The sequence below is a fragment of the Anticarsia gemmatalis genome, chromosome 6 (assembly GCF_050436995.1).
Source record: "Anticarsia gemmatalis isolate Benzon Research Colony breed Stoneville strain chromosome 6, ilAntGemm2 primary, whole genome shotgun sequence".
In the NCBI taxonomy this organism is placed as follows: Eukaryota; Metazoa; Arthropoda; class Insecta; order Lepidoptera; family Erebidae; genus Anticarsia; species Anticarsia gemmatalis.
Window position 1 is genome coordinate 449,573 of NC_134750.1, and position 72,089 is coordinate 521,661.

Genomic DNA, 72,089 nt, shown 5'->3' on the forward strand with positions numbered 1-72,089 from the left:
TTAAACCACCTAACAAAATGATATGTATATATTAAAATAGTGATGCCGCCAGGCCACGCAGCCGCCAGGCCTCCTGGCCAGTGTGGTAGACTTCAAATTTTAATACTTCCTCGTTTGAGATTAGACTCTTGCCGAGCAGTAGGACAGTAATGGGTAAAAATACAAAATAGTGATGACAAAGTGCTACACAGATGGCCAATAGACCAAGTGATATCGTACTGAAATTGCTCAAAGTTAAAACTGATTCCTAGAAAGAACTGAGTTGAACAAATAAATGTAACAGGAGACAGTAATGTTTCGTCTGCTGAAATTGCTGTTTTGTTTTGGCGGTAAAAGAAAATTTGTAAAAGAAAAGTTAAAATGCAGGTAGCGTGCTAAAGATACCTGCGTCTGTTTTATGGCATTAGGTTAATGCTTATCCTATCTCTTGGCGGGTCTCCCTTGTTGGGTCAATTTCTGTCTCACTTTCTGAGCAAGAATTAGTAGCAGGAGTAATAAAGTGATGTGTATTTGTATAAAGTTGAACACTAGTTTATATTTGACCAGCTATTAATACTACTCCAACTGTTCTTCGACAACAAAACAATACTTAAACAGCTTTAAAGTTATGATGAACGTAGCAACTTGTACCTAGTGACTGTTGATGTCACCTAAACTGGCCCGTCTTAGGCGATTTCCTGCGAATAACGCGAGGGTCACATCGCTTCAGGCAAAACTCTAACCATACACACATGCAAGAGAAATTCAACCTTATGCGGATAATATAAGGTTGGTATTCGTGTGGGGTGTTTTTAGTTTGTAGTAATGTTGTAATTAGAACGAGCGGGGTACAAAAGACAGGTCAAAGGGGCGGAAGCTGACCGCGCGGCGTGCGTACTTCCGCTCAGTGTCACGAACGATGTCTTTGGACGGAAAGGCCTGCGAACGTTTGAGGGTTGCTGCTTAAGGCGCTGTACTGGTTTGTTTACTGTACACACGCGATTGTCTTATGTTGAGGGATTTGTTGTTTATTAGGTGGAAATTACTTGTGCGGATTTTTTGCTTAACATTTTGGGTTATTTGACCTGTTCAGAACATGATATGATAAACAACGCTGAAAAAAAATTACCACCGAAATTTCTGCAAACATAAATGGAACTATGGTAACAAAGATTATATCACTACTTTTTATCCTCTAATTTGAGAATTGATTTCACGACCGTAGTAGCAGCAGTAGCAACATGGTGACCACGTTAACAGCTCTACAATCAAATGTACTTTGGTATATAAATGCCTACAGCAGTTATCAAGGAGTCAAAGCTTTGTCTGTTCTACATAGTCTTTATAATATCTCTGATACACCACTTAACAGTATAATTATAAAAAAATGAAAGTAAAGAGATCTCATTTTAAATGTAAAGCCCCATAAAGCATTTAAGTTCCTCTTTTATCTCCCAACTACCCTCATCCACATTTGATTGGCAACCCTCGAATTTAATTAGTAATGACGTCACCAGGTAAGGAGTTGTTCTTCACGCGTCGGTAGGCAAAGGCAACGGATCAAACAGCCTCTTCAGTTACCTAGCTAATTGGCTTGACCGACCACCGGGGGTGTAAGATGGCTCTGTCAAAATGATGATTTAATTTGAATAATTTTGTGGGACAGTAATTTGTTATGAGATGTTGATTAATGGTTAGATGTATGATATTGTCGTATATTGTTACGTGAGGGTTAATGGTAGAGAGTTTTTAAATCATTTGAAGTAAAGCTTATTACAACAAGAAATAAAGTTAGAGAGCCATTGACAAAGCTCTCTCTCCATGGCTTTGTATGGCAAGAAGTCAAAAATAGTTCAAATAACTCACTTGGTTTACCAAAACTTCAGTTTTGTTCTTGAGTATCCTTCTCTATATACTAATCTTCTTTAAAGAAAAAATATGAATCCTTAAGACTACCAAGAAAGTGCAGCAATAAATTCATATGTCGCTAATAAAAGTAACAAAAAAAAAATTATGAATCGTAATTCAGCGTCATTTTATCGCCCCAAAAAATCACGACAACTTGTACAAAAAGTTGTTAAATTTTTGTGTCTCCTCTGTAACGGTGGAGAGCCGTGCTCAGACAGGATGAAGTAATTTTAATTGAGAGTTAGTCGTGCCGCGAGCAAGTCGGCCCTGCGGCTGGCGGCGCAAACTTTACGTCCAACTTGTCCAACATTTTTACATAAACTTTGTGCAGATATCACTTGTATAAGGTTTAATGTGATTCGTGAACTCGAAATGTTTTAAAGTCCAAGTGGTTTGAAATTTCACGGCTTTTGAACAAAATGGTAGCCAAAATTTTAAATACACGATTTTATTGATGTTTCTAACATTAATTTTAAAATATGAAATATAAGGTGAGTGTCCTCACTCGCGTGCGTAAGTTTCGATATATTTTACATTTCGGCCAGAAGTAGGTAGTAGGTATGATATATCGCGGATCTTCAACCATCTTCACGCTTAATTTCATCAAAATCAATGCAGTTTTCCTGTGAAAGCGAATCAGACAGACAGACGGACAGACTTTATCATTTCTAATAATGACAAGAATAACTAAATAGCAGATGCAAAATCGTAAATCAAAAACAATATTAAACCTCTTACTACCCTTTCCTACAACGAATCCAAGCCAAGTTAGAACATAGTACAAACCACCTTGATAAGAAAGTTTGATTGATCCGAGGCGCGGAGTGAACGCTATCAATAATAATGTACGTGTATCCGATACTGTTATTTATTCATACTCGTGGCAAGTAGTGGAGCGTGGTAGCTTTGGTAATTGATGAGGAATATCTGGGGGAAGTTTAGTACGTATTGTTGGAGGTTCCTTAGTCTTGCCTTGTTGAAAATCTTATAAATAAAAGTAAATTTTAAATGAATTCTAAGATTGTATTATAATCATGTACATCTCGCGACATTGTAGCGTTGTTGAGCTATGACATTGATAATTAAATGAGATTTCTGGTTAGATTTACATAAGTGTCTTGTATCATAATTGATGGAATTCCTAATTTGTTAACATACACAGGTTTACCAATAAGAAAGCTACGAATTAACACGCAAATGAGAAGCATTAGATAAAAACAATAACAGGAATTGTTTGAATTGAAAACCTACTTAAAGGCAACAATACCGGTTCTACAGAACAGCATCTATTACACATAACAACATTCTTATCCAAACTACCACGATCCACGTCTCCCACTCCATCGATAGCTGATTTATCCACGCACCAACAACCGCGTCCATCTTGTTTCACCACGATATATGTTATGTAAATAACATCAGCATGATATATAGCCCTGTAGAAAGCACATAACACAAGATTCTTTCAAACCAGTGTTGATTGGTTGATGCTTTCGGCCCACTTCATAAAAATGTATACAAATGTATTGAAAACTGATGATCTCTTTCTAAAGACTTATTGCTAGAACTTTCGTATTTTTTTCGTATTTTTATATGGCGCAAGTATTGCTCCCTGAATGACACCTAAATACGATTGAACAAGATTCAATGACTATTTTTTTATTTGCTAAACGTTTGTACCTTCTATTTCTGTTATCAATAAATTAGGTTGTACCGAGAGGGATTTTGTACAAATAAAAATGCATGCAATAATGTACTAAGATTTTACACACGTTCTAACAGAGCGGTGAATAATGTTTGATAATACTATCATTTTCTTACTGCATCACACATGTTATCGACTTATTATAAATCACCATCGTATAAAAGGATAAATTCTTATACTTAATACTAAACGATATTTTGTTTTCCCAAGATAAGGATTCTAAAGTGCACCTATCACCTCATCTCATGAATAAAGGTCCAAGTGTACCTCCTTGCGGTACCCCATACATTTAGCATACGCATTTCTTATACCAACCGTATCCCATGGAACATAAACACCATTACAATATTTCTATTAACCTGGGGTTCTTTCACTCAGAGGTACGAGGTATAACCCCATGAATAATGCACTAGTTCTGTCTCGCGACTCTGCCCGAACATTTGAATAATGTCCACTTTTTGTGTTTTTATCGTTCGTGTTGTTTCAATTGTCTTCTTTATTTCAAAGCTTTTGTGAGGTGAAGTTTTGTTTCTGTATTAAATAAGATTAGCATTATTTATGTTTAATATTGTAAGTTTTGGCAAGAACATTGGATTCCTTATAATCCACAAAAGTTACCAATAAGCCTTCGTGGATTTCATTGTAATAGTTCTGTCTTAATAGGCTTCAACACAATGTCGGTGGTTTGTTTTAATATCATTTTAAAGTTAGAAAGAAGTTTCTTTTAAAATCTCGTTAAAATACTTAACCAGTCGTCTTCTCTTAAAGTATCAGATCATTACTTATTGTTTCCAACCCGGTGAAAAGTTAAAACATTGCCATATTTCAAACAAATAAACACTAAAAATATGACCCAAAATTGTGACAATATTTACGTTAGACCAAGTGCAAGTTTTCCAAAAGTAAGGAGTTGCACACACTTGGTTATATTGAGAGCCGTCACCTTGCGATTATTTGTTTATAGGGGACCCTGTCGCCGGTGAAAACGGACCTTCTTCTTGTTTATATTAAACCATATGGTGGTAAAAAATTTGGTAGAATTTGTCCAACATAGATGTTTAGGTTAAGTTGCGTTTGCATCAGAAGCATGTGTCCTATTTATTATAATGTTCATATTAGAAGTTTAGTTCGGGCAAAGTGGAGGAAGACTGTAAGGAAGGCTGACCCCTCCACGAAATGGACGAATAACCAGGAAAAGAAAGAGAGAGATAATGCTTAAAATGTCTCATTGTTTTTAGCAACGGACTAAAAATAACTAAATATTATTTGAACCTAGTTGTATCGGTAATTTTATGTACAAAATCGATATTCCTTTGAACATCTTCATGAAGAAACCAATAAGTCATCCTTTTATCATAAACTGAACTTTAACTTGCAAAAACAAACCAAACCATTTCGCATTTGAGTCACTAAACATCAGTCACTTCGCTACTACATTCCCAACTTAACTTTGTTTACATCTCAAAGGATCTGACTCCTCACCTCGTCCAAACAGTCCTTTGTACGGAACAGGTGGCCGCGGCGGGCGGAACCGGGTGTTTACACCAGTTTACGAGCTCACTGACACAACACACCTTCAGGATGCAAGGGTACGTGATGTTTAAGGGTTGGAGGAAAAAACTGTGGTGTGATGACAAGTGTACCGTGGATACAAATGGAAGAATTGTTTGTTTGGCTTTGAGTAGGTAGATGTGTGTCAGTAAACCTGGACGAGTTTGTTCTGTAGTTCAATGTTAAAGGGGTGGGCTTGTTCCTATTAATAGAGTATTATTGTTAAACTGTGGTTTGGTAAAAAGGAACCCCTGAAAAGCGAATGACTGTACAGTCTTGTGGAGCAGTGTATCTTAAATACATCTTTTTTTGATTGTAGTATCTTTGGTCTATTTTAAGTGGGACCGACACAGCAAAATTTTCTTTCTCAAAAACATAATTATCTTCACCATAAATTGTATACATGTTTTAAGTTTAAGATGTACCTGTATCAATACTAATTCTATTTTTTCTGTACCAGCTTTAAAAATCTCTACTGTTCGCAGAATATAATCGCACAATTATCTCACAAATACCATTAAAAAGTCTCTTTCGGCGGTAATCCCTTAAAAACTCATAACAGGCTTATCGAAACACCCAGGATAAGCGAGGTGTCTTCCAAATCCGTCTCGTCACCGCACATAAATCGTCTCGTGAACTACAAAGTTAGCAAATTGAGCATTTACAATTCGCCTCATACTTGCCTTGTGAAAGCCTAAGCCGCCAAGGCCGCTAAACTGATATTTATGGGCGAAACGCACCTCTTTGTGCGACCAAATTATAAATACATGTTGTGGAAAGTGGCAGTACCTTAAAGTGGGGTTAGTGTACTTTGTCGGGTTGTAGCCGCTGTAGTGGTGAGCGGCTTACTGCTGTGTTGCGGAGATTGTAGTATCTAACTACTTCTTGTTATAATTTTCAGATATTTTCATAAAAATGTTTACTAATCCTTGGCGTAAATATTTTACATAATGTAGTGAATTTGTAGTGTATTGATTTTTTTGTTGAAGACAATTTCTGTGAAAACTATTATTACAAATCAAGTCACATTTAAAGCTCGGTTCTATTTCAGAATATTAATATTTTAAAATTCCTTCTTCTTACATCTATTTATGAATAACAATAGCAGTTTAATGTACAGTAATCAGTTAAGGGATCATAGTGCAACAATCTGTAACCAAAATAACAACCCCTGCACTTTAAGCAAAAAACCCTCTTAACCTCCCGAAAGAAAAATGACTGACTTTATGACGAACATTTGCAAGGGATTCTAAACGTAAAAATTAAATGTACAGCGATTCTCGCCCTCTAATATTCGAACACACGGCTGTTAGTAGAAAGACGATCACTTCACTTAGGACCTGCAATAAATCTTGTACCGTAGGAAATTTGGCATACCATGGGTGGGGTGATACTATTGTCGTTATGAGTTCAACTATAAGAAATGTAGAAACAGTTTTAAGGATAGAAATATTAGAATAGAATCTCTATTTCATAACTTGAATTTATAATTAGATATTTTTTAACTCAATAATAAATTAATAGGTTTTTTTTGACACTAGGATTTGATGAGAGAGTTGCCTTATTATGCAAACCAATTCACATTGATTCAAAATTCGTCTAACTTAATTAAATGCCATTGAATAATGATTCATTATTTTATCTGCTTGGTTTTATATATCAGATAAGATAAATAAATAAATTGATAATAATTAAAAATATCAATTTATATTTGTAAGGATTGTTGCAGGTAGCGTTATTTAGTCTCTCCCTATGGGAAAAATATGTGATTTTATGTATGTACAAATTAATATCAAAATCGTGTAGTATATTGACTACAGTGACTATCGATAGCTAACTACATCGCCATAGTAGTGGTTCTATCTTGTGCTGAGCAAATGAGAGAGGTGCCCGATGCATTACGGGACATCAGCGCACTTCACGAATCATTAGGGGCTCGCGTTTTGAAAAATGCTCCCGGTACTAAAATAGACATTATGTTAAGTGGCACAATTACCGCCGTGACTTGTGAAAAAGTTGTGTTCGCAAACGCCGTGCCACCGTCTCAGGGATGCCAAGATTCCCTCGTTTATTTCCCTGCTTCTGCATGTGACCCAGTTTGCTTAAAAGAATAATAAAGTTTCTGGTATTTCTAATTTCTTGGCCGCTTTATGTTAAGAAGATGACAGGTCTGGCAACTTGTGTTTTTTTTGGGAAGATTGCACTGCAAAAATGATTGTGAAAAAGAAATAGACTTGTAAAATGTAGATAAAAGTATGTATAACCATGATAAATCTTATATATTTTTTATTGGTCGTTACCATTGATAAATGCAATTGCTAAGCCGGTACAATAGACTACTGGGTAAATAGCCATACTGTACTTTGTTTACACACTCCTCCTGACGTAAGTATTTTGAAAAATATACACCCTCTTTTCAATAAAATACCAAAATATTCTTCTTCATCATCACCTGATGCCCCACCGCAAACAACAAACTTACACTTGGCGCCAAAAAAACTCACCCAGCCTCAATAAATTATATTTTATTGGTATGCACTCGGCAGTCGGCAGCCCTGTGCTCGGGGTGAGAAGGTGGTTTCAACACGTAAGACGTCATTTAGCGTTCAGAATTAACATAAATAATAACGTCGACTAACGTCGTCGGTGGCGCCCCCTCTCGCCTCGATATTGCGTCATTTGCCGTGCCCTTTATAGCCGCACAACACTTAACTCCAAATAAAAAAGTGTTTTATAAAAGTTGGATTACGTGCCGCGGCGTGCTTGCCGTTTATTGTTTTGGGGTGGTTAATTTTAATATTTGTAAAAAATGCACTTTTTTATACAGGTTATTTAAATTTGAAACCATCAAGTGCAGCAACGCAAAGCGATTTTTTTATGTTCATCATTATTCTAAATAGCTTTAATAATGAGATACAAAAGAGTTTTATAAAAACGATATGCAAAAACAAAGTCAGCAATTAATAGGCCACGTCAATAAAGATGAAACAATGCAATAAAAATCGAGCCAAAGTAACTAAATAAAGCAACCCATTAAAAGAAACAACAGCAGATATTGTCATTCTCACACCATCACCGCATTAAAAAGGAAGGCAGAATTTTAATAACAACAAAAAGTACAAAGCACCCATTACATTTTTATTACTAGTGAAGACGTAAGAAAGCGTACATTTTTCGCGCGCCCATTTTTTTGGCTCGCACTGTAACCACCACCTATTTTGCATCACAATTGTCTGTGAACAAAAAAACCTTTTTATTCATGTTTTAATGTTTTAATTTCAGCTACAAATAATGTTTAATAGTGGTATAAGAATCCACGGCAGCACATTTGCATGGGACTCTCTTCATAAAAGCGCTGTTAAAAAAATATTACGTGGGGTGGCTTAATGCTTTTATTATAGTTATTAAAGAATACATTATTTTGAGTGCGATTTAAAAGGGATATGTTTTAAACTATTACGACATATTGCTGTTTCGATCAGAATGAGTTTAGAGGTCAATTAATTTCCTAGCTGCTTTTGGTATTTTTTTTTTGCAGTATTAGTTACTCTATTATATACCGTAAGCAAAAAGCGATGATAATAATATGGTATTTTGATTAGGTCCTGTTCTAATATGCCTTTTCCACATATATGCAACTATGTATATTTTTATAAGCTGACCATCTAAATAAATTCCAACTCTCTGGATACATTTAAAATGCCTTTAATTTTCTAGTTAGTTAACTAAAATTGTTATTTGTGTCATTGTTGAGCATTCAAGACAAGTTCAAATTACAGACATACTAATTTCATCAAGAATTGTTTAAAAAATATGCAAGGTTTCCTTGCCAATTCATTTATTATCTTTACAACAAGTGATTAATTTAATCCCAGTTTCCTATACCAAATGTAACAGGGATACTAGTCCAAAAAGACATGATCGGGTGTGAGGTTTTCGAAGACAATGTCCAGGACAGAGCGAAGTGGAGGAGAGTGATCAGGAAGGCTGATCTCACTACCATATGAGATTCATAGCATGGAAGAGAGAGAGAAGCTTTCTATACGAAATGCTTCCACTAACTTGCTTAACCTAAAAAAGTGTAAAACTCATAATTTTCTTTTTCAGCTGTTTCGGTAACATTATTTTTTCATGTTAATGTTTTTCACCCCTTACTGTAGGGTATGTAACCGGCGCACGTCGCCACCAGTCTGCCATAAATTTATGGCAAGGTGTACCCCGTGACTTATGGTGTGGTGTACCGGTTTTAACAGATTAACCTTACTATGAGGTGCTTGTTGCGTGGCAAGATGTATGGCTATTTTATGGGGGAAAAGTTGTAAAGTTGTTTCTTGGAAATTTAGTAAGTAGTAAAGTGCGACATGATTTTGGTTTGGTATTTATATTTTCTTTTAATTTTTATTAATAAGTTTTGTGCTATTTATGTTTCAATTTAGATTGGTTATCGACCCTTCACGTAACGTTGTTTCTTGGTTTTTCCTTTAATTTTAATTACTGGTTACATTCGTAATTTTTTTATGTCACTGCCTATGTTCTTACGTTCTTTAATAGATTTTGTAACCAAATAGCAATAAGATATAGATTCATGGAATAAATGCGCCTTATGTATTCTTTATTAAAAAAATATGTTCCGCGTATTTTTCTCTAATTCTTATGTGTTTTCTACTACATAGATCACGTTAAAGCCATACATCTTACGCTGAGCCCCGTGCAAAATAAAAGCTGTGTGGTATCGCGAGATCCCGCGACTTTCAGTCTCCTAATGAGTTTGAAGCCGCGCGAGAGAATAAATCTTGCAGTTTTGTGACCCCCAACATAATTCGACGCTTGTAAGGCAATCCTTACTAAGCGACACTGAGTAAACTTTACAGGAGAGTGATATAAAGTTAATTATTTTTTTAAAAAATTCATTAAAATTCTCTTACTCATTCGATTAAAATGATGTTAACACTCGAAGAATTCATTTTTTCATAGCTATTTCATATGTCAAAATCAGACACCAGACTCTTTTATAAACACCGGTTTATGTCGGTTAGATACAATTTACCTGATTTAAAAAACAAGTAAAATTATCTAAATAATAACTGAAGAACATCTATAACTTGTAAAAATAGATAAAGTTAATTGATTTAGATATTTGAAACAAGAAAATTGATCTAAACAGATCTGGTAGTTGAAAATAAACCAAGTAAATTTACCTAAGCATTATTTAATTACATTTGTGATTATGGAAATTGTATCTTAGTTATTAAGATTACCCCAAACCTCTTTTCGTAACTGACATAAAATAATAAAAACAGGTATAGTTATGCATTGTATTATGCACGAAAATAAATGAAATTAATTATTATTGAATCAAAGTCTTTATTGAAAATTAAAAAAAATAATAGGCTCCGTAGTGCCGACCATACAAAACTAAAGAGAATCTTGAATATGACAACATTCAGTCTGAGATCAATATTGAGATCAATTTTTTTTAAATTATAAATTGCACCACCATCTGATTCTTCATCAGTCACTTTATAAAAACACAAAAATCACAATTGTTAGTATAGCAATTATGTACCTATAAACTATTCATAGACAACAAATCAATTAACATCCTTAAAAAAGAAACAATAATATTAACCAATAAAGATGACCAAGTCGATTTATTTGTTTTAATCGTCAAATATTTTTAATATTGGCATGATAATCACTTAATAACTTAAGACAGAAAGTCCTTTAAGTAGATGCTAAATAGATTAATCGACTTGGTATTACATAGATCTCACAACTTTTTACGGCAGCGAGACTTGAGGATTTTTACAGGATGTTTTTGATGGCATCTCACTTCTTTTTGTAAAGCGAACATAAGTATGGAAAGACGTTTTTTTTTCATAATTCAACATATTTTCCAATGGGAATGTTGTTCAGTTTCATGGGCTAAACACCCTTATTAAGTTATGCCTCCTATAGTAGGGACCTATATACATACACCTATTATTTTCTATTATACTACAATACAATACATAATTATTAATTCATTAACTGCAAATGTAACCTTGTAATCCTATACATTTATATGGGATTACAAAGTTATTCCTGCAGTTAATGTATTTGGAAAACTGGACTGAAATTAGAAAATATTGAAGTTTTCCCATGATTAAAACACAAAACCCTTTTTGTATTCTAAATTAGAGGCTTCTATGTCTGATAGAAGTACCTTAGACTTTTGATGATCGGTGAGTCAGTAAGTGACAAAATTCAAAACTTTAACAAGTTGTCATTCTTAAACTACTGGTTCAAATTGACTGAAATTTTAAATATACTGTGTCTATATAATGACTGATAAGTTGCTAAAAATTCTGGCTTCTTGTTTTATCCACAACGAAATTACAGGGGGGTCGAAAATGGCCTGAATTGCTTCGAGAAAAGATGGTTCGGCCGTGCCGTTTTTTTTTGCTCGACTTGCGGGGGCACTGCCTTGCCCCCAGATAAAAAATGGGTAATAAGTGTGTTTAGATCATAACTCAATCGTCTTCGACACTGTGGAACTTTTCTTGTTATGCCTGCATTCACCAACGCCATCTCGACTATGGATGAACTACGTCGTTTCCGCTCGCAACTCATTGTAACTAAAATGAACATAAAACCGATTTAAAATTAGCACTTTGAACAAGTCAATAGGTAACGGTCATTATCGTATCTCTTCCCGCGAACCAAAACAATAACTAGGTAATGTACCTATCATGTTTCATTGGTAAAAATAATTTAGAATCACAAAGATCGAAATAATTTGTTTTAAAATAGTTACTACCTTTGCGTATACTGGTTGAATAGGTACTTACCACGACTTCGCTAAATGCGCGCCAAAATGTGTAAGTTCTCTCTTAGCGACGGCCGGCGCCTGGCTGAGAGCCCGTATAGGCGACTCATTTCAAGTATCGCGCATGCCTACGCGACGGTTTTTAAACTCATGTAGTTCCTTAGCGGCGAGAAATATAATTTTGCGTACAGGTAAATCTATCTAACCACCATTTTTATCTATTATGCAAAACAAGTAATACTCAATAACCGACATATTTTTCCATTACAAAAATCAAGTAATACTATCTAATCGACAACATAAATAATAAACGTTTTTAAATAAAAATGTATAAGCTCTAATATATTTCCACTCTATTACAGGTGAATTGATACAACTGACACTGGCATAAAATATATTAACAAGAGAAAATACATTACCGCTTAGATTACAATTGACTATTATAAGTAAAATCTACTAAGTAGTTTTAAAGGAAAAAATCATAACAAGTAAAAATACGTAAATACAAATAAATGTAATAATCAATACATGGAAAATCAACTAAATTCATATCCCTAATAGTTCGAATGTCGTAACTGACGGATATTCTTAAAATGACTTTTTTTTGGTCGCTTAGTAAACGCAAAATGTAGATTTCAACAAAATCATGGCATATCGAAGCGACAGTAAAAAGCGTCGTAGAGCTATAACGCCTAGACTAAACGACGCAGAAAAATCTTGCGGTTCGAATGGTATATTTAAGTCATTTTACGGATTTATGTCGCTTAGTAAAGATTGCCTTTCAAGCGTCTATCAACTGTGGTACAAGTGTAAGCGATAGCGGAATAACTTTATGCTTGCACTGGCACCTATTTCTAATATCTTTACTTATTACGTGTTGAGAAAGTAAATGTACTGTGTGACTGCTGATATAAAAATAAGACTTACATAAAAGTTAGAAGCCCGAAGTTTGCCAGCTCTTATCATTGGCTCTTTCTTCAAAACTGGCAGTAAATTTCTGAATTCTTAATTTTCATAAGTATTCGTTGTAAAAGAATAAATTATATTATTCAGGTCTAAAATTGTAAGTCTCCATGCATGTAATTATATAACTAATTATCAATACTTGGTAAAACTTTAGGTTCCAAATGCATAAAGCGACAAGAAAAAATACATAGTCAGATGAGTCCTTCGTCTTCGTCGTTGTCGCTTATATCTCGTGCCTCCTCCACCGCGTGTTATATCCACGGATCGTGATAAATCAAAGCACGCTGCTCCTTATAAACATATTTCGTGTGTCCTCTCTTTTTTAAAATTGCTTACGTTATATCGCACCGTTGTTTTTTGGCAATTCCTCACGATGTCGTCAGTCTGTATGATTATTTATACTAAAATATTTACTAAGACTACAGAATGTTTATTCTGGAATAACAAACGAAGTATATTTTTCTTTTTTTATACTTCTTTCATCGCAATTTTATAAAACAGTCGTCTTGGTGACGGTAAAAATCTTTTATCTATACTAATATTATAAAGCTGAAGAGTTTGTTTGTTTGTTTGTTTGTTTGAACGCGCTAATCTCGGGAACTACTGGTCCGATTTGAAAAAATATTTCAGTGTTAGATAGCCCATTTATCGAGGAAGGCTATAGGCTATGTATCATCACGCTACGACCAATAGGAGCAGAGTACCAGTGAAACATGTTACAAAAACGGGGAAAATTACGATTCTCTTATGTGACGCAAGCGAAGTTGCGCGGGTCAGCTAGTTTCATATAAAATCTTATTCAAGTCACGATTAAAAACTGCACTAGGTTTAAGAACTGCAATGGCATAATTCAAGTCTGAAAATATCTCTTTCAGTTAATGCATTAACGAAACGAGTCCTCCAAACGTCACATTAACTGCATAGTTAATTTATAAAAAAATTGATAAAATCTATTGAGTAATTTTTCATCTACATAGTCTTCATTTTACAAATAACATCAATTGAACGTAACATTTCACGAAGAAACACACAATTCAAGCACTTATTACGGAGCAGAACTTAACAGAAAGTTATTCAAGTCTAGGACCAAAATAACAGTCCAGCACTCACATATTAAAACGACTCGGTAATTTCTTAGCTCGTACGGTTTCAGCCTCTAGTCTTAGGGTGAATACACACTTGCTTTACGAACTGTAACAGAACGTCTATAGTTGTACGTCTAAGACATTATAGATCATTTTCAGAATACTGAAAGACACTTTTGATGCAATTGTAAGTAAAATAACAACAAAATATATTATCACATATAAGCGACCGTAGAAGACAGTTAGTGAATAAAAAAAACCTAGACTTATTGTTCGTTATCAATACCTTATACCAATGCCTCCCGATTATCGCAGACTATACCTGGCCAAAACTACTTTATATAAGTCATAGTATTTAGACACCACAAGTACATTCTTATAACATATCATAAAAAGCAGCATTTTCTTGAGAATGTTACATGTAGTGTAACCCTCTAATGTGGCTCGACTATAACAGTTTCAGCCTGAAGACGCGAGGTGGTGAGAGGTGGTGAGAGGTGGTGAGAGGCGGCGCGAGGTGGCGACAGGTTAAGACTCCCCCTCCGAAGAGGTCAGAGGTCCGGTTAAGTGGGCCCCGTGAATTATTCGCAGTAATTATACAGCACCGACTTAACACGTGGCCGGACTATACTGTTCGTATTGGGACACTGAATTTTAAAATAACATTAAACTTATTTGTTTTATCTTTAAGTATGAGGCATTTCAGAAAATATACATCGCTAAAGTACCATAAAAATGATAGATTTAATATACTTACAAATATGAGTTGTCTATTCACAATTTGCACTCAATTGCATAATAAACATGTAACACATTATAATGACACGTACATATACATATTTCAGATGCTTGACTGAGCTGTGTTGTAATATGCTTCTCTAAAACCTAGAAAAGAAACTTAAATTACTAAGTAAGAACTTTGTAAATATGACATTGTGTTTTTTAATTAACATACTTATTATGGAACATTGGGGTCAGATCCATTAAAAAAAAAGGCTGGCCAGTCAATTATAAAACTAAGAACACTATAATTCAAAATCAACCCTTTCAGTATCTCAGTATGAACACAATAAACAACAACACAAGTCGGCAAGTCACAACTTTTCGCCAAGTGTGCCGGACTGTACCGTCTTAGATTAAATTAACATTACGAACAACTATTCCTCCGACCCTATTGTAGGCCCGCCCTTGCCCTGTGGACCACGGAATCCTAATTAAAATTACAACATGTAAATCGTCTAAAACGTCTCAGGCCCTAACTTTGATGTTTGTTTAAAAGTCCGACTTGAATTGTTTCGTATTTATTGTTCTGTACCGATACAACGCTCTGTTGGTACCTATTGAAGGCTTTTGTTTGCACCTACACAAGGCATTGTGTGACGTGTGAATATTTATAGTAGGTGGGGATTTCTGAGAATTGTTGTTCTGTTGTTGCTATTTGAGTTTGTGATCTTAAGTCAATTGAGAAATAAACTTGCAAATATGAACTACTCAGGGCTCAGTTCTCGAAAGGCCATCTATTTTTCCATGATTTTATAGTAATTCATAGTTTCTTTACCTAACTTAGATTAAAGTTATGTCAAGAAAAGTATTTCGTAAACTTATCAAAGTACTAAAACGGACATTTAATTTTATATCCATTACGGTCTCGAGAGAAAAATCGCAAGACACTATTTTAAATTTGCTAAACATTTTTTGTCAAAATATATTTTATTGCTAACCCGAGATTTAGATAGCGCATGAGCCAAATTAATTCTGATATCATATTTCATTGAATACATTACTCTACATATTATTATAAACATCTAAGTGCAACGGATACAACAAAATCCCTAACCCACACCTTAACTAATACGTCCCTTTAGTTGAAACAACGCATATATCTCCTTAATTTAATAATTTCCAAGCATTTAGTTAAAGGCGGCCATATTTGTCTTGCCCCAAAATCCGGCCTAAGATTAATCCGGAATTTTGTTAGTGTTGGGGACTAGTCCCTTGCGCCGCGTGTTGGACACATGCAGTAGGGTGACCAGTGTGACGACACTTACACACGGACGGACATACGATTATACCTATTTATTAATGTGATCGTATTTTGTATTAATTATTTGAATTATTAATAGTGTTGAGATGTACTTTCTGTTAAACGATTAGGAGTGTTTTTAGGGTTTGTTAAGAAGATTGAATAAAATTGCAGTAAACTTAAAAGAGGGTAATAGTTCATAATAGTAAAGATAATAATTAACAGTAAGGGTATGTTTCTCCCTTATACCCAAATATTTACAGATCCAAATCACATTTATGACGTATTTCTTATTCCATAGCCATTCAGCCATTCAAGTAACAATCTACTAAAGACTACTGCAAATAGTTATTTTCAAATATTTTCTACGTCATGTCTGTCCATTGCTACATTACTGCTAAGCTGTTTTATTCGCGTAATAAACGCCCAAACTTCGTGTAAGAAAAGGAAGGTATAGGTAACGGCAAGGTATGGATGGAGTAATGGGAGGAGAAATCTAGAAAAAAAAACACATAAATAGATATAAGCTCCACAGATACACCTTATTGTACATACATAAGTATATTCTGGCTCTGATCGGAAATTGACCCTAGTACCTCCCGATAAGCAGCCTCAATACAGTCAATACCTACGACTTGGTCTTCAAGGTAACCCATAAATTACCAAACCATTGACATCCAAACTTTCTCCTCACATCACAACAAAACAAAAGCCTGTATAGCGAAGTGTATGAAAAACAAAAGTGCTCAAGTAAGTAGTGTACTTACCTATATCATGTTGCATAGTGTCGCGATGTTTTCTTTCTACCCACTTAGCATAAGTGGGGACTTACCTGAATACAGTGCTATAACAGTCGCTGGAAGTGGTTTAAGACGTAAGAGAGTTAAGACTGGTCAGCCAGTGGTCAGTAAAATTATGTATTGACTGCCACAGATCGCACCTATTATTAATTGAAGTCGGACCAAAATTCGTCTACCCAACATAAATTTTGTTTTTCTATTAATATTACTACAAACTTTGGTCTTTTTTGCTGTTAATAGTAGGTGCTGTAATTAGCGTGATAACAGATATACCTACATATAATGTCGTTTTTATAGTCATGTTTGTTATCTTTGCAGTTTGATATCTACGGTATTTTTGTCTTTATATAAATTAAAAATTTTATTAAAATATTCCATATTCCATTACATTAATAAGTAATTCATTACTATCCTACTGCTGGACAATGGTCTAACTCCCGGAATTAGTAAATCTTTCAGTCCACCATAGTGGTCAGGTGCATGTATGAGTCACCTCAAATTTCATTCATGGTTTAAGATTCTTGAAAAATTTTCTGAATTAGCATTCAAATCAGTGCCTCTTCAGCGAAAGTGTGCTCACCAATTTAAAAAACCACTTCTGTAATTTCTACCTCCATGTCACAACAGAACAACAGTCGTTACATAAATAATAATCGCTGGGGGGACAACAAAACACGGTGTTTACCTCACTACTGTCGCGAACAAAAATGTTCCCGCGTTATTCATACCGCTTACATACTTGTTACTTTATATCTTGTCCACTGATATCAATATTGTAAAGTTATGGTAAAAGGCGTCCAGAAGAAATCACTTTACGTGAGATAGACGACATCGCTTGAAGTAAGAATTTGAATAGTTTTGACAATTGCGTGCTAGTCTTAGACAATAGTTAAGTAGTGAATAATTACACAAGTCTCTTTTCGTGCAAGACGCTAATCTTATAGGTGCTGTTGTAACTTGCAATTTCTTGCTACAGATGAGAAACAATTCAATCGAAGTTTGCCTTTAATAGAGCTAAAGAAGGGTAAACACATTTCGGAAAATGGTGTGTGTGAGTTGATCTGCTGATATCTATAGATAGAAACTAGAGGTGATACAATGTAATGTCTACAAAGACCAATTGACATCACAGCAATTTTTAAATCTAATATAGGTATACGCATACTCTTGTTTAATGTAATCTTATCTATTTAGTGATATTCTAGCTTCAGTCTTTTACAAAACACAAAGAAACACTAAACAGAAATGCAAACAACAATTCATAACATAAACGATATAGTTTAACTAAATATTTTTCTAAGAAAATGAGCAGCGCATTGTAGAGGCAATAATCCGTATGATCCGACTTAGGCGGGCGGCCGCGCATTCCTCCGCTACAACTATGCTGAATATTTTTAATCAATACAAATTAGGTTGAGGCAAGAGCCCCGGGCGCCCGGCCGGATATACGCGAGCCGCATACTGGGACTACTGTGTGTTGGCTTGGACATAGTGTTTTTGGATGTAGTTTAATTGTTGTAAAGATTTTGACGACGTATTTTGAGGAAATTTATATTTTGTTGCGTGTAAAAAGTCGAAACGTAGAAAGTTTGTTTTTATAACATTTTCATTATTTTTGATGTTTGTAGTGAAACTAAAGTACGTGACTTTAAACGAACTTTTCGTGTATTTAAGCCTAGAGTTTTTCTAAATGTACAATGAAACATAAGCTGAATTTTTAATACTCGTCTTTGACTCTGTACGTCTTCATTTCAACACTCAACAATTTATTTACTGAAATGAGAGTTGTATTTTAAGCATCAGTAACCTTTAATAACAGATTTATTCTGATATTGCATTACAAACAAATAACTGATTTTAATCTACCGTAATCTAACACTAATTAACTAAGATATTTATGGAAAATTTTAATACGTTACAAATTTAATCAAATCTAAATTCACAATTTAGTCCACCATCTTTACACCACGAGCCCAGTGTGCACAAGTCGATGTGCATACGATACCGTAGCATCTTGGGATAAAGTTGCTTAACAAGCCGAAGATATTGATTTATTGGACGCCGAGCCCCTCAGGTATAACTTGGTTTATTTTGATACCGCCGCGGATCTCGCTTCACTTGTTTATTGAGTACTATATTTAGATGTGAAGAGAATAGGTGGGTAGTATTGGTATGCGTATTTGATAGACTGTAAACTTGGTGGAATTTTTGCCAGTTGGTTACTTGTGAATCATTTTTGTCTTTCTAAGACCGCTTCTGTATCTACAAAAATGTAGTAAGACCGCAATAATTTGCATAATAAAAACGGACGATATCTTATTACTGAACAAAAAAAAAGTTAGTTAGTCACACACAGTATAAATTCTTAGCGGTAAATAGCTTTATGCATTACATCATATTTTTGGTCACCTAAAAGTGGTGTAAGTCGTCGATTTTTAGTTATTCTTATTGCTTATGTCAGTTAATTAAAAATATTTTACCTCAATATTATTTTTACAACAGACTCTTAGCAACAACGTATATTGTGGTTTTTCAAATAATATTCATGTTAGTTGTTATTTTGTGGTAGTCATTGACAGAAATTGAATTAGGTCAGACATTTGAAATGATCAGCCTTAATAATAAATACTACTTTGGGTGTCGTAAATGAAATAATTTCTACTTCAAATACCTACATGAAACAAAGTGGTTTCACCGCGGCTTGCGGGCGGCTAGTTAAATGGCAATCTTGTGTAGTTAGAGTTCAGTAAAAAAGTGCCAACTTGTCAAGTGCTCACCACTGGACAGTGGACAGGGTTTCTATCGCGCAAGTTTGTGCGGTAAGACCGTAACTCGGACCACTGTGTACCTATAGAGCACTTAACAAAAGTTGAATAAGTGCCGATAAAAAAAATAAGATTTTGAATATAGACTATGACCTTACGAGTGGTAAAGCTAGGTAAAAAAAGGTTCGCGTATGAAACGTTGTTAAACGTAAAGCATCGTATTGGCTATACGAAACAAAGAACAAATGTGGAATTATGTCGTAAAAAGTAACTATTACCATTATATTCTGTTAAACGCTCGATCGGATACATGACAATAATAAGTTTATTTTACAGGTACACCAAAATCGAATACAATATTATCTTCCATTCTGGATTTAGTTTCTAGAAGTGCGGATAACCTGTTGTGTTATATGATCCATATCTAAAGCAAGAGTTTGACCAAATTGTATTAATTGTTATGATGAATGGTGCGATGACTTGGACACCTATCTGGAGGATTGGTGTGAGATAGTCAATGACAGAAACCGGTGGAAGATTTGAGGGGAGACCTTTGCCCAACAATAGGACAGTATAGGTTAATAAACAAAAATACGAATTAGAAGACCGACATTAGAATTGTCTGAAAATATGCACTAAACTAAAATAGCTACCAATTAGTATACACACGAGACCACACAGTGTCCAGGAACTCATGATAATGACTTCACAATACAACTGATTAAGGTACGAGGCACAACGAGCGGACTGTGCCGTGCCGCGCCGCGCTATCAGCCGGACGTCCGCACACCGCAGATAACTCGTAAACAGGTTATTATTGCACTCAGTGTGTCACTGTTTGCACTGTTTATGTGGTCGGTATTCCCAACACTTATTTACTGTATTGATTTATTTATAATTACGTATTTTAATATATATTTCAGTCAATAATTACTGCCAGTGTAGAAGTGACTTACAAATTTAATTAGTTTTGAGAAGTTACATCATTTGTTTCAAGTACATACTTACATTAATAGAAACACTATCGTATTCTGTGAAAGACAAATAGTCATTTTATATTTCGGTCACCCATTAATAGTGGCATTTCATATTATTAACTGAATTATATATCACCGTATTTATAGTAACGCAATTTTTATCACCACCAATGACTGCAAAATATAAAAAAAATATGACAGGAAAATATCGTTATAGATTAAAAGTAATGGCTTACAAACAAATACACCTACAACTGGGGCCACGAACGTTATGTCATACAAGTAAATAGTATGTAACATACATGGCTCTTTAAATAACGCACTTAGTCGCCAGTTAGCGCTAAGTTTACGTCGAGTGTGCTCGGCCAACTCCGGCCAACTTCGGCTAAGTTCGGCCAAGTTCGGCTAAGTACAGGACAGCGGCCACCGCCGCGGGCGACTCTATGTACAGGGAGTCCTACATTACTTTGGTTTTAAAGGACTTTAAAGTGTGAGTTTGAGTTGGTTGATGCCTTGAAGGCAAGGAGTAGTTTTGAGGATCCTTCAGAAAAAACACGGTTTGAATTTCGTGGAAAAAATTATCTATAAGGAAAAGGCGATCAGGTGCATCACAAAGCTCTTAGTTACCAATTGTACTTATATAGTAAATAACATCCCGTCCCTTCATCTTTATTATATACAATTCTTCTGTAAGTGTGTATGTCACTGAACTTCTTTTAAGCGACTGGACCGATTTTCATGATTTTTTTTGTGTGTGTTCAAGGGGATCTGAGAATGGTTTAGATTCAAAATTTTGTCCGCTGGACAATGTTTTTTTAAATTATTTTTTAATTTATTAGACAGGATAACGTCTGTCGGGTCCGCTAATGGTATACATTTTCATTTCAATTTCAATATTCATTATTAATTTTCTTTGTTGATTTCAGAAAAAGTAACGAATGTTTAAATTTGTCAAACTGTAAATAAATAACGATAGTTTTAATTTTTTACCGTACAAGCGAAAACACTATTATATTGAAATAATGTAAGGTATCGTTTTAAAATATACTGTCAAGAAACCAAACAATCATTTTTTGGCCAGAGACACAATTTTCCCTGTACCACTACATCATCAGCAGGAGCGCAGGGGTGCAGGGGGTAATAAATTCGTTAGCAAGTGAACATTACGAACAAGGGGTGAGAACCGCCAGTCATTGAGATCACCACGCTTTTTATTGTTTATGTATTTATTAGCCACTGACGCTATTGTTTGAGGTGAAGCTAAGATGCAAGACGTATTTGAGTTGTCATACTTAATACGAACTACGAAATACGAACGAATACTTAAGACTTTACAAAAAAAATACACGGAAATACACGAATTTATCTACTTAGTATGTTCTATTCCCTAAGAACATGAGTTATGTTGGTCAAGTGCGAGTTGAGGACCTTGTTTTCCCTCAAAAAAACTGCTCTTTTACAGATGGTTTGTAAAAATTTCCTCGGGAATGATTGAAACACTTAGTTTTATAATGTTTAAGTTATATCTACAACCGAATAGAAGCTCAATAGAAACTCAGTGTTTGGCAGACAAAATTGTAAAACGAAAAATAGTAAGTAGTAAATTAAAATATAATAGCATAAATCAAATCGTATCGCCATTTTGAAAATAACCAAACAAAATACACAATGTTACCTCAAGAACACAAACAAACTTAACTGGAATAGTTATAATGACACTACCGTTGTAACCGGAAGTACGTAGGAGGGGGAGGGGAGGGGGTAGTATCCTGCGTGTGCCGGAAACGCGTTACGGTACCCAAGCGGGACGCCTCGGACTCTAGCTAACGTCTTGGTACAGAGCTAATAATGTGTAGAGCTCTAGCTAGAGATACTATTACGTAAGATTTTTTATTAAGTATATAAGATATAATATATAATAAGATGGTATAAGGTGACACCTCCCACGCAAGTGGTCGCAGTTTCGATCCCGAGGCAACACACCAATGACTTTTCGAAGTTATGTGTGTATTAGAAATAATTATCACATGCTCCAACGGTGAAGGAAAACATCGTGAGGAAACCTTGCATGCCTAAAATTTGTTTAATTCATTTATTGAGGGCATGCAAAGTCCCCAACCCGCACTTGGCCAGCGTGGTGGACTCAAGGCCTAAACCCTCCCTCAGTACGGGAGGAGGCCCTTGCCCAGCAGTGGGACAGTAATGGGTTAAATTTAATTTTAATTTTAATATAAGCTGTTATGCTTTCCATAAAAGAAAATGTAGCGTACACACAGTAGGCGCAGATTAAGAGGACTCTTATCTTATCTTATCTTAGGGGTGGAGGTGCCAAGAGGACTCTAGTTTCAGATTAGTAAGTAATTTTCCATATGGACCGTGATTTCCAAAGGTGTCTGCCTTATAAAAATATTCAATATATTAATCATTATCATAGAGCAGGTACACACACACCATGAGACTATGAACATTGCAATCTGACAAAAATAATAACAAACAATACAAACTCAAGCTCTGCATGTAAATTCTTTTCATTTACAAGAAAACCTGAATTTCTTTTAAATTTAGTACAATTGAATTATTTCTTTACCCTAGGAAATAATCTTGAAATTAGCCGACTCTATCTTTGCTTAATCTGTATAAATCTACAACTAAAACTTACCTTAGCTACAAATATCACTTAAGCACAGTTAACAGTCGATCGCGAGTCGCTTACGCCGCCGGTAACGACTCAACTTAGCCCAACTTAGACGTAACTTATATGTAACTTACCTCAAGTTAGACAATAAACGAGAGATTACACCCGACCTGAACAATACATGCGGATTGAATATTTCAAGTGCTGTTTATATTTATGTTTTTATAGAACATTTTAAAGGTGGAATATAGGAAATCGTAGAATCACCCATGCATGTTTGATAAAAAAATCTTTTTACGTGAAAAAAACGATGTTACTTTTACTAAAATACGAATTACGTCTTCAACCACCACCATACTATATAAATACTTGTGGATTTAGGTTTGCCATATACAGTTTCATAACTAACACATGAAGAGACCATCCTAATAATAATTAATAATGTATTGATACAAATGAAGAAATTGTGTCTTCCGTTGATTCCAGTTGTATAATCTATAATGAAAGTAATTTTTTAACATCGAATAGCTTACATTACTCAACGATTTCCACTTCGTCACAAATTAAATTAATGTTAGTTGATCATCAAACTGAAAACAAATTCAACAACAAACACCAAACACCTCAAAGCAACTGTCATGTCATAATTCATCTATTTCATCGCCTATTCTTTTGTTTACGTTAATTTTTCACCACTAATCCTTTAGCGAAAAGATTAGCGACAACAAGGGCCGGCGATTTTTCAAGAAGCGATACTCGACAATAGCTAGCGACAATAATTCATGGCATAATAAAAGAAAAAGCAATTAGGCTGTTTTGTTTGTTCGAGATGACGCGACATTTTTTACTTTTAATCTGTCGTCTTGTATTGTCTCTCGTGGTTTGTGTAGTGTGAATCATTTTGTAAGTTTTTTGGGGTTGTTGCAGAGTTTTATTGAAGGAAATTTTAAGATTTTTTTGAGGCTGAAATATGGGTGTGTCTTTGTATACGTTAAAGTTGCGTATTCTATGATAGTTTAGAAAAACGTGAAACGTGTGTTTCATATGCTTTGTCCCTTTTCTTCACTTAATTTTTTTTACGAATTAATATAAAAAAGTAACATAGTGAAGAGACAAACGACAAAGCCCTAGCTATGATATTCTAAGCATAAAGTTAGAATTAGATTGGTATATTTGAATATGAGAGAATGTATTAAAATAAAGTTTCTGAAGTAGATACAGAAAAGGGAATTGCGGCAGAAAATTACACATAAAATAAAAATAAACAAAGCCAAAGCCGCGCTCACACCCTAGTATTTTAATAACTTAGGTGATCGTATATTAAAATACCTCTAGAAAATAAAAGTAGCGTCTGTCATGAATAATATAGAGATGATAAAACATATTAACATATAGAGCTTGAATACAAATCGGTTCATTTCGTCTCACGACCACTCTCTCTGATGTTGTAGTTTAAAATTCTGAATATTTAGTACTCATTTTTCGATGGTGAGACCTAGGTTTTATGAATGTTAAATGGATTGGTGTTTCGTGAATGTCACTGTTTTATACGCTTTGGTTAACTTTTAAATATTTTTTGTAAGATTAGTCTGTATTGGAATATGATTAGACTTTTGACTGCAATTTTTATTTGCTACTAGCTGTACCGCGCAACTTCACTTGCGTCACCTAAGAGAATGGGTCAAAATTTTCCCCGTTTTTGTAACATTTTTCGTTGCTACTCCGCTCCTAATGACCGTAGCGTGATGTTATATAGCCTATAACCTTCCTCGATAAATGGGCTATCTCGTTTCCTGAGATTAGCGCGTTCAAACAAACAAACAAACAAACTTTTCAGCTTTATAATATTAGTGTAGATAAGATATTTTAGAATAACTGCAACGAGGACGTTTTAAAATAAAATTATTAAAGATTTTTTTTTTAATTAACTGGTTACAAGGGATTAGTTTTGTGGTTGAAGAATTATTGGTTTCCTTCATTACAAAGGAATACCGTCGTATTAACATTCAAGTTAACTATGTATTCATATTTAATGGTATGTATTTCGCGCTAGACCTGTATGCGTATCAAACGTATTAGTGTACATCAAATTGATGGTCACAATTTCTTACATTGCTTGACATAACGCTAATCAATAAACTCTAAGGGAGAAAACTATGTACAGCACAGTGGCTTTCAAATAGTTCTTAACGTGATAGCCCTGGTTATATTTAAGTTTGTTTAAGACTAATCATTTAACGGGAATCTTATCATGCTAATTTATTTCGGCAACGGGAGGTCGTGGGTTCGATTCCCACACGGAACAATTATTATCACGATACACAACAAAACTTTTATACATAAATCTTCTACCTACTTCTTTTATATATCTTAACCCGTCAGACACTGGCAGGTAACAATTGAATTGCAAACATACGGTTTTACAACCATTTTATATATTACACGGAGATGTTTCAGCGAATTTATTTATGAAATACATTGTAACTTTATAAAGCAGTTGGTTAAGATGCTAGTGTATTGGAGTAAAGTTTAATTTAGTTTATGCTTACTGTTAGGTTTCAGTAAAAGAGGCAGTGGGAGAAAACTTGACGATACCTAAGTCAAATCGTCGTAATCTGCTTATTTGATAAGGACGTGTCTTATTTTAGAGCTTTCGTTTAAAATAAGATTTGAAACAATGGCAGTATTGTCAAAGGTATTTTTTGAGATCTTAATAAAAAATAAATATTTTTATTACAACCTCTACTTCAGCCTGGTTTCTTTTTCTATGAGCTAAACATAGTTAACTTGTTTTATGCTAAAAGTAACAGCATAGAAACAAAGAAAACCAGCATTTTGTTGAAGTTTCTCGGGTATAAAAACAAAGAATTAATATAAAGATTTGAAAAATATCTTGTATAACGAATAAACCATTAAGAACACCATAAAGCCTTCACCTTCAAACATAGTACCATTCCATCATAGCATACAAAACATTTGCGTCACAGCCTACCGCAATAAAGGTCGCACTAATAGTCTCCCTGAAAGAGAACTAAATAGCCCGTGCCGACCTCCTAGCCACTGAGATCATACCCTTGGCATAGCCACCAGTGTAACAAGACCTGCGGGATACAATACAAACCCTTCAACACATGTAGGGATTGTTAGGCGAGTGCGGGGGTGGGGAGGTCAAGATATGCTGGTTGTTGCAACGACAATTATAAATAAGTAGGTTGGAGCAATAACGGCGGGGACGTGCCTTATATCAAGCAAACTGCCTGCGATGCACCGCCACCTAAGAGACACTTTATATAGAGTAAATGGTGTACAGATGTGATTTTAGGTATAAAACTTTGACACGATACACTTGCGGAACAAAAGATTTTAAATAATTTGTGAAATACTGATTTTTCACGATCAAGATTTATCTTTCAATTCAAAACTATGTCGAGATCTGCATTTATTTATGTGTAGGCACAATGTTATATATATTCCGATACTACCATCCAACAACTAAGTGGAGAGACTTGCACGACCAAATTCGGTTCATACAAAATTCTTCTAATTTAATGGCAGACCTACAGCAGATAAATTGTATTTCAGTGATTTTTTAAAATCTAAAATATGATTTCAATAACGAAATCACATAACAGTTTAAAGCTTTAAAATGACCAAACAAAACAGCATCAAACGAGATATGAGAATATCAAACGAGATATGAGAATATACAAAACTCGTGTCGCATCTACGTAAACACGCACATGTAATCTTTGCACAGCGCGTTGGAGCTCATAGGCCATTCATAACCGACGGCGCATCGTACACCAGACGTTTTTATTTGCAACGACGACAATCATAAAAACAACACTCAAATTCCAAATAAACAGCGTTTTAAAGCGCACTCTCGTTCCTTAAGCCCGTATTAGGTAGTTAAATTTACATTTTACATTTGATATTTTCAGCCGTGAAAGTTATTTCTTGTTTGTTTGTGCAACAGATTTATCGTCTGATTCCCGTCGGGTACTCCGACGACATCTCTTTGTTGCGAATCGTTTACGTGTATTTATGGGGTAATTTAAACGATCCGAAATACAAATACTTTAGTGCGATTTACTAAAATACAATGCAGTGATTATAAAAGGATTTATTGTTGCGTTTATGTGGTTGTACATTGTTGTACCTCGGCTTGGCACATTCGCACACGTTACGTCTTTAGTTTTTTATTGGTTGTCACGTGTGTCACCTATATTGTACGTTGTATTAAGGCTACTTTGACCTAGTTGCTTTTCCAGTAGTTAATGATATAGTATTGTCCTGGGATGGTTGATGTAGCATTGTTTGTGTCAAGCAGTGTTTGTCCTTCGGCTAAACGAATGATTTAAACATAGGTACATACTCTTTCTTGTAAGTGCGTTTGTTAAAGTCTGTAGAACTTTTGAATGATTCTTTTGAAATTATTTTAGATCATAAAGAAAACTGCGCGTATTATTAACACATTTATTGTCCTGCGATATCCGTTACATAGGAATATATAACAAATTAAATAGTGCCAGTTCCCAGAGCAAAGATGAATTATTGTACTCGCAAAGTAATGTTACCCGCATAACAAATACACAACACGGAATTTAAATCCCATAAACACATGGTTTTACGAACAAACATTCATTCTCAGTGATTTATTTAGTTTTCAAATCGTTCACTTGAATACGCGAGCCAACTCCCAATTCAAACTCAAAATTGTTCATATTCCACGAGCATTTCTTCTAAAACTTTATCAAACTAATAAAGTAGAAGCACCGTAATTGGATTTCAGAGTTCAATCTTTTTATTTACTCTATAAAATCCACAAAGCTTATGTTCTGAGTAAAATATTCATCGTTTCGTTGCCCGCTTTTGTTTCTAAGGGGGGGAACCGATTAATTTTATTGGCTCGGCTAATTCTATCAAAGACTCTGCGCCGCTTTAATAGCACACAACAAAATAAGACCCTTAAAAACTAATGTTCAGCCTTAAGTCCGTCGCAAATACCTCTTTGTGACTCCCGACGATACCGACGCCGCGAGCAACCAGACCTGGCTACACGGAATTTTCTTCATGACCCTCACTACACAGGAATTTCAACTCTAATTTTAGTCAGCTAGCGTTTGCTTTCGTGTGTATAGGTGGTATTACTTAAGACGAAGGAAGACGGCGGGCCAGATTAAAAAGTTGGAGTCGGTCGCGCGATGTCATTGTAAGTGGAAAATGAGTTAAATAAGGCAATACATTTTAATTAGGAGGAAGGGATCCCTTTATTCCTTACGCGATAACTCGCTGCGTCCTCTATTAATTGAATTTCATGTTTAATTAAGTCGAGGCGGAGGCAGATAATCCAACCACTGATCTCTGAATTGTTCTTTGAGTTCATTTAACTTGGCGCTTTTGGCCATCGCTCGAGTTTTTTGAGCGACCGACATTGCGACCGATAATGCGACCGATATTGCCCTTTATTCCATCTAGTCCTACCAGTAGTTCGATAGTCGAACTGTTTGGATGTTTTTATTCCAATTTGTTATACTGATGGATCGAACTATTTGCAAACGCGGATTTTATTCCAGATAGAACTACTGACTCCGATGTACAGTGAAACAAAAAATAAAACATCACCTACTTATTTTTCAAGTTTTTTTATAAAATAGAAATTAAAATATTTTGAAAGTCATAAAAAATCATGATGTTTATAAATGGTGACATCTGTAGGACGTATATGGATCTCTGGTGAAAGAGGTGGTTTTTGAAATTTTACCTCGAATTTTCTAAACAATGTCAGTGATAGCCAAGTGGTTTAAGGTTTAAGCTGGCACCACCCACGCAAGTGGTTGCAGGTTCGAACCCGGCAACACACCAATGACTTTTCGAAGTTATGTGTGTATTAGAAATAATTATCACTTGCTCTAACGGTGAAGAAAAACATCGTGAGGAAACCTTACATGCCTAGAAAATTGTTTAATACATTTATTGAGAGCATTTAAAGTCCACAACCCGCATGCCCGCACGCCATGCTCCAGCGTGGTGGACTCAAGGTCTAACCTGTTCTTCCTCGTTTGGGGGACCCTTGCCCTGCAGTGGGAAAGAAATGGGAAATTTAAAAAAAAATGATTGACATGTAAACACATTTTCTAACATCCTTCACAAAGGATTGATAAGAAATAATAAAATAGACAATTTCCTCTTCCTACATGACTGTACCATTATATTCACAATAGCTCTATTTGGAATAAAATCCGCGTTTCCAAATAGTTCGATCCGTCAGTATAACAAATTGGAATAAAAACATCCAAACAGTTCGACTATCGAACTACTGGTAGGACTAGATGGAATAAACGGATATTGCGACCGCTGATGTTTGACTCGATTTATGTTATCTTAACGAGTTATAGGTAAGAGCGATTGTTCTTGTTAGGCCTGCTTTGAATTAGATCGTGTGATTAGAAGAGTATTTCATTGATACAGATCTACTTCTAGGCATTGGTGGTACTCCTATAAATTCGTAAACTCGAATTGTTACATACGAATTCACAAACAATATTGTGAGACCGCGTAGTATCGACAAATGTAGACATATAGTTTACGTAGGATATGTTAAGTGAATGTATAGGTAGCTTACATGAGTTATAAATTACAAAAGTGCACATAATATTGCTTTCATTCACTATTTTGACAACTTACAGTAACTTCCTACAATTACCGTATCCCCTTCATAAATGAACGCCACTTCTTTATCCCTGATCTCCATTAAAACCTTATTTAAATAATCGTGCAGTCGCACAATTCACCTTGACTCAAATCAAATGTAATTCTATACGAACACCTCAAGTTCAATGTAGTGAGATAATTTCTACCAAAGTGCTTCTGTGTACGCTTAAGAGATTAAAAACTTTGAACGTACGTTTCATTGTTGCGGTTGGAAAAACAGAATTTTGAAATCACTGTTATGTAAATAGGGTTGTTTTGAGTCTGATTTTTGGATGTTTCAAATATAGGCAAAGGTCTGTGCAGACATAGCCTAGGGCGTAAAAAGACGTATATATAATATGTACTTGGTTTTTGTTAGATATCTGATTTAATTTAAATGTAGCGGAAAAAATCCAGTTTTACTTAAATTAAAAATATTTGTATGGATAAATTATTATTACGGATATGACAAGTGACTCATCTATGAGTAATTTTTGAATGCATTCACGTTTGTTACTTTTCTACACTACGTACAAGATTGTAATGATATTTGGCACACCGATAGTTTATAACACTTATCAATACGAGAGCTTGTTACCCCGTGAAATCTTTTTACGCCGTCAAAGTCACGGTTCCAAGCAGCATAAGAAAGCATAACAGTAGTCACTAAACCAGCTTTACTCAAATCTAAAGTCTATAGTCTTAACTATAAACAGTAATAGTCTAAACATCTAAAACTGATCCTTTCAATATCATAATCATTTATGCTCTAATTTCCTAAATACACATAATGGCCGGCCATATTCGCGCTATTAAGTCCACTGTGTGTTATCACTCGTTCAAGGGGTAGATCTTAAGGGTGTAATTGCCAACCCTTAGGCACCTCGTTAATATATATTATGGAGATTATATCTTGATGGCAGAATTAGGTGCTTGTCAAATTTTGGTTGATTGGAAAACTGTGATGTTGATGAGAATGAAACTTAATTTATTACTGTTTGTAAGGTAGATATGGTAATTTCGAATTGTTAATTAATTAGGAATTTTTGTATATGGGGTAAAAGTATCGTATATTATTTTTAATTTATTATTTCTCTCATATTCGGAAGGAATCAATGTCCAGCAGCGGATTACGGATTTTTGTTATTCTATGAAGACCTTGTAATATTCAATGTTATAAGTTTGTAAATAAGACTTGGTGAGAATAACAAAAAAAGCAGAAGCACCATATAAGTCACTTCAAAATAAATAAACAATATTACGAATGGCAATTAAACATGAACAATCTTATCTCAAAAGATCATAAACAGCAAAATACTTAAACTACATTTTATGTATGTATGTATGTTTGTAAAAAATGCAGCGTTATTTTGTTAGTTTTACGACGATCGGTGCGGAAGTAATTAAGTGTTCGTGTTAAGATTTTATACTTGTGTTGTAAATCAATGGGTGATGGAGAACAGGGCGGTGATATGATACATGCTAACTAAGATATTAGAGGAAGTGTTTAAGGTGGGATTGGTTCTGTATATTGTAAAAATACTTGGAGTTTGAAGCCAGCAAACTAGGAGTAATGCCATATATACAGTTTTGTAAATTTAGCGATAGCTTAATTGAGTTTTATACTTTTTCTTACGTGTTATGCATTTTTGACATATCCATTGACGCCTGTATATTTGTTCATTCAAGATATTTTTCACTCAGAAAAAATATGAGAAATTATGTAGAAGGTAATAATCATAATTGTTTTGTTATCGCACCAAAAACTTTAAAGAAAAATACATCACTGCTTAGCTGGTACCAGGTGTTAAGAATTACAGTTATTAATCTGATACCGTATTGCCCTGCAGTGGGACAGTAATGGGTAGAAAAATGTAGCAATTAATCTGTTTTTACAAGGACATGTAAAAGGTTTTAGTTAAGATCGCCGCGAACTTTTAAGGGTTTTTCACTCAGACCGCGGTACCCAAACTAAAACCGTACAACATAAAACGTCCTGAGACATTAAAACTTTAAACTTTCCAATTTCGTGCATTTGACCTGATTAACAGCGAGATCATTAGTTTACTTAGTACAAAGAGGATATGAACACAACACAGTAGAAAATACACCTTACTTCCTAGATTATAAGGTGGTATTTTGTTTGGAGATACGAATGCAAGCCATAGTTTAATGGAGCTATAAAATTTAACAAGTGTATTAAGTATCGAGTCTCGGATGCTGTCTGAAGCTATGTGTGCGGTCACCTTACCTTTTGTATGTATGTACATAAGTCTATGTAATTTGATTGAAGTGCATTATGATAAGTTCAAGCGATATACGGTCAATCATAGTGATGAGGAGGCAATCAGATGAAATGAGCGATTTTATTGGAATGGGTTCGTAGACAGACCAACAATATGTTTTGTTTGTGTATGTTTCAGCATTCAACCGACACTTTAATTCAATATTACATCTTTTATACCACACAACTTTGTGTTTGCACTAATTTTGTAATTATCCCTTCATTATTGTACACAGATCAATTTGCAACAGTCAATGATACCGTTGATACTTTCTTCCAAACTATGTTGGATTTGGCTTCCAGTCTCACCGGATGCAGTTGAATACCAGTGTTTTACATGGAGTGACTGCCTACCTGACCTCCACAACCCGTGATATAACACAATACCCTTCGGTAAGACTGGTTGTCAGACTTTCAAGCTTCTGACTACTGTTAAAGACTGTTAAAGATCAGTGATACCGTTTTTAACCGGCTTCAAAAAGGAGAAGGTTCTCAATTCGACTGTATGCTTTTTTTATGAATCATTTAACATATCACTGGTAGTATTCTCATCAGTACCTATTTAATGTTCACGTACTTAGTAAACAAGTAACACGTAACAAGATGTTTGGAACCGTTCTGCCGCGGGGCATGGTCTCTCGGACCCGTTGTCATCTGATCCGATCAAGATTTATACATCGTGCTTCGATACTTTAACACAGGGGAATGAAAGGAGATGGGGATTTAATGACGTCATTGTGGCATTATTATTATGCGTTTTATGATTATTTTGATTGAGTTTTTAATACATACAATTTTAATCAGAGGCAAAGTCAAGTTGAAGTCAAATATGCTTTATTTCATAAATATTTTACGAGTAGAATTCGAAATCGTAATAGTATTCTTAATTTACAACCGTTTACGATAGTAATGGAGTGACTTGTAAATCACATTATCGTCCATACGAAATACTTTTTAACGCTAGGAGTTGACTATAAATTAATTACTGACTTTTTATTTTCTCTTATGCAGGTCACGAGACTCCCTGTCCTTATTACTAGATCAGGTATGGCAATAAAAAGTGTTTAAGAGATTATTTTGTCATTTAATTGCATGATTCTTGTTTCCTGATTTAGTTGAATTTAAAACAAAGACTTTCTTTCAGCTTATGGTAATACGAGTAGTAATTACAAAGCATCTCCATTGCTTTATTAACTCGATTGTCCAAGAAAGTGTCCTCGTGGGAGCAATAGAGGGCCTGAAGCGAGGGTGACCACACTTTATCAGTCATCCGATCCGATAGTGTGAGCATCTTGGCTCAAATTGTGGTATAAATCGTGTGTGTATCGGACACACTCTAATTACCCGTTTGGTTAGTTTTATTGGTGGCCAGCAGTTGAGGGTTATCTCGATTTAAGTTTAAATTGTCCGCCATATTGTGACGTAAGAATTATTGTTTAGGGTCTGTTGTAATGGAGCTCTTGTTTGAGTTATGTGGACAGTGTTGTTTTATTGTGTTTATGTATGTTGTTGTATTGCTTGTTAGTTAAAAGTGTCCCCTCGGGTGACGTTTTGGTTTTTTCAGCATCTAATTTAATTTAAACTAATTCTAGTTGCTGTTATGTTTCAGTAAAAAAAAATACTTAAATGACAACTTATTTAATTGTCATTTAATTTTTTTTTCGCGACTATACTTAAGTAGTTGGCATTTTATACTATCCCGCCTATTGTCAATTATTTCAGCTTCCGCAAGCATGCAATGTTAAGCAAATCAACTGAACCGTATCACACCTTTATCTTAACACGAAAAAAATCTGTAAGGTAACAAAATCAATTTGAATAGCACTCGCCACCCTTGCGTTCAAAATTAAAAATGAATGACTCAGAAAAATACACTACACAGTCCATGATTTGATTAAATTATGAGGAAAATACCTTGGACACGAATACAAAGAAATTTTTACTTTTTTTCTTATTATTAAAAGCTTTTTTTGTTGAGTTCATTTTGCAAATACGTCGATTTACATAAATTTACTTGGTTTCGTCTCGCTCGGCGAGTCTCGGTTCAACGGTGTTCGCGAATATTTTGAATAATGACTGACAAGTACTAGGTTATTTGGAATGTAGGCTACATGTTTTGTTTAAGTATATTATTTATGTATATTCAACAAACATTTTTGAACGTACATTTAAGGAAGGTCAGTACGCACTTTTCCAAAAGTATTTCGTTGAGTTTGCCATTTATTTCCAAACTATCTTTTTTATGATTGTCTTAATTTTATGGTTATTCAATTAACAGTCAATGACAGAAACGGGTTGTCGATTTCGTGAGAGACCTTTGCCATAATTATAGTAAACACTTTATTATTGATTACGGAAAAAACACAGAAGTTGGAAACAAACAAGACAAAGAAACAATATAAGCAGCCGATTCTCGGGCCATCAAAAATAAATAATACTTAATCATTATTTATTTCATAGATAAAAAGCCATAAATAAAACGCATTAAACTCTTACCGCAACAAAGACAAGATTACATATCAATGATAACACAAGACGTCAATATTATGAATAAAGTAGCCCACGCTTAAAAACAAAAGCTGATAGCAGATAGCGCTAACTGGGGCAATGCTAAATATAACGTTGTGGATAGCGGAAGTGATATAGCAGATACAATAACATGTTATTTTGATAACGGGGCAACAAAGGTTGACATTACTAAATGTTTTATTGTACAATTAGTTTGATTATAAGATCATTATATGAAAGGTAGATGAATGGAACAATTTTATGAATTTCTTAATTTGATATTGAAATTTACTGTATATGATCTTATATTAAACAGGAATTAAGGCGTATCTTGCGCTTTATTTTGATAAGCTTGATATTTTTGGCAATGGAAAGACTGCATGCGCTCAAAAGGTTAACTATACAAATGTAATTAGATAACAAAAAGATTATAAAAATGATGTGTCCAAATCCATAAAAATAGGTGACAGAAACATGAAGTATTAATATATCATATTTATATCGTTAGCTAACTATTAACACCTAACCATGAGATTTGAAATTGAAACCTCTTTATGTGTTTATTTTGGAACAATTGAAAAAAATGATTAAAATCACTTTCAATAAAATAAGAGTCTTGTCTCTTTTTATATCGGTTTAAAAACGTCACTACAGTTGATGCAAAAGAATCTACAGTCCTACAAATTCGAGTTTGGTTAAAATTTTAAATAAGCATTACCTCAAGTTATACCTAACGTATTATTGATCTTCTCAGTCAAAGCACCTTTATCAACCACTAAGATATAATATCTTAAGAATCCAATATCATCCCTCGGGCTATTAATATGATAATATATTCTCCATAAAGCATCATTAGACTCGTCCCCTACCACACCTTAGAGCGAGATAGTTCGCAAATTGTTACCAACTACGAGGTGTAAGATTTATAGCAGTTTGTACTTTGCTATGAGGATTTCGGTGATATATAAGTTTGTCTGTGTTCTAGTTAGTTGTATTAGTGGAGATATTACGGAATTTATATTATAATACAACAGTTTTATTTGTCACCTGTCTTTTAACAGTTAATTTGTCTCTTTATTGACCGTGTTTTGTCGCGTCTCATAAATGCGAGATATGGCTAACTTTAAATGAATTCTTATTCTCCTTTAATTTCGTTATTTTTATACAAGTTTATGATTTTCTGGAGTCAGAATTAGGGTAAGGAAAGATAGTTTATTCTTTCTTCATGTAACATTTTCTTTTTTTCATTAGTTTTTATTCTGCAACTGTAGATATAAAAATTGGTGCACATAGAAGTCTAAATATTGGTTCAACAAAAGACTTTTCTACAGTTTTGATGACAATTGTCTATTAAATATGTATAGCTTTAGTTAATATATTTATATAAAATGCTTTTATATAAAATCTTCAAGACATTTACGAACAACATAAACGAAACCTTAGTATTATTTTATAAGACATTGAAAGTAGTAAGTAGGTATCAAATTCAATAGTATATACTTACCAACTTTTTACTTATCATAAACCAGTTATAATAAAAGTGTCAAGATAACTATCTAGTCAATCCGACCACTGGTCACTTTCACTGTATTACATAACGACGTAAGCGCCAACACGCAGCGAATAGAAAGTACCAAGTAATTTGGTCTCCTGCCAGCACGGTTTCCGTGGTGTAGCGGTTATCACATCTGCCTAACACGCAGAAGGCCCCCGGTTCGATCCCGGGCGGAAACATATCTTTTTTAATACCTTGGTTTAGGTTATAACTTCACAAATAAAAATCAAGTAAGGCTTTAACAGAGTTAATCGATCAATGTGTGACATAATGATTTATAGTAATTTTTGACAGCTATTTTAACCAAGGTAGCAGAAGACTGGCAAGAATGGCCATCATCGAAAAGGCTTTTGTCCAGCAGTAGGAAAAGGCAAATTAGCAGTTACTGAACAGTATATTTTATTTTATGTGAAATGTAGGAATATAAGACTTGAAAGTAAAGGTTAACTTGGGATCATAAACCGGATTTCCATAGACATATTAGCAAAAATTCTAAAAATTTAATTAAAAAAAACTATGTTTCCGCCCGGGATCGAACCGGGGGCCTTCTGCGTGTTAGGCAGATGTGATAACCGCTACACCACGGAAACTATGACATGTACGACAAACTTTCTATTCACAATGAACAAAGAAGTGGTCATGCAGGTGACCATTGCGTAATTGCATTCACTCACGAATGTAGATCTAGGTTACATTCCAATAATTAATTAGCCGGAGGCTGCTATGTCATTATTCTATACGTGCTACTACTTGCGGCTCTACTCATGTACTTGATAGTACTAAGTGTAGAAAAACATGCTAAAATTTACTCTGAGCAGCGGCGATAGCCGAATGGTCTAGGTGGACGGTTCAAATCCGAGACAACACACCACTTACTTTTCGAAGTTATTAACAACGTAGAAAAGGAAGTGATAATCCTTGCATTCCTATTTTATTCAATTGCAAATCATGCAGAGTGCCTTACTCGCATGTGGCAAGCGTGGAGGACTGAGACTCCGTCGCTTTTGCGGGAGGAGACCCTTATCGGGCAAACAGGATGTGTTAAAAAATCTAAAATAGAAATCAAATAATACTTGAAGAATTGAGAAGCTGGGACATTGATGAGTATTAGAGAACATTTGAAGGGCAATACTATTTACATGTTCTACTAAAAAAAAAGACTATTATCGAAGAAGTTGTAACTAAAAAGTTAGACTTGTCATCTCTTGGCAAAAGGTATGTTTCCGCCCGGGATCGAACCGGGGGCCTTCTGCGTGTTAGGCAGATGTGATAACCGCTACACCACGGAAACTATATTCTTAATGTATCAAATATCACGTCATAAGAAGTAGAGCATTTTAATCATATTATGGTAATATAAAGTTGATCCTTAGGTAATCCTAGCTCTTAAACATCTTAGGATTATCTAATCACTGGCTTGAAGCATAAAAATAGAGATAAGGGTCATTGTGGTCAAACTGATATTATTAGTATCAAAAAAAACAATTGTTTTTGGTACGCTGGTACGTGTTTTTTCCTACGCTGACGTAGGAGGCGTACGTCAGATCAGCGTACGAATACAAACTGTATATGAATAGTGTAAATATGAACTACAAAGCGATGGCTGACGTGCGTGGCAGATTTTTATACGTAATACGCAACCGACCGACGACGGTGCGCGAAGTCAATGTACGCACCAATTCAACGTAGCAAGGAAGGAAGCCTCAAAAACAAAATCTGGATTTTCTACTGACTGAAATTTTAACTAATAATTGCCGCGACGGATTGATAGCTCTGGTTAAGCATAACCCATACCGGGTTTTTGTCCACGTAAAGAAGGTAATATTCAATAACATATTGTGAGACAGGAAACCGTCTCCAACACAGCTAGTAGAAGAAAGGCTAGGCTGAAGATGCATATTTCTGCTGTCTCCAATCAACTCATAACAACGATTTATACGAATTACAGCAATGAGATGTAAATTGAATGTAAGTTTTAGTCCCACAGATGTCGGGGCGAGTGAAGCCGGGTCATGTTTCAGGTGAAGCGGCTGTAATATATCAAAGTTTGTGAGTTCAGTGAGAGGTGCGAGGCTATGAGTTACGTCGACCGCAGCACCCAGGGTTGAGGCGCAAGAAACAAGGTATAGGCGAGAGACTTGAAACTTACTTGGTTACGTGCATATATTATGTGACCAGGGAGGCTATGTCGTATCTCAGTTGACAACTATTTGAAAGTCACTATGTTGTACATTGTTTTCTACCTTAGATTATAGTGATTAAAACGTTACATCAAAGCAGTAATGTACTGAAAAGTGATCATCAATTTGACGTAGACTAGTTGTCAATTGAGATACGTGATAAGCCCGCTGATGTGTGAACGTGATGAGATCAAAATAAGTTTAGAAATAACTAGGAATCAAAATTCAAATAAGAATTCGTTCTTTTTGTGGTCAAAGTTAGGTACCAGTGAGTGGATTTACCACCGGTTTGATAGGTGTAGCAAATGAGTCAAGTAATCAAGTGTAATGCACTTATGTCTCTACGTCTACTCTCATAGGAACAATACGTGATTAATGAGATTATGTAACTGTACGTGATACTGATGATTACGAAAGTCCGATTATGGTGTCATTTTAGTAGCACCTTGAAAAAAATAAAATTTAACTTGTGGCTTGTTTAAAGTCATACTATATTTAATTCAACTATGTCATAGTTTCCGTGGTGTAGCGGTTATCACATCTGCCTAACACGCAGAAGGCCCCCGGTTCGATCCCTGGCGAAAACATTACTTTTGTCATTGTGCTTGTTTTTGACTTTACATTTTAAAGGCCTCATTATAGCAATAAAAGTCTTGTACATTTGATGATTATTTAGAAATATATTGAAAACTATTTTCTTAGAAGTGAAACGTATCATTAAATTGTGGTTATACATTGACGAATTAATAAGGAAACTCACACAACATCGCTCTTACAAGAATCAAGTGACGTCAAATAATTTTCCTTAGTGTATTATACTACAGAACCTAAGACAATGTACGTGTATTCACTACGTATATTGTTTATACCGACATCATCAATATTATTTTCTTACGTAGCTTTTAATAGGTAAGGAATAAATTAACCTTATGTTTAAGAAAGGTTATGGTCACTTACTTGACGTTAACTTCTTGTTGTTTAGGAAAATACATCGTAAAATTTTCAGACGTCACGTTTTGTTACAATTAAGATGTTTATTATTTGTTTCAAAATATGACCTTGCGGTATAAGTTCTTGTAACGATATTCCAGGAAGAAAAACCAAGTAGCATGGTCAGTTCTGGGAATCGAACCTCATCAGCATTCGGCAATCATAAAAACAGTCTGCGCAACTTAAAAGGGAAATTGCTGTTCCCAATAATCATTTCTATTTTCGCCCATTCCCAATAAGCTACCAAAGATCGTTGTCGTTACCCGCTCTCGCTATCTCTTGTAACATGGAGCTCAAAACCAAAACGCACATAATATATCGCGGCGACCTGTCCCGTATAATTGAGTTACCGCGCTAAGAAACTGAAACGGCTCGCGGGAGAATACTAGTTTACAACTAGTTATTATCTGTACTGTTACGTTTTCATGTTACAATAGTGTGTGGTTTCAAGTGATGCTTACAATTTAGGAATAGCTGTAGAACCTTATACACTAGTGAATAACCTTCCCATTGAAAATTATATTTTAGCTGCAAAAAAAGCCTTAACAGAAGTAAAAAAGGGAAAGCCCAACTATGATTTAAGCCTTGCTAAGCTTTGGGTCAGTCTGTTGTTTAGTTATTATTAAATTTTTATTAAAAATTTTCCTTGGTTTTCCTGATTGATATTTCTACATTTGATTGATGATTTGTAACATACAAGTTATATTGCAATTTACCTATTGTTTTTATTTAGCACTTAAAAATTGCACATAGTGTATGCGCTGCCGCTACGAAATTGAGAATAGAAAATGACCATCAAGGAAATTCCATTTCCCCGTACCTATAAAATATTTATCAAATATTTCATCGCATAAAAACAACAAAAATTTTCTTCGTAAAAAAATCTATGAGCACTTTCCCCTAATCCCCCGCCGTGCAACGGAAACTGACACACATACAGACAAACGACACGCGATAGTTATCAATACGGATTATCTGTACACCCTGTGTACCACACCTAGTTCAGGGCTGCTACCAACCACGTAAATGCCCAAATAACTATGGACACCATTGTCCAAAAACTACTAATAGAACCGCCTAGTACCCGAATAGGCTTATCATGCCGTGCCTTGAGTCCGCCACGCTGGCCAACTGCGGGTTTGAGACTTTGCATACTTTTTCTCAGGCATCCTAGGTTGCATCACGATGTTTTCCTTTACCATTGGAACAAGTGATAATTATTTCTTGTACACACATAACTTCTAAAAGACATTGGTATGTTGCGTTGGGTACGAAGTATGCCAAGTCCCCAACCCGCAATTGGCCTCAGGACTCAGGCCTAACCCCGTCTTCATTACGGGAGAAGACCCTTGCACAGCAGTGAGACATTAATGAGTTAAATTAATTTATTTTATTTTATGAAATTGTAATAACATTTTTATAACACGCAATTAATCTCAGCTTGAACACATACAGTATTATAGTATCATGATCAAAAATACATCATTAGGATTACAAAATAATTTGTGGTTAAAATCTGACCTGCACACCTATGGATGGTAGCCCTACCCAAGCTACAGGGGGCGCAAAAAACGCGACAGAACGTGACGCGGCATATTGATGGCTACTGTTTTCCTCGGACAATTCACCCTGTAGGTGATAACGTAGGTATCAAATAAAATTATATTTACTCAACATTTGAAAGCTTAAACACATCTCTTTTATAAAAGCTTTTCACTCTACACGTGTCCATTTTCGCAATTGATTCGTTTTTTTGCGTCGCACGTTTGAGTTTGAATGAGGGGTTTAAAACTTGTTATATTTTAGGTACCTACTGTTGGGTTAAAGGTGATTTATTATTACTAGAATGACTACTATATGATAATTTTACTGTCTTAAATATTTCAAATTATAAAAAAATTATGTTATCAAAGTCTCAAGGAACATCATTATACAATGAAGGCATAGGTTTTAACTGCAACGTACCTTGCTCTATCAAACTATTCTCTCTTCTCTAATTCTATAAAACCAAATTAGTTATCCATAAAGAAAACGAACCTTAAACCTAGTACACAAGCCATAACAACACCACACATCCACTACATACTCAAAAATATCAACAGCACACCTTCTTTTTCCTCCAAAAATCGGTTCACACATAACACAAAGTCCACCTTAGTTTTCCTACCAAATCATTCATAACACAAACATCAAACTTGGTCATTTACGAGTGGACTTAATCGTCTCATTTATGACACAGTCCACCCTATCGGCACCATCACGCCGTTACAAGGTGGAGGTAACGGCAGAACATTACTGATTGATTTACTTTTATTGTTACGTTTATGGTCATTTCTCAAGTGGCTTGGGGACACGGGACTTTGGTAATGTTACAGACAAACTACATCATGCCCGCGACTCCGTCCGGGTGGACTGAGGAATCAGTAGCCCTTGAGTCCACCACGCTGACCAAGTGCGGGTTGATGACTTCGCATGCCCTCAATAAATCTTTTAAACAAATTTTAGGGTATGCAAGGTTTCATCACGATGTTTTCTTTCACCAGTTTCCTTTAAATAATTATCACTTGCTCTAACGCAAGTGATAAGTATTTAAAGGAACTGTAGTTATAGGGCTTATATCTCGCTCAGTTCCCATCCCCGTGGAATTTCCGATATCAAACTATGAATAAATTGATCAAAGAATGAATAGAGAAACTAAAAGATCCTATGTCCCTTCCCGCATCTCAAACTATCTTTCTACACAATTTCAGCCAAGTCGGTTCGGTGGTTCAAGAATGAAGGAGATAGACAGACAGACAGAGTTACTTTCGCATTAATAGTAAGAGTAGGGATATTCGCAAGTTGATATTGGATTATATTCGTCAAGTTTCTTTTATGTGTTTGCAGCTATTGTTTTTATTGATATGTTGATGGTCATTAGTTGAAGATGTTTTCGTGTACTTTGTAAAGGGTGTTAGTTCACTTTCATATCTTTTTATTTCAATTAAGCATTGTTGTAAATTAAGGTTCGCTTTGATGATATGTGAGGTGGTCTTTGAATTAATTTTGACTTGCACGCCGCTCCTATTAGATGCAGGATTAAATTTTTTAAGATGTGTTAGTGTCTAACTGAGAGGTAGTTTGTGTTTTTTTTGTAATCCATTTCTGGCTCTCTGCAGGGTAAGGGTCTCCTCCCAAACGAGGGGTGGAGGTTCACCACGCTGGACCAAGTGCGGGTTGGGGATTTTGCATGCCCTTAATAAATGTGTTAGTTAAACAAATTTTTAGGCATGCAAGGTTTCATCACGATGTTTTCCTTTATGTACTTACGAGTATGTGTTTAACTGCGGTAAAACTAACACAAGCTAAACTGTTGGTTTTTATATCTGTCATTAAAATAATTGGAAATTCTAACTTGTTATTTTAACAGTTCCAAACCAGCTTGCATTTTGTTAATCATTGGTTACTTCAAATCTATACTCCATAATGCAAATCTATACTGTTTACTTCTCCATAAAAATCTCACTATAAAAGTCCCAAAATCATTCCATCCACACCGCACATGGCTAAAGCACGCTAAAGTATCAATTTGTCCAAGTGACTCATATCAATAAAGCAACTTTTTATTCTCCTCTCTCCCCTCTCCCCTCGCCCTCTTCAATATAATTACGTTAATGATGGTCGTTTTACGAACTAATTAATCATTTATCTCTTTCGGACTTTGAATATGATTGGATGGCTTTCGGATTAGTGGGGTGTTAAAAATTATTTTATGGATGTGTTATAGGTTATGATTGTTCAATTAAAAATTGCTTCTTTGTATTTTATTAAAATCGTTACTTAGGTTGAGAATTACTGTTTTACTTTGTAGAATATCTGGACTGGACACAGGTATATGAAATTAATGACACAATTCATCTATTTTTTAAATTAAAATGGTAGGAAGATACCAAAGCACATTTATTACATTGGCGACAATAATCAATCCAAAGGGCGACTGATACCTCAGTCGATAATTATTTGAAAGTCACTATGTTGTACATTGTTTTCTACCTAAGATTGTAGTGATTAACATGTTACACCAAAGCAGCAACTTACTGAACAATGACCATCAGTTTGACGCACACTAGTTGTTAACTGAGATACGTGATACGATACGCACACAGATAATCAATAATCTCTGCGTATTTAATAATTTGCAATTATTTACCTACAAAAACTTAAGGTAAACTATACACTACATAATATTACGACACTAGTTCTAAAACCAACTGACTAAGCTCTCATGAGAACTGTATTACTAAGTCATATATCTCCAATTCCATCTACCTATTTACTTTCCCATCAAGGTAAACACTAGATACTAACATCACATTAGCTCAATACATAGCTCACGTAAGCTCAAGTCCGATCAGTCGGCCTCTTCCTGCCCGCTGTCGCGCTAATGACTAATTACGCTTGTACAATCCCTCCTTTACACTATACCACTAGTATTACTGGACTTGCCCACTCACCACGGGAAAACAAATCTTATAGCACAAGCGATACAGTTGAAATTGTGTTGGTAGAAGTTATATTAAGACGTTTCCTATTCACGGTGGCTGCTGTACGCTCATTAGGTACTTAGTGCTATTGTGAATCATTTACAATTGAATTTAGATCTTCTGTAGTTAAACATACGGTTGATTTTCGATTGTGTGTTGTTGTTGAGTTAGGTCCTGAATCAAGTCTAGGTGGAACCTCTTCCTGAGGAAAGATATCGGCACGTAATGAGTTGAGTGGCATTCAAAACATCGTTATCTTTGTTCGCCGCAGGTTCTCGCAGCGAATTATTTATGTTCTGCCCTCCTAGATGTTTTGTTTGTTTCAGTTACAATTGTTTGAAGATTGTTATAGTTTAAATTGTTGGTCATTGTTAAGGTTTTTCAGTGTTTGATATAAGATTGCATATTTTAAAACCTGTGTATTGTGCGCACTGTTGGACGCTACAGACAAAGTCCTGTACAATTGGCTGGTTTCAATAAAAACTAGCCGCTGTAGTCGAATATCAGTTCTGGAGGACATTGTTTTGGAGTCTTTTTCAGAGTCGATTTTATATAAAAACGTCAGCAGAGCAGAGAAACAACGTTGTTACAGTTTTTGTTTTGCCTGAGATAATATTCAGGATAAAAATAATATGACTGGTTACGTATTATCTAAGATACTTTGAATATTCCATTTATAATTATGACTTCGATTACTTAGTCCTTTTTTTATTCTCTTTTCTGGTACAGACATAGTAAGATCACTCAATCTAATTTAATTTTAAAACTTTACAAACTTTACAAGATAGGTATAAGTCCACTGTAACCCAAACTCCATACGACACGCAAACTCAAGGAACATCTAACTCAATTGTTTACAGGCATCAAGGAGATAACTCGATCGGTTTAACTCGGATCACTAACGAGGTTAGTCTAAGACCATATCGAAGTGGCCGGTACTCGATACTAGTCGATACTACCTATATGTCGATATGGTTGTGATCGAGTTACGCAACTTTAAGGTAGTTTGCTGTGATGGATGGGTTTAGGATCTTAAGTTGATTTTGAGGAGGTGTGTAATTTTGATGTAAAATGTAAAGTAGCTAGAAGGATAACTGTTGTAATAGCAGTCAGCGAGTTACGCATTTTGTTGATATTCTTTTAGATAAACAAAGCATAGAGAAAGCAGAGTAAAAAGCTATGTGTCTTTTTCCGTCATCGTTATCATGTACTTATGGATTATGTGAATGACGTCCATATCTACGTCCTGTCATTGTTTCTAAACTTGATGCGATAGTTTTTTTACGGTCCAGTAGTTCATACTGTTTTTCAAATCATATGAAAATAACACGAGTAATAATAATTGTATTGATGACCTTATCAACTTTTTTATCGCTGACCGGATTGAAAGTCTTTTTTGGGTGTAATAACCTGGTACCTATTATAATTTTCTCATGCTGATTGGAGTAAAACTCCAAAATTATTATAATAATATGGTATACGTATTCCGTGTCTAAGTTGATAACTAGTGTACGTCATATTGATGGTCATTATTCAGTACACTGCTGCTTTGATGCAACGTTTCATTCACTTTAATCTAAGGAAGAAAACAATGTACAGCATAGTAGCTTTCAAACAATTGTCAACTGAGATACGCGATAGCCCTACAGTAGTGTTCATGAAACATCTTAGAAGCTAATAGACGCCATATTAGCAATAATTCCCACACAACACGTACAGTACGTAACAAGCAGTCAATAGCGGACAGATTAGCGCGCACTTGTGCGACTGACTAATGTGCGTTAATTAATGCGCTGTAATGATGGGTAATCCTCGAGTGAGGCGGAATTAGCCGCTCCTACCTTGCTACTGACAGTTGATACTGTGTTAGTGATAGACTAATAGTTGTACAAGGTTTAAGTGTTATGATATTAATTAACTGTTGCCCCGTGGTTATGTCCGCGTAGCTTTTCATTAGGAGTCAGCGTTCATACAGGAGATATCTTATGTATGAAAGTGAATCGCCAAATGTGTGAAAAGCGCAAAACTATAGGACAGCTCAACAAATTCGACTTATTATTTTTGTAAAACAGTTTTTGAGACACGGGAAAAGATTTTATGATGATAAAAAAGAAACAGAGAGTATTACAAATACACCTATGTCCATCCATCCAAACTTACTAACTTGCGGATTTATAATATTAGTAAGTAACTTTTTCTGATAGAATCTACGCATTCTTTATCCCTCCATTTGTTATATCAATATGCTTGCGATTACGAGGGTTTAACTTATCGATAAGTGCAATAAATTACAAATTATAGGTAACGTGTGTTGTATACAATATTATAATTGTGCACTAGTCGTCATAGTTTCCGTGGTGTAGCGGTTATCACATCTGCCTAACACGCAGAAGGCCCCCGGTTCGATCCCGGGCGGAAACATTACTTTTACTTCTTCTTTTTTTTCATCATATGATTTCTTAGACATCTTGTCATCTTCTTACAAAAATGTATCATAGAGCAGTTACTAAACAAACAAAAGACGGACTCAAACTATAAGCAGACTTGAAACACCTACCTGTGGGTTACATAATTATTATTTCCCCCGATTTTGTTGCTAGAGGTGAAGGCACCTTGAACGTCATCAAAAAATGTTCATCATAAATGTTAAAATATTAATTGTACGACAGTAGAAATATGAACCCAAGAATCTACTATTACATACTGACAGGCATAAATTATATTATTAGCCAAGTTACTTTCACCGCTTTGACGTGTGCTGCAATTACGCAAGACATACCTGTGTGACTACTTTAAGATCATAGTGTATAGAAAGTTTGCTGTAGTCATCATCGGTTTCCGTGGTGTAGCGGTTATCACATCTGCCTAACACGCAGAAGGCCCCCGGTTCGATCCCGGGCGGAAACATACCTTTTTATCACTAAAAATTGTGGCATTGTTATTATTTTTTTGTATCTACCTGCTGAGTGACCACATCTGTTTTACTCCTTTAACACAGTAAATTAAGCTTAATTTAACCTTTGTTTTTTTTTAAATTTTGGTGACAATTTGGCGAAAACGTACTCAACTAAATAGCAAAGTACTTTTTTCTTAGTGTTACCTCTAAAGCCCAATTAGCCAGCCCTAGGACATAAAGCCCGCTACACACAAGGCAACTGTAAAAAATTTACAGCCGCCCATAACTGAGTCCATTACGGTAATGAATTATGTGTTCCATCGTTAATCTGAGATATCACTCCTCATCTAAGTAATTACAGCTAATTGAATATTGAGACGATAGCTTATAAAAGTGGTGCGGTATAAAACGGTCGTTAGTGTGAAGCTGGCTTTAGATCGTTCAGGGGTGGTCAACGTTTTATGACAAAATATCTTGATTGGCTCTTGATAGCTTTAATTTTGTTGCGTTTTATTTAATTTGTATTATATAGTTAGTTAAGCTGAGTAAAAGTATCTTTTCTACATTGTAACGATTTTTTTTTTCTTAGTACCCTTTCTTCTATCAAGAGGAGATCAGTGGGACTATAACGGGTTAAAAAAGTAATAAGAGTCATTCGGTATTTTGATTATGCATTTATTTCTTAATAAAAAAATAATACAATCAAAGAAAACAAACCCATACGTATTTTTTTGAAATTATTTGTCACTGCGCTAAATTTCAATTAATTTGAATAATCTCTACTGAACTGACAATGACTATTATTATTGTAAAGGCGGACAAATAAACATTGATACTTTAGCATTTACAATAATAAATATTAGTAGGAACATAATCTACAAGTGTAACGATATCTCAACACCGAAATTCGATCTTCAAACCCAGATCTTTCACAATGAACCAACACAATAATAATGCTGTAATAATAACGTAATAATACTAGTTAGTACTGATAACATTTCCACGTGTGTGTTATTATCTCTCTTGTAAATGATGTAGTGAACGGATCAATGACTTTGGTCGGTAGATAAGTGAAGTGAATGTGTTACTCTATCTTTACATTGTATTAATAAGGTATAGTTTATATATAATATCTACCTATTTACATACACCATACAAAGTATTGAGGTAAGTATAATTTAATACCTACCTATATACATACACCATACAAATTATACTCGAAGGTGTAGTAAGTAAATTTAGTACCGCGTAAAAGGGGGCGAGCTTATTGCCATATACTGGACACATTATCATACTACGGACTGCTAATGTAAATATTGAATTATAAATAAAAAGACCGTTCACACCTCACTCGACTTGACCGTCCAAAATTCACCTCTTCCCACAGATAATAGATTACATACAATAAGATATCTACAATCTACATTTTATATGTTGCTTTGTCCTCATGAGTTGGATAAGTAATAATGAAGTTTACGTGAAGTATCTGTTACAAGAATCCAAACGGTTGGCTTAGATTTTGAATAAAAAGAAAAATGAGTCATAAAACATTATTTCAAAATAAAAGCAATTTATATTAAACATAATGATAAATAAAAAAAAAAGTTATATTAATTATTTATGATCATTTTACAATAATCGATCACTTAAACTCTCATACAAAGTATATTTTCCCCTACATTTCCTGAAATCAAAAACACGGTAATATTTCGCCACGGTTCATGTCCTCAAATCACTTCGCAGGTTTAGCATACATCCGCTATAAGCCCCATTTCTTATGTCCAAACGTAACCTCGTATTATACGGTAAGCAATCGCATGCGATAGGTTCGCTTTCCACAGGAGGCTGGCGAAAAAGAGTAGCGAAAGAAATTTGAGTGGGTGTGTGTGATTTTTGTTGAATGTAAAATGGAAGCTGTAGTATTAAAGAGCTAAATTTTTCTTTTTTTTTTTTTCTTTTTTAAAAAGACAACTCCCGCACTAAGAATTGCTCTTGTGTCGCGGGGACTTTTACAAACATACAAACAACGGACACAAAGCACAACCAGACCCGAAACAATTATTTGTGGGTTGCAATAAAAAATGGTTGTAATAAAATTATATCTATGTTTTTAATTTCAATAACACATGTTGTTTAATACTATAATGATTAAATGTGTGGTTATATCGCAGGTATTGCCAAAAGCAAGATATTCAGGATCCAAAATTACAAATCCGTAAAATATGTTATTTTTGATAAAAGTTCGTACTATCTTTAAAGAAAATACGCCTGTGTCACGTAACGCTAATGTAATGTGACTGACCTTATACAAAACCAAATACAATAACATAATGACTTACTAATAAACGTCGTGAAAAGTTTGATTAGTGTGTTTCGTTACTTTCAATCAAAATTACTTTGAAACTGTATATGAGTGAAAAAACACTGTGTAACTATTCAGAGCTTACATACCGTTTATAACTACTTCTTCTTATCGTATTGTTAGTGGTCAACCTAGTGTCAAATTTTATTAGTTGGATAGATAATTTATAGCTTTACTTTACGCTAGCTTACTTATCTATCTCTCATATTGCAAGTGGAAAACCATCTTTAGCGTTACCGCACCACACTCGCGGGGCTAGACTCGGTTTACGCCACAATAAAAATACTATGAAATAAATTGAAAAATTATTATTCTCGAGTTATAGCCTCGTAAGGTGAATGTTTGGTTAAGAGATTAGGGTAAGTTAATGCCTACTTTGGCAACGTTTGTGGGCAATACCGAGTGTATTAATAGTGGGTCAATTTTATAGATTCTGGACGGTGGACTCTGGCTTACTGTAATTATACGTAAAAGAGAGAAAAAGATTGTTTTTTTTCCTAGAGTCTATATGAATAAATGTTATTCAAATGTTAACTCAAAACAGATAGAAGTTATTATTTTATTTCTTGAGTCAGGTACATATATCTTTTTTCAGAGAGAATTTTTTTTTTTTTGCAATTTGGTTCCGTCTTTAGTGCCTCTGCCGTGACTATCAAATAGGTATAATTTCAAATTCATAACAATATGTTCTGTTTCTTTTTTTAAATGTATGCTTAATATTGTTTATTTAGACTGATGAAAGATTCAAAAAGCGTGTCATCTTTGTATATAAATAGACACCAGTTTCTTTTTCTTAGTCTAATTGAGTGTTCAACTGCTGAGTAAAAGTCTTTCCTTCCAAATCAGTCTATCGCTGGCAAGCAACGACCCAGACTACCCCAAAAAACTGTTTTCACAAATTCTTCAAAAACATGAATTAAACAAAATATCAAAAGAACGTCAATAAAATATCATATCATTGCGTAAAGTGTGATCGTAAATAACTGGAGGCATCGGGAATCGTTTACCAGTCGGTAACTACCAGTAATGTCGTCGCGTAGTGTGCGCGGGCCCTTAATAGCGCATTATGGAACCTATTAGCTATTCATACCGTACTTGTTATTGCTACCGATGTTATATTTATTGCTCATTTTATTTATTTTGCGTGGTTTATTTTGTTGTATGTTATTTTTGTGTGTATTGATTTGAGTGTTTGCTACTTTAGGATAGACTGGCCAGAAAGGTTAAAACAGTTTCTATGATAGGATGATTCTCTTAACTTTGGATTAAACTATCTGTATGACCTAGTTTTAGAAAGTACATTCTGGGTGCATAACTGTCCAGTGTATATAGTCAACCGCTTGTGAAATATGTGCAGATAAGAAACTTGTAAAAAAAAATGTTATGTACTAATTGCAATGCGGCTGCCGTTACTTCATCTGTTAAACTAAAAAAAGTCCGGCGGTATAAGCAAATGTATCACCTAAACATTTAGCATAATGCAGTAAAATAAAATACACCGCCAACACCCTCTAAGCCTCTCTGTATGCGACAAGACTCAGCTAAACTCTAATCCAAGCAATCAACATTGAACCAATCTCAAAGAAATAGTTTTTACGAAAAAAAACTCTCCACGTATTCGTTGATCCACAGAAATACTTTTAAATCACAAATCCGTTTATTTATTTACTCGTACGCGCCAATTTACATATAAGAGCCAATTCAATTCCGAGGCTCACGGCGTTCGCAAAGATTAAGGCAGTGTATCCCTCCTCCCAACGACCTATGGAGGTCTTCTCCACGAGACCTCCCCCCTCACATAATCCGTATAAATCCACTTTATATTCATCCACCTTAAAGGCCTCAATAAAAATATCTGGTGTACTTTTTGGAGGCGTGTTGACGATTCATTTGGGTTTTGCTTTTGTAATTTCGAATGGGATCGAGAGGTTATGCGTTGATGACAGCGGATAAAGGTTTGGATGGTGTACAGTCATATCCAGCTTTTCTGTTACCCATAGCTGCTCTTATGCTCAACAGCATTATTTTGAAAACTTCAATACATTTACTTTCCGGTGGTTAGTCAGATTGTAAAATAATACATGATAAAAAAAAAATAAGATCGCACTTTCTATCCACTGTCAAGTCATTGACCGATTGTATGATACTCATTATCAGATCGGTTGTAAACATAACGATAAAATAAATAGCGTCTACACTATTTACCAAGCTACTTTGTTTTGTAAAAATGTACATTTTCCTCAGTTTTTTAACGTAATTTTAATGTTTTGAGGCATCTCATTCATATTCCTATGCCCAACAGTGGCATTCAATAATCTAAGGGTGTTTATTACCAAATTGTAAATATTTTAGCAGCCAGTTTATTTTATCTCTAGCCTTACTAACCACAAGAAAAGAAAAAAGACTTAATATACTTAATATTATGCTTTCAGTAAAACAACGAATGACGCTGAAAAAAACCTAACTGGTCTGAAACACTCTCTCTGAAATTGATACAAGTACTAAAGGCAACGTAAATCAGCCTTTTACCCCCTTGCATATATATGTATAAAGAACGTCGTCCGTCTGTCCGTACGTCCAGTGTTATCGTCCCGGCGACTGTTAACTTATGAAAATAAGCTACAATAACACTTTGTTTATTTTGCGTTATGCCTTGCCAGGGAAATTTGTGATGGACCAAGGAGTTGGACGATGGTGCTCAAAGTTTGGTAAAACATTTTTTTGTTTCTTTTGAAAAAGCAACGCACGTATATTTTTTCTCGAATTGAAGACGCTGCAGTTTCATTCGGAAATTGATGACCTAAAAATGATTCGGGTTTTTCTAAAATCGATGATTTTTGGGTACCTACTTTGTATTCAATACCTTGATTTGCAATTGACGTTGACAGTTCATGGATCAGAGATGCATGGTAGAATACAATATCGTAAAGCTGTAACCTGGCTGAATCAAGTTCTTTGAAAGATCAAATGGTGACAGTTGTGATAATATAATATATGTAGGTAGGTAGGTATATTAATTTTCTAACAATTTAATCCACCTTGATAGGTACGTAACACATGCACACATTAGCATTACTGTAAAAATAATACCATATATTACAATTTTTTTCGTAAGCAAAACTTTGACAACCCCAGTTAGTAACGTTTTGAAGAAATTGGCCGCTTTGTGCCCTACGTACGACTCGGAGGCGGACACCACTCTAATGGATGTTGTTTCAACAAACAAGGGAAAAAAACCACATATACCATTGATTACATAAGGTTGTCATAACTTGTCCACCGCTAAGGTAAACACGTAATGGACGTGCATTTATGTTGTTGTGATTTCTATGTGTTTTTGTTCGTACCCCTTTATTGGGGATTGTGATGGTTTCGTTAGGGTTATGGAAAAATAATGTGACAGGATATTTAAAGGAGTACGATATTTTGTTCGGGATCTCTTCATTGCGCAGATTTATGCAATGATTGTGTCGTTACACAAAATCAAAATAGAATAGATATTGAACATTTTGTATATTATGTGGAAACTGTCGTACGTAAAAAACCAAATGTCATGTAATCCGAGTAAAGAAGTTGTTGTCTAGTTTAGTTGAATAACGCAAAACGCAAAATAAATCATAGCCTAAATTTCATTCTATACTTACAAACATTTTCCTCTACAATCATCATTTGTATCCAAAACAACGAACGAAAAATTTCTCATTAGAATATCTCACCGAATCCCTCTCGGTTCATTTGCCGCTTAAACGCAAGCACTAGACATGAAACACACTCAATCGGACTTAACCCCCCAACAAATAAACATCTCAAAGGAAACACTCAAAAATGCCCCTGACAAAAATGCCGTGAAATCTCGGCCCACCTCATAAAACACGTGAAACAATATCTTGAACGCACCGTACAACACCCAACATAACTTTACATATCTTACACTCCTTAAGACTGTTACATAAAGTTGATTTTTGTTTGTTTGGGTTGTAGAAGAATGTTTGTCAAAATTCGGCTTTTCCTGGACCATAAAAGTATATTGTGCGTTTGTAAACGCGCTCGGCTGTTTGTCACTATTTGCATATAGATGTTTGCGTACAAATCTAAAAGGATTTGAATAATCATAGCCATAGAGGGTGCAGGTGGATATATTTGGATATGCTCCAGAATTCTCGAAGGAAGTATTAAGAGGGTGCTCAAAAGTGACTAAGCTCTCATCTTTATTTATGTTATTGGTTCAGAGTTCAGTACTTTCTCTATCGGTTTTAAAGAAATCGGAAGCAATAATAGAAGTTTTGCAGGTGTTCGGAACTTAGCTGGCGTAGTGCCAATGTTTCTTTGAACTAAGTTTAAGTGAAATAGGTCACCGTGTGAATATTTCAGACGCAGAAGCAAGTTGAAATTGTTGAAATTATCTCTGCGGAATTAAACGAGTAAAGTGAATAGAATATTTTAAATCTAGATGGTTTCTGTGAGTGGTTCTGCTAGTTGGGCTTTAACAAGCATTTAAATTTAATCTACAGACATACCATACTTCAAAATACGTACATAAAAATACCCCTTTTTCCAAGAGTGGTAAGCAGAAACTAAGAACCAAAATGTCAAAATACCCCAATATTGAAAGTTTGCAAAAATTGCTACCTTAAAATCATCCAAAAAATGTAATCAACTAAATGTAGGTGCAAGTTCATTCTGTAAAGCTGTAACGGGGTCACGGAGCCCCGGTACAGGCGGGCTCCAGGGTTCCGGGAAGACACACGCATTGTCGTCAGATCCGATGATATTCATTACGGTTTATCCGTCGGAATGAATGGAATGAAATGAAAGAGCCGAGGTGCTGACTACAGGCACGCACTTAGCAGAGAAAATCACTACGGTATAACATTATTTGGGTAAGAAGGGAAAGAATATGCTTATTTACAGTGATTATTTGATATTGGTAACATTGTTATTGGTGTTTTTTTTTGTATATTTAAATGAGATACTTTATTTTTATTAAAAATTGGAATTTTTTGTTGTTATTTAGCCGTTGCCGTCTCAGTTGGTAAATGATCTAGAATGTATTCCGAAATCAAATAACATGGATTACTAAGACAATACAAAAATCCCAGAAAGAACAAAAACAATTTACGAAAGCTAGAGAAAATTCTCGTAATTCCAAACATCTTCATCGAGCCCATTCGTACTGATGAAAACTAATACAATCCTTCCACTTACTGGCATAAATAACATAAAAACAGCCTAATAAATAAACGACTTTTCGCTATATACAGTCCGTCCCCTAAAGAAGTCGTTGGTTGTAAAAAGGCTGGTAGTAGGCAGCGCACGTCCCCTCGCTGCGACTCAACGGTGCCTCGTCCAAATTATATAAATATGCCATAAATACCCAGTACCATAACTGTGCAGTGTGGTAATCACGACGAGTGACACCATACACTTGGAATATAACATGTATGCTAGTAAAGTTTCGGCTTAGCTCTGCCAATCAAACTTGACCTAGCAAGATGTTTTTTGTAGATGTATTCTGGCTAAAGATGTACGTACTAAATATAAAAGAAATAAATAATAAGATGTTAAAGAAACTGAGCGATAAACAGTTTTTACGTCAATGTAATTTTAAGAAAATATGTTAAAAGTTGTTGTACTTACTTTTTTATAACTGAATAAAAAAAAGTATCTACTATTATTGTACCTATGTATAATTGTATATGGCTGCAATAGGTGACACAGAACTATTTTTAGATTTGTTTTTATAGTTCCATTTTTATATAACTAATTCTATAGCCTATTCTTACTTTCCTAAATATATCCGCACTCAAACACCTCAAGACAAAATTAAAATCACGCTTCAAATAAAAAAGCTTTCCCACAGAAGTGTCTCTAAATAAAATGATTGCGAAACCTCTGAGGCATTATCTCAATGGCTCCAGCATCTTCACCTTCAGATGTGAGAGTCTCTCGGTATAAAGTGGCAAATTAAGTAATTGTATGCAAGTGGAGGGGAACAAGATTGGCCCCACCGCGGTGCCTTGAGGTACTCCCGTCGAGTTTTTTACTTGGCTTCAGATTGCTCGAGAGTGCAGGAAATTTCTTTGGTGATAATGTAAATTGTTTCGTACGATTGAAGTAAGAAAAATCAGGTGTATTGATTATTTGTATATTTATTACTTTTTGCGTAGAATTAAGTTTCTTTTTTGCTGTGTATCAAAGCTTTATTGCGGCTACTTTGGATAATTTGAATTTGCTGAGTGTCGAGCAAATTTAAATGTGTTAAATATAGGTATTAAAATTAGCTTTGGGTCTTAAATTGATTTTTAAAAATTATAAGGTTGGCTAATAAAGATTACAGTCTGCGTAGTCTTGCAAAAGGGCCAAGTGCGTAGTACTCGTAACCAGCGGTAGGTACTGTATGACAAGATGCATTAATGTAAAGAGGCAAGGGAAGTTCGTAGGGATCGTACCGAGTAGCGTACGAAAAAAAAAACGTGAAATTATGTATATAACCGCCTTACGGACATCTATGCGTAGTATTTAAAAGTCCAAAACATAATGCACCCTTTACACTATATACTAAAATGATTGACACAACCATTAAAATCTTAATGAGTAAGAATGAACACGGCTAGTTGAAGCGAGTAGAGTAGCGCAGTGCATCGGGTGTCGTCGACAGCTCCGACAGTTTCCAGTCGGAGAGGCCCGCTGTCGCGCGCACGCCGTGTCCGGCCGCCGATGTAGCGGTCTTATGACTGAATAGACTTGAACATGGAAATTATAGCCAGGAATATGTGACGGAAAATTTTACGTATGCTGTGTTTGATGTGATTTTTAAAGGATTAAGTTTGTTAAAATTTGTTTAAAGGGTTAAATTAAAAATTGATGTGTTTTTTAAAGGGTTACTTAAAAAATTGAGGCATGTTAGGAAGGAAATCTAAGCAATGCTCGAGTCATATCGATTTTGGTAGATGAAAAGTCTGTTTCGTTTATACTTAAGATCTTTAACCACACGAATTATGATAATGTCTGATTTGAAAAATATCGTCATTGCAGGTCTCAAATAATTGTAGAACCTATAATGTTGATCTTTAGTCAACCATGCAAAAGAAAGATTATAATATTGATTTCCAAATAGTTTCCCTACGTGTAGTATTTTTTGGTTTCATTTTAATTGTCACCTCTGTAGCCTAATTCTCTACTACTCTACAGGCTGTACTATCTAGTATCGACAGTTTGACATTTAAAATGTGGTGCAAAAATAGTTTCTACGACGTCCGCTAGAGGCGCTGATCAGATTTTCATACCAAATTTCTCAATAGCTAGCCGGTTGTCAATAGTCAATACATTCAAAATCGCGCTGCTGGTTTCAAGACTTTGTAGTTCTATCTAAACTGACCATAAGTCAGTTCTATAAGTGTACGCGGTCTATATGAATGATTAGACATAGGTCGAGCGCCAGTGGTCTGTGAATCAGATCTGCGAGTGACGTCACACTGAATGTTAGCCTTCATGCACTCCGCTTGCACGTTAGCCTTTCTATCATTTACACTGCTTTTATTTACATAGTTCACCTAGTATAATTTTTTTTCAGTTAAATTAGCGTTAGTTCCCCCGGTTTTTGAAGTACATTTAGCGGTAGTTTATCTATTCAATAGTGTTTAAACTTATATAAAAAAACGCTATTGAATAGATAAACTACCACTAAATGTACCTCAGAAACAAAGCATAAATAAAGCTTTAATAGTGTCAATAATGACTCTGACCTACATAAATAAATTATTTGATTTTGATGTTATTACCGTTTCAATGTAAGACATGTTTCACTTCTCATTTCAGAATTGAAATGAGAGATGAATATGCTCTCATTCGCTACTTTCAACTGCTAATCAGATGAATGATGATTACTCCCGCACTTAGAATTGCTCTGTGTCGCGGGGACTTTTACAATCGCACAAATAATTGCTCCGTGTGAATCGAACTCACGATCTCCCGACGCAGTGGTGTTGGCGTGGTGACCTACACCACTGCGCCACGGAAGCAGTCATAATTCTTTAAAAACTAAATCCATACCAGATGACCCTTTATTCCTCACATTAAGCCCATACTATTGATCTTCACGTTACATGGTTGTCATAGCACGGTGGCGCCCCCTACCACGGTATCAATTAAACGTGACGGCCGAGTCGGAAACGACACGCGTCTCGTCCGACACGCGACAGCGTCCGCGAAACATGGAGACGCTATTACGTGTTTATATAGAGATTGAAAGAGTTGTTATTGGTGATAGAAGTACTCTTACAACGGATTTGGAGGATTTTTGATAAATAAATGAAATGATATGACACCAACTATTTATTAACAGACATGTTTTTTTTTGTCAATGCGTCTATACTATTGCTGCTCATTGCATCTCGTCGTGTTCTGAAATAAGCCCGGAGTCAAATCTAAGACCTTATGGTTTGCTCAGATGACAACTACTAAGATATTACATATCTATATATAGATAATAATTTAATATTTATACAAATTTTGTTGATAGACCTCATCTACCACAAATAATAAAAGACCAAAATTAAAAAAAGTCTTAAGTTATCTATACTAATATTATAAAGCTGAAGAGTTTGTTTGTTTGTTTGTTTGAACGCGCTAATCTCAGGAACTACTGGTCCGATTTAAAAAAATCTTTCACTATTAAATAGCCCATTTATCGAGGAAGGTTATAGGTTATATATCATCACGCTACGGCCATTAAGAGCGGAGTAGTAACGAAAAATGTTACAAAAACGGGGAAAATTTTGACCCATTCTCCCTTACGTGACGCAAGCGAAGTTGCGCGGGTCAGCTAGTATTTTTATAAATGTGTAGTTTCACTTCGCAACATTTCATTTAGCAATAAAAAGGTCTACTACAGCTTGAACACGTAACACAACCCCTACACGCATTGCGAATCAAAAAGCGCATTCAAAATCATAACTACCCACATCCCACCTCAAGCGAACATCACTCTAAATAACTTCACAATAAGATCCATTATCCCATCAGTGGGGGTGTAAGATGAAATGCACCGTCATTGTCACATAAGGGATGGAATCAGACATGAACATTGATGCAGAAGTAATTTTTACGCTATACTGAGCTTCTGTAGTGACGTGACAATCGGTCTAATCGAATGTAAAGGTCGTGTGGGAGTCAAAATATCGACGTTCTTAGTTACTTTATTGTGTTTTTATTTTAATGAGATTAATATTGTATAGTAATAGTGATCTGAGAAACATCTTTTTTCTAGCATTCAATTCTGTACAATATAATTAATTTTACTTTTTTAAAATAAAGCTTAATTATATAAGGCCTTTGCTAAGCAGTGGGACATAGAAACAGGCTAAATAAAAAAAAATCAAGCTTCATATTATAGAACAATTCAAATGGAATACAAAAATATTCTTTGTTTCATAAACTTTTTACGAGCATAAAAATCGTCATAGTATTTTTAAGCTAGCGCCACTCCGGAAAAGATGTTGTTCGTGAGACGAAACAGCAAAAAAACTTACGGTAAATAAAATTCGAACTTAGATCTACTGGATCGGGAGTCCATTACCGCTTCTTCATTTCAATCTAAAAAAATCTAAATCAATAAAATTGTTTAAATACGTTTTTAGCATGTCTGCTGTTTTTCCCAAGATCAAAAGAAAAGTACCTACTCTATACTAACTATATCTACCACAGAAAATACTATGATGTAGGTACAGTTTGGCTAAAGTTATTCAAAAAGAGCACTCTAATAAATTAGCTCCAGAAATCTCGAATCAACATTTCCTTGTAGTGGAAAAAAGCCTAGTTTTAGTAAAAAGGCGAGTCCACGGGGCGCAGCGGGTCGCCGGAAGGAAGCACGCATAAGTCACTCAGAGAGACGCTTCCGGTGCGATGTGCTCAACACGTGACCAGCGCAATTAGATGAACGGGGGTAAGCACAAGATGGCTGGCTAATCGTTGCCACTGTGTACATGAAGAAAAAATGGTTTAGCTTTACTTTTGGCAAATAAACGCCGTATGTAGAAAGGCATCTGGTTTTGTAGAACCTCATAGAAAATCTCATCAATAGAATCACGTGGAAAAAGATTGAGGCGTTTGAATTTCCAAAAAAAATATGTTAAGAAAGGTACACTTATACCTACGTGACGGAGCAGTATGGGGTAAATAACATTAGACCAACGTTTTCGTGGTAAAGGAGTAAAAAACTATTTTCACCTTTGAACTGGCGTAGCTAAAAATAAGCTATTTTCCTGTTAGAACCACTTCCAGTGACAAAAAAGTAGTTCCAATTGCAAGTTAACATTCTGCATTCTCAAATACCTTATTAAAAGCTCAAAACAAACAAGCAAAAGCACATCCATATCCATTATTTATTGCAACACTCACAAATAGATTACGTTGAAAACATGATAATTTGAATGGCCATTCGCGTGATTTATCTCCGTCTCTCTCATAAACCATACGTGTGACAATAGTGGCAGATGTAATGTGTTTGACGAGAGGCTGATGCGGCTAATGGAACATTAGCACTTTTTGTTGCTCCATGGAAGATGTCGCGCGTTTCTGTTGAAGCAAAAACTAGGGTAGATGTGCCATTATCTGTTTGTTCACTGCTTCAAAGACTTCTTTAAAACCAATGACCTGTTTTTTTGGCCTAGAGTACAGTGTTCTTGTTGGGCAGTGAAGATATTAGCTTTTTTCGTTTTAGGTAGCCCTGTTGTAGCTACTTTTATATTTCCCCTCTTGTCATTTTAGAATCGAATATGGTTTCTTGTGTATCTTACAACATTTCCATTGACGTTTTTAGTATCCTATGATGTTTATAAATTCCAAAAGGCAAGTTTTTTGTTATGTGTCCCACTTACAGAGCAAAGATTTTCTTTTTTTTCGCCCAAACATTGCTTACCTGTATTGCTTCACTACTACTATCGACTACCGACAACCTATCGAGAGATTTTCCACGAAAATCTGATTAGTGCCTCTACCGGGCTACGTAAGAACTATTTTGGCAGTAAATTTTAAATGTCAAACTTTCAACGGTACAGACTATACAGAATTGCGCTAATGTTTCATTTTTGAAACAATTGACTGTAGTTAAAACTAATCGAAATAATTCTGCAAAAAACCTTTCTCAGAAACATCCTACCACATCTACACCCTTAACCGAGCACTCAACACATCATCTACAATGTTTTGAATATGATTCACGAGCATAGAATTAAAACTACCGTCTAATTGGTTGAAACATATTTCAGTAACTGGCCGTCCCAGCCAGGAAGCGCCGGTGTTGATTTACGAGCGTTTCACCTCGACATGCCGAGAGCCGATTATTTGCGCAATCTATTATCATATATTATGAATGTGACGCGATATTAATATTTCATTGCTGATATTGGGATCGTTAGTGTATTGTCTTGAACCTGTTGACCTTTGAAGAAGAAAACTTGCTACAGTGTGTTGTTATTTTTAGATGAGGTGCTTTTATCCTAAAGTCTTTCATTTCTCGGATAATAAATAACTTTTACACATCCACTTGATATAAGGAAGCTTCTTATTATGCCTGCCAAGAAGCATGTAGTAGTATGCATGTAACTCGTGCTAAAGATTTTTAACATAAATTACATACTAAAAACCATTTAAACATTAATCAAATCAAATCTTTTCCATAACAATTGCACAGAAACCCTTGTAAGCATTGAGAATCAAAAAAAAAACTCCCCAAAACAGTTGTAAAAAATATTATATATTTTTTTATTTTATCAGTTTTGGTCTCGTTTTACCTCAGAATTATCTCCAAATAAGTTTTTCTTCGAAATACCTATGATCCTCATGTCCGTGATTAGTGCATTTCCGCGGAGCTGAGCGGCGACAGTAAATCAAGCGAGCCCTCCGCGAATAGACCGTTTCGTCCTTTTAGCGGATAACTTGGTCAAACGTAGGCAACATGAACGATGGGAATACTTGCCACATGAATTACTGTGCCGCTGTATGCAATTATTGTTGTTTTGTATCTTTTTGAATACTGTATTCACTCTTGTTTTGCGCTCGTCATAATTCTTTGCATTTTGACGAAGTACTCAAAATGGTTCCGTCGGAAAACTTATTTGAGAAAATATAATTTGGATGTTTTTGAATGTGTTCAAAAGTCGCAGTTGACCATCAGACAGTCTCTTTAATAGATAGACAGGTACTAACACAGATGGAAAGCATACAAAAAAATACATTTAGTTACTGGTAGTCAACTCTAGAATGCAAGTTTCTGTTGTCATAATTACAAAAAATCATAACCATGATTATTTGTTATTTAATTTATAAATTAATTGCCTTCGGTTTCAAACTTGAACAACAATATTAAAGTAATAAAGCGAAACGCAGGCTGTTTAAATTAAATCGCTTTACCTGTATCAGTGCCCAGCGTCCATTATCTCATTAATCCCTTCTTATCTCCACATGATTCACACCCGTGCTCATAATCACCACAGGAAACGGATGGACCACCATATTGTATGCGAAATCAACCGATTGTCGAGCTTTCCACACTGTTGCACCTGTCAGCAACACAACCATACAAATATATACTCTAACACTACAACGCAAGGTTGAAATTCCTCTGTGCATATCCATTAGCTTTCAATCACCACTTCAGTATAATGTATCAAAGTAAAACCGATCATAAACATGTCGAATTAAGCTTGTATTTCGAATGCAGACAATTGCAGGTGACAAGGATTGGTATTCCATTTTCAAAACGGTTCGGAGATCATCCTGTCCAGTGTTTGTTTAACATGGTATTTTAAACTTTATTACATGAGTGTTTAAGTTGATTATTGCTTGTAATAGTGTAAGTACAACTAAAGTTACATGTAGATGATAAACGACTCTATATCGGAATTGTTAGAGTTGATTTTTGCTTGTGTAAAGTTTGAACAGAGGTGTACATCCGCGTGTAAAATCCACTAGCGTAACCGCGGACAGGTTTCCGCTAGCCGCATTGTTTTCGCGTCGGAATATGAATTAATACGGATTTTCAGGTAACGCCGGCAGATTGTAGCCGCTCCGGATGCGGATGTGCAGATGTACGGATGTAGTCCATTGTTTCGCACCGTTATTGTCCGCGCTTTAAATTGTTCAGTGTTTTGTCCGATCCGTATATTTTGTAGTGCGTTCATAGTGAGATTGCTGCGTTTTGTTTGGTAATCCAATTATGCTTTACATAAATATCGACAGCGCTTTAATATTGATGTTTTCGCTTTTGTTTACTGCTATTAATATGTTAGTCGAGTGGCAAATATTTGGTACACTGCACATTGCTCTTTCACTGTTACAAACTTTGGATTCACGAAGGTACGCTTATAAAATAATGATGTATTATGTTGTTGTTTAATGACTTCAGAATTCAGTTATGTACTAAAAATTAGCTTCAATTTTTAGTTAAAACCAGCCTATTCTTTCTTTACAATACATTATTTTCATCAAATTGCATGCTAAACTAAAGATATACAAATTTAAGTGCTTTTTCACTATATACTTGTCATAATAATATATACAGTTTCTATTAAATCGTCTATCTTCAAAAATGTTCCCCGAAAATATTGACTTATATACCTTCACAAAAGGCGAAACTTTCGCTCGACTGGCATCGAACCGCAGATAAAAAAGCAGCCTCGTCACCGTCGTCATTGTGCACCTGCCACGGGAGCCAGTAATTAATTATTAAGGTGGGTGAAGGGGGGGGGGGGGGGTCATGACACCCACAGACCCCCCCGCACAAGTAACCGTGTTGCAAGGTGATGCTATTGTTTCTAGAGGGTTGGTGGTACGGTGTGGTTAACGACGGTTAAGGGACCAATGGTTAAGGTTTTGGAAAAATGTGTAAAGTATTTGTGACTCAATTTATGAAAATTCAGTTAAGTATTGAAGAACTACTCTTTCAGTAAGTTAATTTATAATAATCTAAGATAAACAGTCTGAAAAAGAAGACCAGCAATTTTAACTAAGAATTAATTAAGCATGTTAAACTGATGCCCTCATAATTCTTCTGTGAAAAGCAATTTTTCACCGTCCGCTCTTACATACGAGTATAAGCAGTTTCTATTACCTATACCACATTATTATATTACTATTACAATCTGAAATTTACTTTATCACAATTTTATCCACAACATAACCGACAGTGGTGTCACCCACCGCTGAAGGTGAGCTCGTTGATTAATGACGCGGCCGACGTGTTTATTGTGCGTCACGCTCCAGTCACGCCGTGACGTCACACTCACGACACTCCACTCGACTTATTAACTTGTCAACTGTACACGAATGTTCCGTTTTACTGTTTTCTAGTACTTTCCTCAATGTTTTGCGGTCTTTGCAGCATTTTCTAGAATGCTCAAGTGGCAGGTTTGTGACTATTTCGTATTAGATTTGAACGAAAAAAAAAACACCTTGTGAAATTCAGTAATCTAGCGGAATAATTGGATGAGGATTATAAAGTAAGAATCTAAAGGAGGATTCGGTCTTTAGAAAAACGATACAAGCTTGCAGTTTTATAACAGGGCGCATACGTGATGCTATTTAAAATTTTCATGTTCATATTTTTATAGATCACCCTTAGAAGCTGCATTTCATTAAGGTGTTCCAAAGCATTTGCTTGCATTGTGAATACATTTTGATTAGATGGTGCAGATAAACTGTGGTTTTTCATCCAGACCTAGTAAAACAAAAAAATATGAAAATCGGGCGATAAGAACCTTGCTATCGTACCAAATTTTTGTGGGAAAATGTAAGGCTTAACTAATTACAGTTGCGAACTATTCAGACATCCTTCTGTAGCACAAGTATCAATCGTTCCCGTGAACCGCGTATAAACCTCGCGACGAGCACCGCGGAGATTGAACAACTTTGTGTAATGAGGTAGCGAACGTGTTGCGGTTGTGTCGCGAACAGTTTGACGTACACCTTGAAGATATGAGGGTAAGTGGGAAGCTGGGTAATTAAACGACGCGTTCGTGCAAGTATTTAAAACTATTGTGACAAGCAGGCCTTAGATACTAGAAGGTGAAAGAAGGATGTGACAACAAAAATATGGGTTAACCTAGTAAATCAAGAGCAGGAAAATAGGAAGGGTAGGTTTTGAGTGGTTAGTTCTTGGGTAGTGCAGATAATATTGACAAAAAAGGTGAGCCGTTGAATAAGCAGACATATGCTGCTGGATAGCACTCTATTGAATATTATATAGTTTGACTGATATGAGATACTGTTAAGAACTACGTCGTGCTAACATAATTATTTTCTTAAAATAGGTTAAACACTGGTGATGTCGACTGTAGACTGCATCCTAAAATGCCATGACAAAAATAGTTTCAACAACCAAAATCTCCTCTCACAGAAATCTTGTAGACAAGAAACTGGAATTTCTTCACTAAAATCCGAACAACCGTTCACTCAACTAAAACATTCAAATAGTTAGATACCTTTCTTGAGCAACCGTGCCGGGTGTGGAATATGCAGCGGAAGAAATGGTCCGTGTTGGGTTGAGAATGTAAGTCTCGCGGGCGTCGCACCTCCACCTCGTAAATAGGCTCGCCGGACCTTCAGCCAACAATTAAACGTTTCTACAACTATGTCCAACTTACGATTTTGGAGGTATGGCTGTAAAGCTAGCGTTTGCTAAGACGTTTTCAGGACATTGATTGTCCAGTTTGCTCGAAGATTTTTTGTGAGACGGAAAATAAACGAAAAAGTATCTGGTCTTCTACTACGAAGAATGCAAGAAAAGTCTTGTATTTACTTAATGCCATATTACTGCCCACCAGTCACATTAGAAATCATATGATTTCTAGTTTGAATGATGACTGATTTTCAATAGATACCTATAATCTAAAAACAATTGGTAGATTCATCATTTGGTAAAATATCTATAAAAAATTACACCAAGTCAGACAAATAGACTAATGACAAACCACAAAGATCTGGTAAATACCAAAAACATTACTTTCTCATCGTTTGACTTACTCATTATACTTTATCTTAGCATAAAACATCGCTGTTTTCATGGCCCTAGGCTTTCATCTAATATTAACTTAAGTCAAGGTATTCGAGGGTTCGACGCGTGGGACCGGTGTGACGTCACAACAAAGACGTTACAAATCCACTCGGACATACCACATACTTCACGATCTCTGTTCACTTTCAGCGAAGGGGGTTAATCCTGATGCTACCCCTAAGAAACCGTTTACAGGTAGCAAAGAACTGTTTGCAATTACTACTAAGAATAGTTTTAGCGGAATTTCGAAGGTAATCTAATAGGTTTTAATATTAAATTGAATATCTTAAGCTGCTTGAGCTACTTTCTTTGGCGTGCTTTAATTACAACTATCTGACCCGCGCAACTTCGCTTGCGTCACCTAAGAGAATGGGTCAAAATTTTCCCCGTTTTTGTAACATTTTTCGTTGCTACTCCGCTCCTAATGACCGTAGCGTGATGTTATATAGCCTATAGCCTTCCTCGATAAATGGGCTTTCTAACACTGAAAGAATTTTTCAAATCGGACCAGTAGTTCCTGAGATTAGCGCGTTCAAACAAACAAACAAACAAACAAACTCTTCAGCTTTATTATATTATAGTATAGATTAGATTATCAGTCAAGTGGCGCAATTTTTTTAGTTGCTATAATTTTTCATGAACATTTTTTTTATGATTACAAACAGACTTAACGTCTTGTTAAGTGGTTTTGATATAACTAATGTAATGTTTGTACACCCCGTTTTGAGATGTCATGTTTTTAGTTTTTCTTACTAGTTGTAACTTACTTATGAAAGTAATCTGATAAACAAATTATATCATTGTCTATTATAAAAATTGTAACATCTTCTATGCCATTTAAGATATGAATCACAGTCTTTATTGTTTCAAACTTCTTTAGGCATAGACAATTTCCAGACATTCCACGAATAGGAAATTCTGCGAAATGAACATTTAAATTTGGTAAATTGTACATTCCACGCCTAACTCTACAAACCCTTACCTCATTCAAATAGTGACTCATGAATGACGTCATCATACAACTCCTCAACCAATCATACCATACATCATTTTGATTCTACAATAAAACTGCGAAAACGTGTATGTATGTTTGTGTGATTGTAAGCCACAACTGCTAAACCAATTTTTATAAAACTCAACACAGTAGTAGATTACATTTTGATGAAAAATATAGGCTATTGTTTTGACTCGTTTTTCAAAACGCAAGTGAAGCCGTAGTCATAAATTACTAGAAATCTCATATACTTATAATATTTTCACCCCTTTGTCGAGACTATCTAATAACGCGATGTTAACACAATTTGTCTGACGGTGTGTCCGTGTATTGTTTTCTGTTATGATGTGATTTTTCCCATCAATTGCTGCTTCGTGTCGGATAATTGAATGCAGTGAAGGGCTGGGCCCTTGCACGAGTCTGTGGCCGTATTCTGAAAGACTAAGAAAAATCCAAGACAATAACTTTTGTTATAATATTTTATTGACACTAAAACAAATCAAGCATTGCTTAGATATTGTTTGACTAGATGATATACTCGTATGATTGGAAATAGAGAATTGTAATTTGTATAGTTCATTATATAGTGAAAAGCTAAATTTTGTTGATCTAAATGTTTTTTTTTTCAATAAATATAATTTTCCTCGTTTACTCGTATGAAATGATTATAGTCATTATTATATTACTGCTGACATTTTATCTGAGTAGTTTATCTGACGACTAGGTAGTATTTCTGAGATTTATTCATATGCTGTGTATCTAAACCTTCGTTTTTTTTTAACGATTATAAGTAATAAGTTTACATTTTTATTTAAGAGTCAAGTAACAAAAGTCTAAAACAATAATTTCTGTTCATATATAGTACTTAATTAATTTAAGAGAAATATGCTTAACTCCACACGAAACAGAATAGGCTGTCTATAATACGCAGTCACCGTATGGCTCAAGGCAAGTGCGTTCCCCGCGGGCTTACTTCCATTTACCAGACTGTAATATGATTGATAGGTAGCAGATACCTCTCAAAGTAGGTACCATAATTATTTTAGGTACTCCGATTTTTCATAACTTTTAAACTCTCGCGTTGCATGTTTAATGTATAATAGAATACGGGAATTAACGCGAACACGCATTTTACCTTAAAAAAGGCATTTTAAGGTAAAATGCGTGTTCGCGTTAATTCCCGTATTCTATTATACAGTACTCCGATTTTTTGTGAAGACTGTGGTCGCAAATAAAGAGTCGTCAAGCTATAAATACTGCTTGAATACGTTAATACCAATTTAAATATTGTATCAGTCTCCATATTATAATGTACCTCAATTCTCTACCACTACTGACCAGTGACTGCCGGGAATTTTGTACGAAAATCTGATCAGCGCCGCTAGCGGACGTCACAGGAACTATTTTGGCAGTACATTTTAAATTTTAAACTTTCGATACTCGACAGTACTACCAGTAGAGAATACGCCTACTGAAGGTAACTATTAACAACATAATCATAACAAGATCACAATTTCCACCAGCCCACAATAACCAATTCAATTAAGCGTGCATAAACAATGTGCCCACCTGAACGAGGCAATGTTCGCGCAGACGGCACACTTATAATACGCGCTCCTTACAATACGCGGGTTGAATGAATTGCGGTACACCTCACTGTTCACTGTATTGTATGAGAATGGAAGGTTATTGTTTTATTATAAGGCAGAGGTAGAGGTATAAGGAATAGTGGAACAGTAATAATTTAATATCATCTGGATTTTTCGATGCAGATAAGAAGTACCTAGTCAGTGGTTGTTGTACGGCTAGTTGACTTATGTAAGTTGTTTGGGTAGCAATATTTGAACAAGTTTCTAATTTCTGGATCAATGGGAATTCATGTTCTACTCACCTTTTAGTATCGCCATCACCAGTACTAAACATTTTACATATGTTTACATTTAAACATAGTCTTTTTGCTTTTCTTTTATGGTCATAAAAAAAATAAAAAAACTCATAACTCCGAACTAAATAGTATTTAAACTTAAAGTAATTCAAAGGAAATACAACATACAAAAATAATTGTTTTCACATTTTCAAATCTCGTTCAAAAACTCCACGAACAAAACTTTCCATACCACATTCCCCCATTCATAAAACCTTTATACCTCAGGTAAATTGATATAACCGTACAATTTATAAACCACCCATCAGTTTGAAACGATGCTCGTTACATATTGTTATATGACGTAATAACATCAAGCCTCGCCCCTCGGGGTAGGCAGACTTATGAATAATTCTTTGCTTACACATGTTACGAGGTTCCGGGAAAGGTGAGCTTATGTTACGTTTATGAATTGAGTTGTTTGTCATTTGGGCTTTGATTTTTAAATTGCGGATCTTACTTAAATATAACTAAAGTAGATCCACGATTTAAAAATCACTGATTTGGTACCAAGATATAACTTATTTAGACCTTATAAGACCTTTCGTGGGTCTAACTATTTTGATATATCTCAGTTGCCCTGCACACAACAAATCGATCGATAAGTATGGGTGCTCCATTAACTTCTCTTTTGCTGAAATTATAATATCCAGAGTCAAGGTAGTCCGAAAACAGGCAGTTTTAAACGATTATGTATTAATCAGCTGTTTTCAATGCTAACAAAATAACCTTTAATCTCTCTTTAAATATTGTTACCTATCCATCATAAAACTATGTTACTTGTAGGTATATACTCTTTGTACTGTTGTCTTATTCGCTTGTTGGCTTTAAGAATGAAGTATGTAGTTTCTTATCCCAATTCAAATACGTGTTCCCATCACCAGGTGCGTTGGCCGAGAACCCAATTAGAGTTTATTTAATCTTTCAGTAAAGGTCAATTGGTACGGCGAGAGGAAATCAAATGTTTGTTCAATCCATTAAATAATATAACGCCCACTACTGTTATAATTGTGTACTTCCTAAAGGGAACTAAAAATATTATCAACCTACGCTATTTTCGTCATGGAAGAAGTGCTCCATAAGATTTAAACCCGAAACTAACTAATGACTTTACCTACCTTAGATCTAGGAACCAATTTTTTTAATTCTTAGGACTGTTTTCTTACAAATGCAGTCATTATTTTGACTTTAACCACAAAGATTCAGAGCTTTCGTCTAGCAATAATAAATATTCCCAAATTAAGAAAATCTAGTAAAATTGTCTATGGTCGAACCTAGCATTCAAAGGATTTACCCATCCGAAGTTTCCGCTTAACCAAGCATTGATTTGCATACAATATATATTGTATGCATTGAAACGTTCAAAAACCAATATCAAAATAGATTTCACTTACTTACACACATACACAAGTCAATCTAACACACGTGCACAAACACAATAGCACTCATGTGTGTGTGTGTGTGTGTGTGTGTGTGTGTACACAAATATGATGTGCAGTATGTTTGCACTGGCGGGTACTAACTAAAAGTTATTAGTTTCACCTGAGGGGCAAGACGAACCCACTGTTTGTCAAACAATACCTCGAGATTGCTATGAACCCTCTCTACAATATCTTATAGGAGGTAAGTAATTAAAATCTTTGGGTATATTGATGTGTAGGTATTATATTATTATTATACAGGAGTAAATATTACCTTTATTGTTTCATTTCATTGAAATGTAGTAAATAGTAATAGTTAATATTGAAATTTCGATATGAATAGTTTCCGTAAAAAATCTCGATATTCAAGGAGCTGTAATTTGTTAAATATACTTCTGAAGTAATTAATTTGTCCTGTTACTATTCTACTTCTGGGCACGGGGATTCTTTTACCTTGAAGGTAGGGATAGGCATTTCTATCCTTCAGGAACTCTTAACAAACAACTTGCCAATTTGGAAGATATTTTAAATACGTTTACTTTACATTGGTCTGTCTATCTGTGTTAAGGTAAGTGATGAAAACTACTTAGAGTAAACTCATTTCTCAATAGGAAAATCAGCCTTTGATAAAACAAACGGACGACTCACATACTGAATGAATCTAATGTCATATTTAAACAACTATCACAGTGATACATTTCTATTAAATCTTTAAAAGGTGATGTAACCTAAAACTTTCCGCAAGATAATTTATCCTAATGTTTTCCTGTGTGTGAATGTTTCATGCAATGATGAATCAATATTGTTCTCACTTCTGAGAAACACAAATGCTCATGATTGCCATTAATTTGCAGGTTAAAAGGAAAGTAGATACAAACTACCTAGAAGCAATTGAAATAATGGCTCCTACACGTCATGAGTCTATCAAACTATGAGTCGTATACGTGTAACACGTACTCGAAATATACTAAATTGACTCCGTTTTTAGTAACTTTTAAGCAGTAGCTTGAAAGTCAGGAACTGCAATAGTAATTGCAGTTCATAATTTTATTTTATACCATCGCGTCGGAAGGTCCGAGGTCGATTCGATTTTTACTTTCGTGTGTCCGCTGTTTTTATGTTTATAAAAGTCGCAAGAGCAATTCTTACTGCAGGAGGTGTGTTTTATAAAGAATAATAATAAAATGTTCCCAATATAAACAGCAGTAATTTTAGCTACATAATTATAGATACTACTTTAACTCATCCACCAGAGTTTTAGCTTTCTTTCATCTACGTCAGACACCTTTCAAACTGTATACTATCAACAATATCTTACAACCGCTAAATTCACCTAAAATATACTACAACTCACAAGCACGTTAACAAAATCCCTCACCGAAAGCTAAATTTAACATCCTGTAATACATAACCCTAAATTGGCTACTAAACAATCGAGTGTCGATACCATTATGAAAACACGGTTCACGTTAATTACTTAAGCGTAACCCTGCACTGTTTGCCCTGGGTCCATAGTACCCTCAGTACCCTGCTTAATAAATTCGTGTGTTTGAGTTCAACAACGGGTCAACGGATTATATACGAGTACGTCGATTACGGAGAGAGTAATTAAACGATTTGAACAGATGATTTTGGAAGGTATGTTTGCTGTTGTATTAGTATTGGTTGTAACCGTATACTGCGGTGAAAGTAATTTTTATTTTGTTTTTAAAATTGTATGTTCTATTTGAAGACTAATGTAGTTTGGAAACTAAAGAAAAACGCATACCTAGTACTCGTATAGTCATGTGAAAAAATTACCTTTTTATTAAAACTGATCTCACGAAAAAGTTTAGATTTTATGAAACCCTAAAAAATACTTGGGACTCCCAGGTAACTATCTACTCCATTTTTGCTTATTAAAGCGACAACATTGTAGTATTTGAAAGCAAAAAGGGATCATATAAATCATTCAATATTTTAGCGAATAAAAATACTGTTTACGTAGGTATATTTTTATTTTGTCAGACATTTGAAGTATTCAATAAATCATTCAACATAGTCACAAACAAACAAATCCGTACACACCTTGTACAAAATACAAAGTATTTTTCTGAAAAATATTTTTTCTTCCCACAGTTACTAGTGTATGTTATTTTGCTTATTCTAAGCTATTTATATTCTGAACATGGATCTAAATAATGATTGAACTGACTAGACGTACAAATGGCAAGCCTTGGTTATGATTAACTGTTTACTGTATTGTATCGAGATTGGAAATCTGTTTGACGTCTGACTGTCATATGCCAAAGTTTATACATATACCTATCTGTTATAAAGATTGAATGTCTTTGATTCTGATCTTGATTAAAACTTTGTTGCTTTTTAATGCTGGAATAAAAATAAATTCAAATTGTTTATTCATTAAATGTTGACTCCTATGATAGTCGTTACATTTACTGAATCTACCACTAGTTCGGAAAGGGGGTCAAGTCTTATGAGAAGAGCTAGCACTCACGACCAATCT

General features: G+C 35.0%; 6 non-coding genes across 6 annotated transcripts; 4 read left to right on the forward strand and 2 right to left on the reverse strand.

Moving 5' to 3' along the window:
- Nucleotides 1-36,348: 36,348 nt before the first annotated feature.
- On the forward strand, nt 36,349-36,421 carry TRNAV-AAC (transfer RNA valine (anticodon AAC)). Its single transcript has one exon. It is a non-coding gene; the product is annotated as a tRNA-Val (tRNA).
- A 338-nt stretch (nt 36,422-36,759) lies between these two features.
- Nucleotides 36,760-36,832, reverse strand: TRNAV-AAC (transfer RNA valine (anticodon AAC)). The gene has a single exon. It is a non-coding gene; the product is annotated as a tRNA-Val (tRNA).
- A 628-nt stretch (nt 36,833-37,460) lies between these two features.
- On the reverse strand, nt 37,461-37,533 carry TRNAV-AAC (transfer RNA valine (anticodon AAC)). Its single transcript has one exon. It is a non-coding gene; the product is annotated as a tRNA-Val (tRNA).
- Nucleotides 37,534-38,936: 1,403 nt separating this feature from the next.
- On the forward strand, nt 38,937-39,009 carry TRNAV-AAC (transfer RNA valine (anticodon AAC)). The gene has a single exon. It is a non-coding gene; the product is annotated as a tRNA-Val (tRNA).
- A 7,274-nt stretch (nt 39,010-46,283) lies between these two features.
- Nucleotides 46,284-46,356, forward strand: TRNAV-AAC (transfer RNA valine (anticodon AAC)). Its single transcript has one exon. It is a non-coding gene; the product is annotated as a tRNA-Val (tRNA).
- A 413-nt stretch (nt 46,357-46,769) lies between these two features.
- Nucleotides 46,770-46,842, forward strand: TRNAV-AAC (transfer RNA valine (anticodon AAC)). Its single transcript has one exon. It is a non-coding gene; the product is annotated as a tRNA-Val (tRNA).
- The last annotated feature ends 25,247 nt before the right edge of the window (nt 46,843-72,089 follow it).